This window comes from Folsomia candida, unplaced genomic scaffold (genome assembly GCF_002217175.1).
Source record: "Folsomia candida strain VU population unplaced genomic scaffold, ASM221717v1 Fcan01_Sc001, whole genome shotgun sequence".
NCBI classification, from domain to species: Eukaryota; Metazoa; Arthropoda; class Collembola; order Entomobryomorpha; family Isotomidae; genus Folsomia; species Folsomia candida.
Genome location: NW_019091193.1, coordinates 208908 through 272302, shown reverse-complemented (window position 1 = coordinate 272302; position 63395 = coordinate 208908). Strand labels below are relative to the sequence as shown.

General features: G+C 38.5%; 8 protein-coding genes across 9 annotated transcripts in view; 1 reads left to right on the top strand and 7 right to left on the bottom strand.

Annotated features, from left to right (window-relative positions):
• Positions 1-9869: 9869 nt before the first annotated feature.
• Positions 9870-15508, bottom strand: LOC110841804 (narbonolide/10-deoxymethynolide synthase PikA1, modules 1 and 2). The gene is made up of 12 exons (XM_035860935.1): positions 15502-15508; positions 15285-15426; positions 14933-15219; positions 14810-14864; positions 14552-14732; positions 14293-14471; positions 13917-14129; positions 13342-13852; positions 13215-13278; positions 11557-13073; positions 10964-11461; positions 9870-10895 (listed from the first exon to the last, which is right to left on the bottom strand). The coding sequence occupies exons 1-12, from the start codon at positions 15506-15508 to the stop codon at positions 9870-9872; spliced, it is 4680 nt and encodes a 1559-aa protein (XP_035716828.1).
• A 10767-nt stretch (positions 15509-26275) lies between these two features.
• On the bottom strand, positions 26276-28400 carry LOC110841798. Its single transcript, XM_035860898.1, has 2 exons — positions 27789-28400; positions 26276-27682 (listed from the first exon to the last, which is right to left on the bottom strand). The coding sequence occupies exons 1-2, from the start codon at positions 28398-28400 to the stop codon at positions 26276-26278; spliced, it is 2019 nt and encodes a 672-aa protein (XP_035716791.1).
• Positions 28401-34564: 6164 nt separating this feature from the next.
• On the top strand, positions 34565-37050 carry LOC110841790 (ATP-dependent RNA helicase DHX8). Its single transcript, XM_022087486.1, has 3 exons — positions 34565-34738; positions 35521-36143; positions 36702-37050. The coding sequence occupies exons 1-3, from the start codon at positions 34565-34567 to the stop codon at positions 37048-37050; spliced, it is 1146 nt and encodes a 381-aa protein (XP_021943178.1).
• A 398-nt stretch (positions 37051-37448) lies between these two features.
• On the bottom strand, positions 37449-42170 carry LOC110841787. 2 transcript variants are annotated; one of them, XM_035846902.1, is made up of 8 exons: positions 42057-42170; positions 41775-41944; positions 41545-41707; positions 40752-41155; positions 38966-39137; positions 38026-38669; positions 37722-37941; positions 37449-37656 (listed from the first exon to the last, which is right to left on the bottom strand). In XM_035846902.1, exons 1-8 carry the CDS (start codon positions 42058-42060, stop codon positions 37469-37471), a joined length of 1965 nt encoding a protein of 654 aa, XP_035702795.1. In that variant the 5' UTR covers positions 42061-42170; the 3' UTR covers positions 37449-37468. The 2 variants fall into 2 exon arrangements, with proteins under 2 accessions (XP_035702795.1, XP_035702796.1); XM_035846903.1 differs by lacking the exons at positions 41545-41707; positions 41775-41944; positions 42057-42170 and adding an exon at positions 41388-41523.
• A 3617-nt stretch (positions 42171-45787) lies between these two features.
• LOC118433865 lies at positions 45788-48963 on the bottom strand. Its single transcript, XM_035846272.1, has 3 exons — positions 48610-48963; positions 47536-48245; positions 45788-47101 (listed from the first exon to the last, which is right to left on the bottom strand). The coding sequence occupies exons 1-3, from the start codon at positions 48919-48921 to the stop codon at positions 46606-46608; spliced, it is 1518 nt and encodes a 505-aa protein (XP_035702165.1). The 5' UTR covers positions 48922-48963; the 3' UTR covers positions 45788-46605.
• Positions 48964-49845: 882 nt separating this feature from the next.
• LOC118433800 lies at positions 49846-52047 on the bottom strand. The gene is made up of 2 exons (XM_035846049.1): positions 51344-52047; positions 49846-50836 (listed from the first exon to the last, which is right to left on the bottom strand). The coding sequence occupies exons 1-2, from the start codon at positions 51913-51915 to the stop codon at positions 50356-50358; spliced, it is 1053 nt and encodes a 350-aa protein (XP_035701942.1). The 5' UTR covers positions 51916-52047; the 3' UTR covers positions 49846-50355.
• A 4328-nt stretch (positions 52048-56375) lies between these two features.
• LOC110841757 lies at positions 56376-58897 on the bottom strand. The gene is made up of 3 exons (XM_022087452.2): positions 58540-58897; positions 57325-58034; positions 56376-57254 (listed from the first exon to the last, which is right to left on the bottom strand). The coding sequence occupies exons 1-3, from the start codon at positions 58849-58851 to the stop codon at positions 56756-56758; spliced, it is 1521 nt and encodes a 506-aa protein (XP_021943144.2). The 5' UTR covers positions 58852-58897; the 3' UTR covers positions 56376-56755.
• A 3790-nt stretch (positions 58898-62687) lies between these two features.
• LOC118433776 overlaps positions 62688-63395 on the bottom strand; it is a 3074-nt gene continuing 2366 nt past the window's right edge. Inside the window, exon 3 of the mRNA XM_035846003.1 lies at positions 62688-63346. Within this exon, the coding sequence (XP_035701896.1) occupies positions 62978-63346 (369 nt within the window). The 3' untranslated portion in view covers positions 62688-62977. The remainder of the gene's footprint in view (positions 63347-63395) is intronic.

The following is a 63395-nucleotide window of genomic DNA, read 5'->3' as shown; positions in this document are numbered from 1 at the left end:
GTTCAGATTTTCTTTCTATAATATTAAAGCTTATCTTTAGTCTTACTGTTAGCCTCACAGTGTTAAAATTTACGTACTGTAGGTTAGGGTGGATTTAGAAGCCAGGCTCGTTGATGGACTAGGCAAATTGTTCCTTACTTCATGGTGGTAGCCGTCAAATTGGTAATGGCAGTTGGGGCAGCAAACCATAAGGTGGTCAGAAACAAATTTGCGCTCTCGAATGTGTGGAGCTATTAAAAAAGGTCAATATGAATAACTATTTCCACCAAAAATGAAGTTCATTTATCTTACGAGTTTGAACGGAGAGTTCCATATTCATAGACTCCGGATTAGGATTAGATTTAACACAATAGGTGGGAAAAGCGTTATGAACTAAACGACTTTTGCTGCCAACGCTACGAGATCCCTCTTCGAAATGCAATGAGCATACCGTGGAGCTATTGCTGTTTACCCAGTTTTCATCGTTCACTAAACTTCGTACGAAATCCAACCATTTCTGAAGATTTTCGGGTGCTTTTGGAAACCTAGCAATAGAATGAGAAAAAATAATGTTACGAGATTCAAAATCGTTAAAACTGCCAGATGAATTAAATTACCTGAACATTGATATTCCAAGAGGTAACCCGTAACGAGAATTACACCCTGGCACGAAACATGTTTCGCGGCAGCCGTTGGAGCTCTGTCAAAAATATAATTTCAGCAGACGTTGAATTTAAATGAATAAAATGGGAGTATTTGCTAAAGACCATATATATTTAATTCCTCCCTTGTCAATATTCGAAAACTTGTACATCAAAAAAGGTGAAAACTTTTAGGTAAATATATTTATCTCAGAACATTGCTAATAAATCTTTTTGACACTAGTCATGCCCTTACTCTTGTCGTGTGCTTGTGCTTATTTTCGTAAATTTGTGTCGTGTTCTCAACAAACCTCCGGGACGAATTAAATTAACACCCTTTAGGTAACGATTATAACGATTATTTGAGACAAAGATGACGAAAACCATTTTGTACACGTAAAATCCTTACTATGTTAATTTAGTTCGTTAGTAACGGTCACCTTGAGCCTGTGTAGGTGTAATTACATGTGACATTTCAAAATGGAGCTTAGTTGTCAAGAACGGGGGTCCAGGCACCAAGTCATGCAGCACAAAGCACTAACTCTGCAAAAGTTTATGCAAGCCCCGTCTTGGTGCTGGATGATGACTCATCCAGCCACAACGCGACACAAAAATGCACACATTTTCATATACCGTTATTAATGAGTTTAAAAACATAGCAATACATTCAATCAATTTATAAAATAATTTAAACCGATACCAATGTTCGTCAAAATTTTCACCATTTCTGAGTTACGTATTTCATGGATACACCCTCGTCAAAATAACGTAAATATCCTCCTCTTTTACTTCCACCATTGCAAAAACTAAATTAAGTATTTCAAAATTTTCTAAAATAGGACTTACCATGTCCGGGCAACTTCTGTTTAACGGGTTATCTCCAAAATGTGCACTTTTAATTATTTTATGAGGTTTTTAGATAACAAAACAGATACAGATTTAGTGATTTATTGGATGACTTTTTTTTGAAATTTCAAGTTGGAGCTTCAGTTATTTGGTGTTCGGGGGAACAAGTTGAGGTGGAAGCACATGCACATTGTGTCTGACAAAAATCATAGGGCAATATAGCCAGCAGCCAATCCATGGTGAAATACAGATTCATGGATATACTTCAGGCTCAGTAGTGAAATCTTCACACCAGTGGAAGGGAAGGGGAATGGAATTCCGTTCCCTTCATGTGTGGACTATATGATGGAAGGAATGACGCGGGTGCGGGACATTAGCTCACGAGTTTGCATATCGAAAGTGGTTACACCCCCAGTGTCGGGTGTCATCTGTTTGTGGGGTCGCGCACCTAAATGGCCACTACCTCTGTTTGATTTTGCCCCATTGGGATGTGGTTATTACTATGTTGGGGGTGTGCGGGCTGGAGCCCCAGTGAAGTCGTCAAACGATGGTGAAGGGTTCCGTTCCTTCCCTCTTCCCGTTGCATATACTTCAGACGAAGTAGTGACATCTTTGCATAAAGGGAAAGGATAGGGAACGGCATCCCCTTCCCGTCGGATACACTTCAGATGAAGTAGCTATATCATATTTTGTCAAGACTCCTTTCCAGCTCTCACTGCAGCTTTACATAAGGAACATGCCGCTCCCAACGACAGACAAAATACACAGTAGCCGCGGAAGGGTGGGGACAGAGAGACGAGGGAAAATGTCCCCGCGGTATTTCGATGTTCCCATCGGCTGTCCATGTTATACACATTCCATTCCCTTCATGTGCAGACTAGGTAGATTTAAGGAATGGAATTCGTTCCCTTTCCATTCCTTTCATATAAGGAATGAGGTATCCGATGAATTAGTCAACTCTTCCACTGGAACAGATTTTGAAATCTGAACACGAATATAATATCACACGCGCTTTGACACACACCAATGACCGTCTGGACCAAGTCAAATGTCACATATGGCGAACACGTCAAACGTGTCTTTGTCAACAGATTTTTAATCGGGTATAACAATATGATGTTGACTTTCCATGGATCCATTCGTTGTGACCATATACAGTATCCCATACTTAATTGTAGATGCAGTGCATGCATGCATTATATAAATCACAAATTCTCCAAAACGGGTCAATATTTCAAATTGATTTTTACACCAATTATCAACCATATTTCATACTACAATCGTGCAAAATTTCAAATGAGTTGGTCTAAAACTGATGAAGTTATAGATTTTTAAATGTCAAAAGGTTGCAAATTGCACGCCACAAAATTGTAGATGCAGCCGAGTTTAATTATGATACCGACCCAGTCTTTTAGTGTAGATACAAATTTCGTTCGGGATTGCTTATTCCCCATAAGAATAGTTGTTTGAGTTGTCAATAAAAAATATTTTGTGAAAATTTTATTTCAAAATAGTACATAACCACGAGGTCAATCTAGAAATTCGAACAGAAATTCTTGCGGGTCATGAAAATGGGTAATTTATTTCGACTGGCGAAAACTGGCGAAAAATTGGAAACTTAAAGATAACTAGTACAATCTATTGTCCAAAAAGAGGAATTAAATGCCAACTCATTTTATCCATCACGAACAGAGTCTAAATAGCCGTTCATCGCCATGTCATGACAGACTTATAAGAAGAGTGAAGATAGTCCTCGTCTGCTCACACCAAAACTTGCGAGCGGTGTCCAAAGCGACCTTTTTACTGATGTCCACTTATAAAAGAGTAGACACAGGCCGATATTCACTGAATTATCTGAAGATTTTCCAAAATAAACACCATAGATCTCAGTGGGACACCACATGAAATCCTTACCTTTAATAAGCCAAACACAGAAGGTCCGCTTGTGCCAGGAAATTTTTTTTCCTCCTGGATGAGATCAAAATTCCACTTCCTGGTTCAGATGGAGTTATCAGAATGTGGCGGAGCTAAAACATAAGTGTGAACAATTGATTTCTGTGGGCAATTGTTAAAAATAGATATGTCAAGGAAATCTTGGCTGCGGGTTTATTTAGTATGTGGTGTGAACCTTTCGATTTCTTGCCGGAATGGAATGGTTTGAGGCAGTTTCCGTTAGTACGGGATAGGGACCTTGAAATGTGTCGCAGACATGCTGCAAAACGAGGCTTATCTTGATTTGGTAAAAATAAATCTTTGTCGATTTGCAAAAAAATCGGACTTTGGTCACAGATTTATCTTCCAACATTACGAGTTTTAGATAAATATTACAAAAATCATCCCAAATTGCTTCAAGGGTAGTACAATAAAGGTGTTGGGTTGGGGTTTTCAATCCCCCGACCTCAGCTCGATCGAGCATTGATGGGTACCCTGAACGCATCATCCGGCATAACGGAAACCTATAAATCCAGCTAATCTGAAAACAATAATCACAGAAGAGTGGATCAAGATCGACCAAAGCGTCACTAAAAGATTGGTGGAGTCGATGTTCAGACGAATTCAAGCCGGTATTGCAGCTAAAAGTAGGCACATAAAATATTGAAAGGGCTATTTACCTGCATCTACAATTTTGTGGCGTGCAATTTGCATCTTTTTGACATTCAAATATCTATAATTTCATCAGTTTTACACCAATCCATTTGAAATTTTGCACGATTGTAGTATGCAATATGGTTGATAATTGGTGTAAAAATCAATTTGAAATATTGACCCGTTTTGGAGAATTTGTGATTGATATAATGCATGCATGCACTGCATCTACAATTAAGTGGGATACTGTATTTATTACCAAACAAGAATATACATATAGTATGCCATGAGCATTGTTGAGATTTCTTAAATATTTTAATTTTCCTACTATCAATTTCCATCATCAACTCAAACCATCAATTTCACGTTCTTTAAAAATTCCTTTGACTTCCGTCAAATTCTGTCACCGACTTCCGTCGGTGACAGAATTTGAACTTATTATATACATAGATTAAAATATTTATTTGATTGGAGTTTCCCAAAATTCCACTCAATTTTCATGAAAATCAATTGAGCTCGCGCCCGGCGGGAGACGGGCTTATACGCTAGTTTTAACTATTTCTGAAATGTCTTGTATTCGGAAATAACGTTTTACATATTTATATGTATTATACTTAATTTCTATTACTTATCAAAGAGTAAATTTTTGAATTAAGAAGCCACAAGATTAAGAAGGTTCAACTGTGCATGCTACTTGATATTATATCTCTCAAAAACACCAGCTTCCTTTGCACACTGTAATTCTTGTCGCAAGTAGTCCAATGAATTTTGAATTGACCCTGGATAATCTTCAGGTACTGTAGGTACTGTTCCAACTTATGGCTCCAAAATATTTTTTTATTCCCATTTATCCAAGAAATATAGGGTTCATAATTGTTTTCCATATTTTGAAGCTCAGAATCGAATGGAATGATTAGCTTGGCCATTTCATGAACGGCATCATTTTCCAAAACCTTATTTAACTTTTCAAAAAATTCAGTTGTTGTAATCGGCTTAACAACGATGCCAAACTCGGTTCTCGCCATTTCTTCAAAATTAAGTTCATCCCCTGAAATTTAAATTTGAAAACCCACATTAGACATCAATCAATTAACAATGAATTTCTCTATAAATTACTTGAATCCTACCTAAATGCGGTGTCTCGGAAATTGGAGGACTGTATGTTTTTTATGTTTGTATGACTTATTGTGTAACTCGATGGCGTGGTGTGACCGTAAAACTGTGTAAATAAGCGGCGGCGTTGTTACAATTAGTTACTTTGTTGGTAGTTTTATTTATTCGTCACACAATTTCTCATTTACTTACAATTTTAGAGTGTTAGGAGAGACGAGGGGCAAAATACGTGTTATTGTTCTCGTAGCTGGAGAGACACTCCAATTATTTCAACTTGAACTTCACTTAAAAAGGGCATATTCACTGCCAAACCCGAAGCCAACTTCTGGCAAAAGGAAGGTCTCCTCAACCTCACCAGCCAATGGCTGATGGCCACACAATTATTGGAGGTGGGGTTGAGGAGGTCACGAAAGGTTCAAAAATCTTTAAAGAAAAAGATTAAAAACTGGACAAGTTCCAGGAAAAAGGACGACAGAATGGCACCATTCAAATTTACCAAACTGGTCTCTGTCTCAAAGGTACATACATACATCCACCAAAGTCATTTTCATATCACAGCAAATACATTCAGATTTTTTTCATTATCATGTCAAATATCATTTAAAATAATTATGTAAATCTCGACGACATGCGGGTTAAACACGTTAAAAACTTCCTCCGGTCTCCTCCTTAAAGAACAATTCCATCGAAAATTGTGCGCACTTATCCACTGGAAAAATGCTTATCGGGATTTTCTGAATCGGCATGTGTTTAAAGTTCAAATATGATAGAAATCTCATCATGACGAACGAGTCCATCTGCACGTTTCCTCCAGTGGCGCTGTCACCGCTCATGTGTGGAAATCTGAAAAGTTTTCCAGGAACGCCTCTGGCAACCGCTTGCGCCACGAGGCAATCACTGATGAACTTCGAAGTTGCATAAGCAGAGTTCGGGATCAGGGAGATGTCCTCAATAAAGGGCCAGTTTTGACTATAAGCCCCATCTTCCCCCAGTTTTGCCTCCGCAACAATTGATGAACTTTGGTAAACGTATTTCAACTTTTGTTCAACCGCAAATTCCAGAACGTTTTTAGTTCCGATCACATTGATTGATCGTGCCGTGCAGTCCTCTTTGTAGGTGGTATGCATTTCCATGATTACGGCGCAATTAAAAATCGCATCAACTTCACCACAGAGCAGCGCATATGCTGAATCTTCCATGCCCAGGTTTTTCTCAGTTACGTCACCCTCGACGAATTCAATCTTTTCAATTTCAATTTCCGACAGCAAATTCTTCTTTTCATACAGAAATCTGAATCGCTGGCTAATTGTCATGCATGGATGCTTTCTCATAACACAGATGATCTTCTTGATGTGCGTTCGTCTTAACAGCTCCCGAACTACGTATGGACCCAAGTTTCCCGTCCCTCCTGTGACCAGTACGGTGGAGATGCTAGACAGCGGACATAAATTGTGTTGTAGGGACGCGTCAACTTTAACAGAGTCGGGGAGTTTTCCATCCTCCAAGGCCAACTGAAGCAAGGCGTCTGGAGTTAGTGGGGCTAAATCTTCGCTCTATGTGATCAGATTAACCAGTCGTTTCGACAGTTCTGCCACTGTTTTACAATCCTTGACTGAATTTATTGAAATTTTGACTCTCTTTCCGATGGATGCTTGGATTCCGTTCTTCATCTCAACCATCATCAACGAATCAACGCCCATTTCTTGAAAGTTCTCGTCATCCTTGATCTCGTCGTGTTTCCCGATTTTGAGTATTGTACGAAGAATCTTTTTCAGGAAGCTGCAAATTATTTGATACTTTGCGTCCGAATCAGACACAGAGTCAAAATCGGACCAAAATTCGTCCCCATCAATGCCAGACTCGCCCGTGTCGAGTTTCTCAAATTCAGCGAGTAGACCTTTCGTGGACTTGAGAAAGTTTTTCACTGCCCCCAAATCCGCCTCGTGAGCGAGAACTTGTGTCTTGTGGCTTTTCATAATGTTCTCCAATGCTGCGATACCTTGATTTATGGACATTGGTTTAAAAAGAGGAAACACAATATTTGCCGCCATCCCGACTTGGGCCCACTGTCCCCAATTTATCGTGGTGGCGGGAAGCCCTAAAGCGTTACGATAATGGGCCAACTCATCCAGGAAGTAGTTTGCCGAAGAATAGTTGCTTTGCCCCATCGCAGCCAGGGTGGCGGCAGTGGATGAAAAAAGTATGAAATGTTCGAGAGGATATTTTACTCGTAGGCTGAGCATGTGCAGATTCCAGCTGCCTTTGACCTTGCTATGAAACACGGTCTCGTATTTGTTCCAAGTTTGGTTTTCGAAAGTTCCATCATCCAAAATTCCTGCGGCGTGGATAATTCCTCGAATTGGGGGAAATGACTGTGCCACGTCTTCATACAAATTCATAAGGTCCGCAAAATCGCCAACGTCACATTGCCTCGCTTCAACCCTAACTCCGGAACTTGTCAGGTCTTTGATAACCGTGAGTGCTCCAGGTTTTGGTGGACTACGTCCAATAAGAAGTACGTTTTGCGCGCCAGAACTTGCCATCCATTTCACAACTTCCAAACCGATTCCGCCCAGCCCACCGGTGATTAAGTAGTCCCTTCCGGATACAGCGGCTGACTCTTCTGGGCAACTTCTGACCCTCCAGCCACACATTTTTCTGGCATGGTCACCACAATTTTTCCAATATGTCTCGCCTTCTCCATTAACTCGAGGGCCTGGCGAATATCGCAGTTATCAAAGCGAACGTACGGAAGTGGGATGAGCTTATCATTCCTGCCCAAGTTCCTCGCCAGGCCGTCTCTCATGATACTGACACATTCCCCCATTTCTAACGCGGATACATCAACGATCTCGTATTTCACGTCGGGTCTCAGCTTCTCAAATTCTTCTACGCTCCAAATATTCATTTTGCTGATTTCCACAAACCGCGCGCCCGGTTCGCATAGAGATAACGTCGCCTCCTTAAATCCTGGCCCGGTGAGCGAGTTAAGCACAATTGTGACGCCTCGACCTCCAAGCGCTTTTTTGACCTGCTCCGCATAATTTGTCGTTCTTGAATTGAAGACATGTTTCACCCCCAAACTTCGCAAGTAGTTCCGCTTCCGTTTGTTTCCCGCCGTGGCAACAATCGTGCTTCCATATTCTTGCGCCATTTGTATCCCAATTAGCCCCACGCCGCCGGAAGCCGTGTGGATGAGGACGATGTCATTGGCCTCGATTTTGGCAACCCTTTCAAGACACTGGGCCACAGTGATGTATCCAAGCGGAAAGGTTACGACGTCTGCGAATGTGACGTCATCCGGGACAAGGACCGTGTGCCCTCCTGGAACCACGATATGACTCGGGAGTGAAGGCCCATATCGTCGACAGTGGACGACCCGATCACCAACTTTCTTCTCTGGACCACACCCAGGGCCGACAGCAGTGATGTATCCAGCCATGTCGACACCCAACGTGTTAAAGTTGACAAAAGCAGGATCAGGTTTCGTTACACAGAATAAATCCCGGAAGTTTAAGCCGCAAGCTTTAACTTCAATCTCAATTTCCCCCTCGCCAAGGGGTTCAGGCTGGCAAGGTTCAAAATGTAGATCTTCAATTGTCTTGGTGCCTGGTAGAACGAGTCTGTACCGGTTAGTTTTGGGGATCATGAGAGGATTGTTTTTGAGTTTGAGGGGTTTTATTCTGGGCGTCCAGCGCTGTCCGGATCGATATGCTATCATGAGGTCGATATCGGTGGTAAAAAGTTCGGAGAAAATTTCTGCACAGGCATCATCACTTGCTCCAATGTCTACGCATTTGCAGATCAGGTCAGGGTTTTCGTTGGCTAATACGTTCGTCATTGCAATAATTGGTGAGGATACTGGTGCGGTCAGGTCAAAGTCGGTTGAGCCGATACACATGTTTCCACGCGTACATGTAACCACTTTTAGTGGGGATTGAACTTTGGCCAAAAATTTGCAAATGTACAAGAATGGTTCACATATTTGTCGAGTTGTGAGGGGTTGGTCAATTCCAGACATGTATATGACACCCTGGATATTATTCTGGGATGATTTTTCAAAAATTGCACGTATTCGTGCCTCCATCGTTTCGCTTGGGCTGATTGTATGTGTGTTTCGTATAATTTCCACGGAGCAACTTATCTGCTTTAGTTTGATGGTAAGGTTGTCCGTTGTGGGACCGTCATCCCCAAAGATAATCCACTCACTTTTATCATCCTTTTCTGGTTTGTCTGTCAAAATGTTATATTTTTGCAAGCCAAGTTTGGCTAGGATTAAGGCACCCATTTTCTCATATACAGGAACGGAAACGATATCGCAAAAACCATTGGTTTCAAGTACACTTTCCCAATTTGTAATGGGGAATAGTTCAAAATTTTCTGTTCCACCTAGCATCATATCAATATGCCGACACGGCTGTATAATTTCCGAGATAAAAATGTAGCCACCATGTTTCAATAATTTGGCTGCATTTTGTACAGCATTGGCTGAATTCCGCATTCCATGGAAAACAAGTAATGGGGCAATAATTACGTCGTAATGATTTGGAATAAAGCCTTGCGACAAGGGATCATTTTCAAGGTTAAGTCGTAGAAATTTTGTAGTTATGCCAGTATCGTGAAACATTTTTTCTACTTCATCCGTGTGGTCAACGTCGGTAATTGTATATTCAAAGTGGAACCCCCCAATCTCCAGCATGTTTGCTAATACATATTTTGTAGCTGATTCAGGGATTGAAACTTGCGAATAATTTTAAAATCAGAGTCATTAATTTCTTCAATCCATCCATCGGCAACAAGTTCTCGTAAAATTCGTTTAAAGAATTCACAAAATTTTGGTGAGATATTTATCCTCTCTGCAATTTGGGGCCATTTACATTCTTCCTGGTTATCAAGGTGAAGCTGTTTTGCCACCTTTAATATATAAAGTCCTGCTAAATCTTGCAAATTGTTGTAAAATTGTTCCTCTTCTTGAGTAAATTCAGTATCTTTAATATTGCACGAATTTACCATGTCTTTAAGGCAAATTAACCCCCTCTCTTCGTCAGGAATTCTCCTCTCTTCCGGACCCAGAAACTGTCTCCAGGAATATTCAGCCATTGAGGGAAGCGGATTCTTCTGCGCGTCAATTAGTGCCAGTAAATTTCCCAGATTTGTCGGAATATATTCCGTCCCGTGCATGCAACTTATTCGATTTCCATCCTCGTCAAACAAATATGCTTCATTGTATCCGGATCCGACACTTGTATACACGTAACCTGACCGTGCCACGTGACCACCGAACCAGGCAAAACTAGCTATTTGCACGGGTACGAAGAGTTGCTTGGGTGGGCGGGTGAATATAAAAATGCTGATTATTTGCGCCTGCAACATGGAATCAACAATCCAGGGATGGATAATAAACCGGTCAATATCTTCATCCGATTCGGACACTTCAAACTTGAAGAGGTATTCTCCACCGGAATTTCCCCAAACTGTGGTCAATATACGTAACGTTGGACCAAAATTGAATCCGTATTCCTCAAAGACTTTGTAGTCCAAGGTATCCATTACGACGTCATAGCATCGTTTCCTGATATCGTGCAATTCTGGTAAATTATTAAAATCTGATGTAAAGGTTCCAAGCTGTGCGGTAGCATTTTTGACCCATTTATTTTCCTGGTCATCTAGTTGAATTTGTGAGTAAATGGTGGAACACAAGCCTCCTTCCGGAGTTTGAGAGACGACAACCTGATTAGAAAATTTGTTAAAGTGTGCAAACTATTTAATACTATGGAGAAAACTGTGAAGATTTTTACTTGTGTATCAATAGGCTGTCCTTCGGTTAAGCAGATTGGCGTAATGATGGAGAAATTTGAAATGGTCAGCATACTCGTTGGCTTAGTAAACATCCCTCTTTTGCATTCACTTGCCACGTACGACGAAGTCATGCACATGTCCAAATATCCTGCACAGGGATATATGATCTTATCCCCGAGGGAATGGTCCTTCAAGAAGGGTAACCTCTGCACATCGATGCTGTTGTTGAAAATTGTCAAATCTGAAGCGTTCGGTACGTAGGCACCGAGTAGAGGATGGAAATGGGTTCGATTCCTATTTTTTACGGTCACCCAGTATGGAATTTCGTCAAATTGATAGCCTGGAACGTCTACCTTCCTTCCGTTCGTGTACCGATGGAAACCTGACCAGTTAATTTTGATTCCTGCCAAATACAGTTTTCCCAGCGTGGAAAGCATCGTCTCCCACTCAGGCTCGTTCCTTTTAAGAGACGGGGCGAGAATTGAAATTTCCACGATCTAAAAAATGTTATATGGGTATGTACACCAAGTTTTAACAGCGTTCAGACATAACGAATGGGACATTACAATGAACACATAAATGACCACTATACCTCATCGATATTTTCCAAGAGTAGGCCTGACAGCACAGGTTGGGGTCCGACTTCAATAAATCCAGTCATTCCAAGATCTGCCGCCGCCTTGCTCGCTTCCATGAAACAAACTTTCTCTCGAGTGTGCCGAACCCAGTAATTCGAATCAGTTTTAGTAATCGTTTTTCCGTCAACCGCTGATATAAAAGAGCATTTTGTCGCAGGGGAAAAATCAATGGTGTCAACTATCCTTTTATATTTTTCAAGGATCAGATCCAACAGTTTTGAGTGAAATGAGTGCGACGATTTTAGTACGTGAGTCTTGACACCATTATTTTTGCAATATGTATGAAATTCTTGAATATTTTCAGTTGTTCCTGCCATAACTGTTTGACCTGTCGAGTTCACCGCAGCTATGTCAAGCCATTTCTGGCTCGTATTGGTAAATGCGTTATCCAAATGTTTTCTTGATGTTTGAAGATCCGCACCGACCACGATCATACCGCTTTTTGGTAATGATTCGATCAAAATGGATCTTGATACCACAAGTTTTAGAGCATCATGAAGAGTCAGAATTCCCGCCGCGACGGCTGCAACAAATTCAGCTGGCAAAATGCTGTGACCCATCACTGCATCTGGCACCACTCCCCAAGACTCCCATAATTTGAGGAGACAAAATTCCACGCAGAATATCGACGTTTGACTGTACAAAGTCTGGTTTATAAGATCCTGCTCGTTACTTGAATCCCACAAGGCGTCTTTGATGGAGATTCCATGCTCGGTGAATAGTATGGACTCACACAATTCGAAATTTGACCTAAATACGATGCTTTCTTCGTAAAGAGATTTTGCCATTCCGATATATTGTGATCCCTGCCCGGTAAATAGGAAACACAATTTCGATCCCGAATTTGGTACATGTTTTGGTCGGAGAAGATCCAACGATGCAATCAGCTCTTCTTTAGTGTCACAAATTGCAAAGCCACGTAGTGGAAAATGTGCTCTGCCAGTATGCATCGTGACTTCGATGTCAGTTAAAGAGCAGTCCGTCGATGTTAGAAAAGTCTTGTAAGCCTCCACCTGAGAATGGAAGGAAGCCTCGGTTTTTGCAGAGAAGGTGAAAATTTTGCGAGGTCTTTCATCATGAAAGGTTATCTCCATGTCCTCTGATGGATAACCATTCGACGGGGGTTCTTGAACAATTACGTGCGCCTGAGCGCCAGTTATTCCGAATGAATTTACTCCTGCTATACGCAGTTGTCCATTATCCATGGCCCGCTTCCACTCGACCTGTTTGAGCGGGATTTGTGCGGGAATGGAAGCCAAATCTATTTCCGGATTGAGTTTATTGAAATGTAGATGCTCTGGGATTATTTCGTGATGCATCGAAAGTACAACTTTCTGAATGCTAGCTATTCCGCAAACTGATTCGGTATGACCGATGTTAGTCTTTACGGAACCGATGGTGAGGATATTTTCCCGATTAGAATAAGCTCTTGAGACTGCTTCAACCTCAATAGGATCACCCACCGGCGTACCTGTTTTTCGCAAGAAACAGTTGACATTAAGTGATTTTCGCAGAAAACATTTGACAGTTGAGTGTTTTTTGCAAAAACATATGACAGTGAGTGTTTTTTGCAACCTTCAAAGGTTGAAAAACGTTGTAAAATTAGTTTTACCTGTGCCATGCATTTCGACGTACTGGACTTGGTTAGGTTTCACACCAGCTCTATGTAGGCCGAGCTAAATAGTTACAAATTTTCATGAAATACTATAATTTTTTTAACAGTAGGACAAAATACAAACCTCCATAGCTTTCGCTTCCACCCCGACAGTTGGTGTCCCCATACTTTTACTTGGTCCCTCCTGCACCACGGCGGAACCTCGAATCAATCCCCAAATGCGATCACCATCCGCTACGGCGTCAGAATATCGTTTCAAAATCAATACTCCGATGCCCTCTGCGCGGCCAAATCCGTCAGCAGAACTATCAAAAGTTTTGCATCTTCCATCCCTCGCTAGGACGCCTTCCATTAACCCTTCACCCAAAGTGTACGGGTGTAGGAGTAGCTTCGCTCCCACCGCGATGGCTAAATTGCACGCCTCATTTCTTAAACTGTCGCATGCCATATCCACCCCAACGACGGAGGTCGAGCAACCACTCTCCGTAGAGAAACTTGGTCCGATAAGCTCCAAAAAGTGAGATATCCTCGCGGTGAAGGGACCAAGAGCGTTGCCCATGTAACCTCGAAGAAAATCCGTGTCGAACAGGGCACCCTGCATCTGCAACAACTCTTTGTAGTCTCCTCTCCACCATCTGCGAGGTAAAAAAATAGATTAATTACATAATTTCTCATTCAATAGTTTTCTCAGCGTCTCACCCTTCGAAAACTCCTGTCAGTGAATTCTTTAACGACAGCGGATCAATGCCGGCATGCTCCAAAGCTTCCCAAACAACGCGGAGAGATAATCTTTGCTGAGGGTCGAGAAATTGCATGTCGGCGGCGTTCGTGTTAAAAAATTTAGAGTCAAAGTTTTCTATCGAGCAGGAAAGAAAGCCTGCCTCCGTATTTCGCCAGTTCCCCATTCGACCTCTGCATTTAAATTACTGCCAATTTATATCCTGTATTGTATAAAAATTTACAGGGATGATTCGGAAATTACGTGAAACGAGTCTTATGTCAATAGGTAGCACGTATGTACATAGAACGCGTTAACTACGTAATTTCCGAGTCATTCCTTAACAAATATATTTACAATGCATTCTCTTTGGTCCATCGTCTCTCGGGAACTTTGCTAATTCCATCCAAACCATTTACTAATAACTCCCAGAATTCAGCGATGCTATTTACGCCCGGGTACCGACAAGCCATCCCGACTATAGCGATGGAATTTGTAACTTGGCTAGGAATTTTGTTAGCAATGGGTTGAATAGTCTAGGTTTTAGGCAAATCAATTATAATTGAGTCAATTACTTATGTCCTGGATGATTTTTGCATAAAGTGTTTAAATTTACATTGCTAGGGAACAGTTCGGGACAAAAGTGTTTACATAACTCGGTAGCTTTCTCTTTAAGATCATTGTCCAAATTCGCAGTCTTTCTGCTTCGTTCTTGATAAGAAGTGGATTCAAGTGGGTGCCCATTCGAGAAATAAATCAGTTTGAGGTTCTTTCCGCAAAGTGGATTATTTGTTGAGCTTGGTCAAAACAATTGAAAAATTATTTGTACCATTATGGCGAGCAGGAATTAGATCAATGATCACACAAGCCTCACCTGTCCATGTCAATTACATGGCAGTAATCCAACTCTTTGCCAAAATATCTTCCATCTTAAACAAATAAGCAATCTTTCAATGAATGAATATGACAAGGACGTTGTTAATCAATCAGTATGTACTTTCTCTCAAAGTGGCATATTTTTTATCTCCCAGCTCAGATTCTGTTACAATGTTCGAAAGAAACACGGGCACCACCTCTCCATCTTTGCTCCCCGCCCACTGGACGCCGCTTCGATGAAAAAGATCGTCACAGTTCCGCACAACGAGACAGTTACAGTCCAACCAGACAAAATGACTCCAATTTTCATACGCGTACCACAATGCCCCAGTACGGAATTCAACCTTGGTAGATAATTCGTCCTCGATAACGAGATAGCACGCATTGAACTCAGATTGCAGCTTTAGCCTGAAATTTTACCAATTTAGAGATGTAACTATTTGTGAAAGTATACATGAAACTGAATTATTTACCACATATTTTGCGACACATTTTTTGATAAAAGGATCACAGCGTGTCTCGTGGAAATACTTGCTTTTAGAGATCGAACCAGCGCGATACATTTCCAAGCATCGGTGTCGTCCTCGGCAAACGTTATCCAGATTTTGCTTCCCACTTGAAATGAACGAATCATGCAATCTTTATAAATTATTTTAATAAATGCATATACCTTGTTAAGTAAGTACTTACCAGGCATATTGTTATGCAAAGACTAACAATGATTCAAAGTTTTGGTTCTGGTATTCTGAATTTCAGAATAAGTTAAAGTCCTGGCTTCACGGGGTATTTATATAAGTCGCACAAGACATTATGTAAATATGAGGGGATTACATTATACACAACAATAACCCGTTTTAATTCTCAGGAGGGGAGCTTGCGAGGTTGATAATAACAGATCTTGATGCCCTTTGGATATGTGGTAGGGTCCCATGAGTGTACTAAAACCCTGAAGTGGTTTGACTCCATGGCCACATTTGCGCCCGCCACACCCACTCAAAAATGCTCAAAAAACGCTTTCACTCCAGTTTTCACTCACTCAAATCCACGCCAAAAATCCAATTTTACTCGGATTTTGAAATTTCTTTCGCCATTATACTCCCAGATAGTTGCTTTCTTCCATCCAGAATTTAGCGCCACGGCACGGCGCCAAATATGAGTTTTACACGGAAATATGAATGAATCCTTCATCTGGGGTCCTAGTAGATTCTAAAAAGCATGGTGGGTACCCTGGACTCAAACGACAGGTCGTGAGTGTCCCTTGTAAGCTATTTGTAGTATCTTACATCTCCGCACAAATTCCGTCTCCAGGCGAACTGTCGAATTAATAAGAAACACGACTTCATCCCGAACCCTCCAGAGATGCAGTATAGCGTAACTCACTGCGGCAAAAATAACCAAAAAATACGCCATCATGACACGTTTCCAATTTTCGAAGGAGGGATCGCACCAAAATTTTAGGAACCAATTCAGCACGATGACGAAATGTGTGAAGCTGTTTAGCCAGCAAATAAAATTTTGCATCATGTGCCATTTTTCGTGCGTCATTAAACGGAAATTGGATTTATACAGGGAAAATGGTACTGGTTTCATCCAGAGGCAATACCGACATATTCGGAGGACGATGGGAATATTTGAGCAAGCGAGGAGGGTGGGTTCCCAAATTTCGCGTAAGTTTTGAACAAAAAATTGCATTCTTGGTAAAAATACTTTGCGGAAAATGTTTACCAAGCTGGACATGCTTGCGAATTTGTGTTGGCAAGATGAATGCACGTAGACTAATTTTAGTACGTAATTATTTAGCTAGGAAAATATTTTGTTTCCAGTTTTTAATGCGACGTTTGCCAGGAAACAGTGGCCGCGGAAGGGGGTGGACAGAGCGAGAATGTCGGCAGGACAATTCGATGTCCCAATTTTCTGTTCATGCTATGTAAAAACCGCCCTCCGCTATCCTACAAAGTTACGGTTTCAAGATGGTCCCACTGCTTCCGCGGCCACTTCCATAAAGTTAATGCAAGCCCATTATTTTAATTATGTACATAGCTACTTCAGTTTCATAAATATGTACATACAGCGGTAGCATAAATATCATATGTAAATAGATTGATCGTGATCTAATGTATGTACATAAGTCACCTTTACAGAGTTACTAGGGGCAGAACTTACCTATCACTTCGTTTATGTTGTAGGAATTCAATAACTGGTAGTTGATTGACATTTTTTACGTGCAATTATATGTATATAGAAACTCAGATAATTATCTATGTATTTGTTTCAATTTGACCTTTAAATACATTCATACTACTTGTGATATGTATATTATTTTGGCAGCATGTAATTTATTTCGTAGGTATTTTTAATATGCAGGTATATAAGGAAATTTTTGAGCGGCAGCGATTTTGGCGTAACAAATTTTGTGTAATTATTAGAAGATAGATCAATAATCCACCATAATATTGAGGGTGGTGCTTCTGCATAGTCAGCTACACATGGAACAAGGCAAAATTTGTGAATGCTGACTTTGAGAAATTCAATTTTAGAAAAGTTGTCCAAATTTGGCTAAATATTACTGGAAGTACATAGTTCATAAAATAATTTTTGGTTAGGATATATATACATATTGATCGAAAACAGTTAGAAATCAAAGTTCTATTATTTCAAATGCAATTGGATTGACCTAAAGCGATTAAATCTCATTATTTACGTACTTATGTATGTATTTACTAAATACAGTACAAAATATATAGCATGAGGGTATACTAAATACAGGGTATAATACATTGTGTAAAGAAGAAAAAATACCCGCCTACAGTCTACCCGCGGGTTGATTTGTGTGTATAAAAATGTCAGTAATTTGCATTATTAATCTACTTCTTGCATCCTGGGCAGCTATATCCCCATGGGAAGAAACTTCCACAAGTTAAGCATTGCGCATTTGGACCGCCGTTACCGCGGTGAACGACAAGGGCGTCATTGTTCTTATTTCCAAATCCCATGCTACATATTGATTGCGACGGAGTCTTCGCAGCTTTAGTACTTCCGGTGTTGTTAGTAATCTCATTCTTGCAACACATTTTGGTGAATTAAGTCAATTTCGAACTAGCTAAATTAAAAAATCTCTGTTAAGTTAATAACACATAAATTTGCATTTACTCCTTAAGTATTAATTAGTAGATTCTTACCTAAAAATAAACTTTTATGTTGTAAATAGTTCAATAAATGTATTTCCGAGGAGTGGCGAGTTACTTTCTTGCCTAGTACAATGTACTCTAGAGAAGATTGGAAGAGCATAATTTTTTTTCCTACAATTTCGTCTGTTTATATACCAAAAAATGTTTCATGAGCTTCAAAATTGCTAAATCGAACAATATTTAAAATCCGGACGCATATTTTTTATTACTGAAGGGCATGACGAATCCTATGATATCGTCGGCGAAATTTGGTCAGATTTCATGAGTATTCGTAGAAACTGGGAGCTTTGTTTTAGCATAAAATTACATATACGTATGTATGCAAACACCATGGTGTTCAAATTTAGTCACTGTACGTACTATGTATGTACATATGCGACTTGTGGTAACTCGTGTGGTTTAATAAATGACGATTGGACATTACCTCGTCATTGTTCACGTCATTAGATAGAAATCATCAATCGTCATTAGAAATTTATGAACATGAATTGAGGTTTACTATGTATGCAAATACATAGATACGTCACGGATTAATCATGGCAAAACAAACTTTTTGAACTCGGAAATTGTTTCATTTATTATTTGTGTGACTCATCGCCAAATTCGCCATTAAACCCATTTGATTGTAGCTTTTGAACTGGTCCTCATGATTTCCAGAAAATCCGTCAACACCGGGAAGAATGAACGCAAATATGTATGGATATCCCAATATACAGTCAATGGAACTAGTATTGGCAACACCCACACAAGCTAAATAAAATTGGCTATAACTTTGGCATGCATTATCAAATTAGCATGAAAATTTGTACGCAATTAGCAAATCTAATGTAGTTTTCGATTATAATCATGTTTTATTGATTAAAATTGGATAAACACAGTTTTTAAATAATTTGTTGGAAAATATGTAAAATTAACCCGCAAAAAGTATTGGCACCCTATAACTTATAAAATCATAAATCAAAGAATCGCCAATTTTATTACGTCACACTGCTTCTAATGTTACGCGGCACCTCCCCTCGACGCAATAAGACCATAAATAGGCCGTTGAATTGATTCGACAAGGTTCTTTATAACGTTTTTTTATATGGTTGGCCACACTTGTTTCGAACTTTTGACAAGCTCGTTTTTCATCGAGTGGTTTCCCACCGGTCTCTCTTTTCGCAGCCCAAATAATCAGAATGACATCAGGAGACTGTGCAGCCAACGAAATGTGTACCTACATATTTTTATCGCAGTCACTTGAATAAAGATTGAATTGAATTGAAAGAAGCTTAACCTTTTCGGTCTCCAAAAACTTGCATCCTTAATTGGGGTAGCTGTTTTGGGTCACTGCATTTTTGGAATATAAAATTCCTCCCCATATCAGGTTTTTATCAAATATCAAATTATCGTTTGGAATGATTAATTAGACCTCCCTGGTCATGATTTTATCGATAATGACCAGGTAAACACGCCGCCACCTAGTCATTTAACCCCAAACCATAATCGATCCTCCTATGTGTTAAACTGTCATACGAACGTTTTCGTATTTCTGAGCCTTTTATGGCATCCGCCAGACTTGAACCAATTAATGAGCTCCGAATAAGTAAAATATGCCTATGTCGTACCAGTAGATTTTATTTCATTCATTGGAAGTCAATTGAGGCTTATATTTAGCCCATCCCAATTTATTGAGGTGGTTCGCTTTGGGGATTCTCTCGTCGGTCGGGCTACTGGAGCCTGAAACCCCAAGGCATAATTTTTTAGTGAACACCAAATTGAATGATATGTTTGCCCACAGTTAGTACTGCAATTCAACATGGATTTGGGGGCTAAAATCTTCCGATCTCGAGTGATTTGTTGCTTGATTCATCAGTAGATTTTGGGCGTAGGTGACCTTTTTCTTCCGCATCATGGAAAAGTAGAAACTGAGATCGTCATTTTATATTTCTTTGCTACGTTTTCAATAGTGAATATGGAAAAGTATGTTTTCTCTTTGATTTTTCGATAACAAAGCATTTTTATGGAAGAGGCATGAATATTTCTCGCCGCGCCAAATACAGCTGGTTTAGTGCCGCCATTTTGGCTCCAGACAACACAACTGTAGACTTAAAATGTCGCTACCGTTATATTTTGTCACTTAATTACCTTACCGTAACGAAATGTGGAAGATGGTTAAGAAAATTGTGTCGAGTAACTAATTTAGCCACATGTTGCCAATACTTTTTGCAGGTTCGTACCTGACTAGTTAGGGTCAAAATTTGGATTGCGTTATGTTTACTAGGTTTAAATCGGAAACACAATTATAATCGAACACTACATTAGATTTATCAAATGTGTTCAAAGTTTCACGCTAATTTGATAACGCATGCCAAAGTTATAACCAATTTTATTTAGCTTGCTTGGGTGTTGCCAATACTTTTTCCATTGACTGTACTGAAAATTTGTTCATGTGGAATTTATTGGCAATATGCAAAGCAATAATTTCCTGACTGTGAAATTTCAACTATGCAAAATTCATAGTGAGGATGCTATTCAGACAGAGATTTCCTTCAGATTTTTTTCCAATTTGGTTGTAATTATTTCTTGCTTACATAATTTTCGTCTTTAAAGTATTTAATTAAACGTAAACCCGGTTTACGTTTAATTAAATACTGGTGATTCTTTACGATCTACTTTGGACCGTCGGCACTGAACTTCAGTGACAATTTACAAGGTCATCCCTATACATATTAGTTTTTAACCCAAAAGTCCACAATTTTCGAATTTACGACTATATCGTAAATGAATATCCAAATATCTAAGTGCGTATGTATTTAAGTATGCACACGTAAATGTAAATTTTAGCATTACATATGTACTTTTATTAATAATATTTAATGTATGTATATACGTACATACATATGTATGTGCACATCGGTTCACCGTAAATTTATCTACGTGCATGCGTACCTTACTAATTATCGAGGGCCTGAACAATTTTTAATTTGAGTTAATTTATAATGTTGCATTTTCCAATATCTGGGATAAATTTTTTTCAGTTTTTATGCTTAAACAAGGTAGAACATATTTGATACCCCTATTAAACTTACATAAGAAGAAAAGTAATCAGCAAATCAACAGACTTTCTCCAAATTACTAGAGATGTCGCCCGATCAAAAAAATTTCCATCCCCTAAAATTAGTTTGGATGGTGGACACGACCTGATAAATCTCGAAACCCATCTTGGCCCATTCATACTTTGCAAAAACTTGAGTAAATTTTCTGACTTTACAAATGTGTTCGCCATCATTTTGAATAGTCCAATGATTATAATTGACATTTCAATTGCTACCACCAAGGACAACATGAAAATAGGGACGGGAACCACGCTCGTCGAGGTTAGTACAAGGTACAATGCAAAACTTTCACACAACATTACGCCTCCGACCATTACCGGCATCACTGGCGATCTAAGGACTGAGTTGTGCATTCCTGAAAGTAATTGCAAATTACGATACCTCCTCAGGTACGAAAAAGTACCGTGCCCAATTTGGTGCAAATTCCTGTAAGAATTTTAATTTTTTATTTTGTTAGCGTGCATAAACTATAAACACATATATTTTACCTGTTCATCATCTCGAGGATTAGTAGTTTCACCACTGTAGGATATACAAGAACCACAACGACAACGAAGCAAACGGTGGCAGTTAGAGGAGGGGAAAGGCAGGACAATAAGACTGCTCCTAAAGTCCTCAAGAGTATTCCGGCTTGGCCATCATCATTCCACGATTTGCATTCCAAATTTATCACACTCGTCAATAAAGGCGGCATACAGGGTTGAAGCAAGCCAAAGGTGAAAGGCAAGATTGGCATTACAATTACTGCTATGGTGGTTAGTAAAATGAAACCGGTGTAATAAATGTGGATGGTTTGTATGCCTGTAAATTGAAGTACAAAGGATTACTGATAGGCTAGTACGGAATTACAGAACTACATGTTTCATAAAATTATCTATCTCTGGCTCTATTGACCCAGCAATAGCGTACTTCATTGTGCATTACTAGGAGTTGTTCAGAACAGGGGGTATATATCACCTAGTGAGATTTAGTGAGATTTAATGATTTGTATCAATCATCTCACTTGGGGCTGAGTGAGAAATATGAGAACTAATGAGATAAACTTGTAGTTCATGACCCCGTCCGCTAGGTGGCGCTAGTGCATGGCTCATAAATCTCACTGTATCTCATATTTCTCATGTCTCACTATTTCTCTTTAGATCTCAGTGAGATGAGATTTACGAAGGTGAGATGAAATTTCTGCAACCCTGGTTCAGAATATTTAACTTTGCTGGTCAACCCACCTTTCTCATTGTATTCATGTTCGACCCGGACTGCAGAATTTAACAATAATACAGTCTCACTTTTGAAGAATTGAAAGTGAGGTATAAAAACCATCGCTGCGGAAAACAATGTTAAGCAGTAGTACATAACGACGAAGATCCAAGTGGGGGAGGGAGGATTTGTTGCGTACAACCTCTGGTCCAGGAACCACTTGAAGGTTATTGCCAAGTGAAGTGCGATTACTACAGTTGAGGCTAAACCTGGGAACTTTGATGGATTTGTAATCGTAAATTTTTTTTTGCTGGTCGAGAATGGGAGCTGATTGGGTTGAAATAATAAGACCTTAGAGAAACTAATTATAACTGGAATATTTGACGAAGGTACCACATTGCGCAGCAATGTAGGAATCTGAGCTAGGGCGTGGCGCATGTTGGGGAATTTGACTGTAAAATTTTGGGAAATTTTGTGTTTCCCAAAGTTCTAAGCTCTCTGATTAGGTAATCTGAAGGAAATAACAGTAATTTATTGAATGAAATATACCGAAGAATGAATGTTTCATAAGTTCTTGCAACTTGGATTTCCTTCGTTGCAGTGCAAGAAAGTAGCGAAACACTTTAAGTTTATGAAGTCTGAAAATGCTTTGCCTTTGGTTGTATTTCCTATGATGTGCAAAGTAATTGCAATCCCGAACTGGTCTGGTGGTTTTAAATATATGTATCTATCTTGCTAAGTCCAACCACCGGAGCCAATCAGGTTTTCCTGCATTATAAATCGTTTCGTTCGAGGGTGCTTTAAAATTGATGAAACTTACATACATAAGTACTTATATACGCAGTCATACAAGGAAAGTAGTCAAACCAACCAGGATTAACTAAATAAATCGGAGCAAAACGATAAATTTCTTAATATGCATACAGGGTTATCTAACCAAACCAAGTTATGGGTACGAATCAAACGCAGCCCGACATGTTTAAATTCACCTTTTCGCAATTGTTTTCGTAACCCCGTTTGTATGTAAAAATTTAATCTACAAAATTGTTTTCCGCTAAATGAAAAAAAAATTTAACCAGGTAAATTAAACAACGACATAATCTCAAATGTGGTCCATATATTGTATATTATTTCACATCAGCTACTTTTCAACCACCATTCATATTTCTTACTTATACCCAATCAGATGCAATGATAAAAGGTTTAAATTTATCTGCAGTTAATTAATTTTCATACATATGTATCTACATGGAACTGGTAATACATAATCCCCAATATTCTGTACAGTACAATGATAATGATACATACATAGATATACAAACTTACCCGACACTGAGAATAAGGTGGATAATGAGTATGGAATTAATTCGAATTTAATGGGTAGTTAGCTAACTTAAATCAAGTTTGCGAGTCACGTAAGTAATTTTGATTAAACTTTTTAATGCAAGCATTATATATTTACAATAAGTTCGAGTAAAGTTTGTCAAATTGGCGTTAAGTCGTAAGCAATAGATAAAATATCAAGTTGATACTGTTCAATTCTTCAGTATCTGGGATTAAAATTTGCTGTCAGTTTTCATGCTTACCCTAGGCACAACATCAATATCTTTGATACAACTATGTATGTACCCTATATTAAGATTATTTCAAGAGAAAAGTAATGAGCAAATCAACCGACTTTCTCCAAATAACTAGAGATGTCGCCTTATCAAAAAAGTTCCCATCCCCCAAAATCATCTTGGACGGTGGGCACGACATGACAAATCTCTTAACCCACCTTGGCCCATTCAATATTTGCAAATATTTAAGTAACTTTTCTGATTTGACGAATGGGTTGGCCATCATTCTGAAGAGTCCAATGATGATGGACATTTCAACTGCTACCCCCAAAGACAAAACTAAAATGGGGACAGGAATTACGAACATCGAAGTTAATACCAGGTACAAGGCAAAGCTTTCGCATAAAAGTATCCCTCCGACCAACGCGGGCATCACTGGTTCTCTAAGGACTAGGTTGTGCATGCCTGATAATAATTGCAAAGTACGATACCGTCTCAAGGACGAGAAATTGCTGTGCCGCATTTTGTCCCAATTCCTGCAAGAATTTTCATGTATATCATATTTTCTTAACATACTAGCTACAAATTTAAACAATTTTATGCAACGTTTTTAAATATCACTTGGGTATCAAGTTATTTTTCAAAATAATAATCCATGATCTTAATTACTTTGCCTCCCAATTACAAAAATTTGCGTATCACTATAAAACCCCTACATACAAACGTACTTATGGAAATTGTACGTTCTCCGTCATTTTCCAACTTGATCAATCACCAAATTTTAAAAAGTATGTATTTACCGAATAGAATTGCACCCATTTTTGTATCTGGGCCGCATTGGAAACCCATCACCGAAACTCATCTACCGTGTAACAATTTTTCCACACATATGTGTCGTATATACGTGTTTAATTGGTTTGCAAAATATGTATGTAATACTTTGAAAACAGCGTTGTTGCCAAGTGATAAAAATCGGTATATAAATGTGTAAAACTTGGTATATACGTATATTTCCGAAGTTTATTAAGAGGATAATTGCTTAACCTGTTCATTATTTCAAGGATTATAAGTTTCACCACCGTGGGATAAACAAGAACCACAATGATAATGAATCCAGCAATGGTAACGACTGGAGCGGCAAGGTAGGACAACAAAATGGCTCCGGAAGTTCTAAGAAGTATTCCGGTTTTCCCGTCATCATCCCACGATTTGCATTCCAAGTTAATCACACTCATCAACCCGGGTGGCATACAGGGTCGAACCAGACCAAAGGTGAAAGGCACAATAGGCAATACAATTACTCCTACGGTGGTTAGTAAAACAAAAGCAGCGTAGTAAATGTGAACACTAACTATCCCTGCAAACAGAAATAAATATGGGAAGGATCTTTGAGTATTCATAAGAATTTCGCATGTTCGTACATATATCGATACTAGCGAACAAGCCCGTCTTCCGCGGAGCGAGCGAGAATTATAAGCTGGAAATGTCTGTCCGTCGGAAACGGAAGTGCAAGCAAATATTCCACAACGGAAGTGAAAGCAAAGAAAGTCAAGTTTCAAATAGTGCGAAAATTTAAATTCAAAAAATTAAATGTCTGAAGGTAATATTAGGATGGTTGTCGGGTGATGATTATCTCTACTTCCGTTGCGGAACATATACTTTCCTTCCCTCCCGGACTGACATTTCCAGCTTATAACATAGATAATTCTGAAACAAATTGCGAACAAACTAAATACTATTTACCCATGACGATGAATTTGTTAGCCTAAATTTTTATTACTTTGCTGATGAACTCACCTTTCTCGTTGTAATCTTGATCGACACGGAGTGCAGAATTCAGCAACAACACAAGTTCTTCTTTGACGAGTTTAAAGTGAACTATTATAACTAAAACTGCAGAAAACAATGTTAAGTAGTAATACATAAGCACGAAATTCCAAGTGGGGGAGGGAGGGCTTGTTACGTTCAACCACTGAGCCAGAAACCATTTGAGAACTACCGCCAAATGAAGTACGATTACTACAGTTGAGGCTAAGCCCTTTGGCGAATTTGTAATGACAAACTGTTTTTTGCTGATTTTGAGTGGAAGATAGGATGAAGTAATAAGAGCTTGGAGAAACCAATTACGAGTGGGATGTTTGACGAAGGTAGGGAATTTCGTACCCATGTGAGCATCTGCCCTATCGTGGGCGGGATATTGGTGAGTTTTGTGGTTCGGTTTGGTTTGCCCATAAGAAATTTAGGTTGTCTGAATTCTTGGTGTACACTTTTGCTTAACGGAATACTTACGGAAGAATGGACTTGAAGAAGTTATCATATTTTGAGACTTACTGCTTGTAAATATATTTACATAAATATGTGCGTATGTATCTATTTAATAGGAGGTATCTTGCATTTAAAGATGATAAATATGATGCGAGGTTTCTTATGACGGGAGGGGATAATTTAGCGCCGACTCCAACCTTTTCTCCGCCACGACACGATTGGACGACATCTTCTGCTCCCCATTTTTCCAAGGCAGAGCGACACAGTAACGCCCATCATCATCTTTCGTGACATTCTCTTGAAAGTGTTGTTTCGCCACTTCTTCACATTCTGCTTTTGTTTTACGACAGGGATCATCACGTATCCAAATAGCATCCAGGTCCCACAATTGACTAACCTGTAGCTCATTCACAGAAAGACAAGTTACCACCATTGCACTTGACTCACTCACCACAGGCACACGACCACCGACTGTCCACCCAAGACTTGTCTCTATCGCCGTCAAACCGCACTCCAACTGAATAACTTTGTTGGTGAGTAGCTGTCCAAATTGATCCCCACCTATCAGCAAATTAATTTCAGCCGAACCATGACCCACGTCCCCAACTGTGACCTTCTTCTTGGCCAGCTCCGCAATCCATGGGCCTGGTGGGACACGACCAATCTTTGCACATATCGTGTCCTCCTCAAGAAGTTCCAATGACATCGGTCTCTGTCCATCAACATTCAGTAATTCAAGCTTATACCGATTATGTGACTTGACCTCAGTTACTTGACCACCAAACAGCGCCTTGCGAAATTCTTCTCGCCCCACAGCACTGATTCCCAATTTGGCCACAGTTGACTTCTTAATATAGCTCCTTTGACATCCGCTATCGAATAAGAGTCTCGCATTCACATTGCCTCGCTTTCCCCTCAGTTTCACGTTGAGGGTATAAAGTTGCACATCCTTCGTCACAGATTGACTGACCATATGGGCTGCCACATTAGCATCAGGCCCCTCATCAGTCTTCTTGTCACTCCCGAGCCTACACATCAGCGCGAGATGACCCCTCTTTGTGCACAGAGAACACTGGACCCCAGCTTTGCACGACTTTGCCAAATGTCCACCCTGAAGACAACAAAAACAAACACCGCAATTACGAACCAAATGTTGCCTTTCTTCTAGGCTCATTCTCTGCGCCTTCCAACACTTTGAAGAAGGATGACCCTTTTTACAGAACAAACACTGCTGCTTTCCGTCATGGACTGCACCACCGAAGAGATTCGCTGCCGTACTTGGACTGTCTCTCCTTTCACGATGGTGCCCTTTTCCACTCGACGACTTTGGTGTTGCACTCGTTTCACCATATCCTGACCTGGCCATGTTTCGCTGCACTTCATTCTCCACTTCTCTTTGCAGGAAATCCATCAAATAATCCATATCGGTCTTTGGTGGTCGCTCCTTGCTCCCATCCCTACCAAAATCGGACGATCTTTGCCAGGCTGTTAGCACATCTTCTGATAAGCATGATTCCACAATGGCATACAGAAATATTGACGCCTGCTGTGTGGTAACTCCTAAAGTCTGTAAGGCCTCATATCTCGATTTCAATTTGTTAAACAAACTTGATAAAGATTCATGCCCATTCCTCCCATTACTCATAGAGACGAGCTCTCTTACATATACCAACTGCAGCAGTTTCTCTTTGCCAAAGTTTGATCTCAGGGCCTCCACCGCCTGCATAATTAGCAGCATTCATTGGGTAGGATTCCACAACCTTCTTTGCCTTGGACCCTGGTACCATGCACCCCAGTAGGAACTGGAACTTTCTCACATCGTCCAATCCCTTGTCATCATGTACAATCTTGAATGAATCCCAAAACCCCAGCCATTCAGTCAACTCGCCAGAAAACTCCCTCAACTTCATCCTGGGAAAGTAATATGAGCTGCTGCTGGTCGCACCCGCACCGCCCATCGCCGCTCCACTGCCGCCAGCACCACCCATTTGTTGTTGCTGCGCTTGTTGCGGGTCTGGTTGACACTCCTCTTCAATGTCGGCAATGCAACAGAGGATTTTTTCATCGTACTCCTCGTACTTTTCATCCTCACCGTCCCCACTGGTGGTCGTTTCATTCATACTGGTCTCTTCAATGGCTTGTAATTTGATGCGAACCTCCTCCAACTTGAGTTTCAATATCTTCAGCCATTTTTTGTTTGGCGCAAGCTTCTTAAATTCTTCTGTTGCTTGTCTGCAATAGGTAGTAGCTTTCGTCCTCCACGCGCTACGAATCTTGGACGTCATGTTAAGAAGAAAGGAAAGGAAAAGACAAACGAAAAAAGTTAATATCTGCCTGTAAAAATTGAATCAGGAACAAATATTGACCTCAAGTGTCAGGACTAAGGGCTCCGGTACACCACAAATTCAAGCGGTCCTTGGGCGACCGCTACCCGTCGAGTTGTCGTCGTCGGGAAACGCCCCCTAGTACTCTTTGTCTTTCCACTACGATATCCACTGGTCCAGTCACGTCCAATGTCCTCCGTCGTTGATGAGGAGACAGTATTCCAACACTATCACGTCGAGGTCACCAAAAATATGTGAGATTTGGGATCCGCCCACTGGACGGGGAAATCTCTAAATACTGTGCACTGGACGGTGACTTTAAATATGACCTATTGCCCTGACTGACTGACTTTATGATGAACTCAAATAAACAAGCGAGAACACAATGACTTAAATATGTCACAAAATATCGAATCTTTACTATTTCGAATTATAGGAAATTTAGACATTCACATACAAGCCAATTACACACCTTGATTCACAGGTTGCTACTTCTGGAATGAGTTGGAAAAGGAACAGCCCAGTTTCATAAAGTAAAAAATGAGAAAGGTGACACGTCATCCACCACGTCAAACTATACATACCAATAGAGGGCTCTTCCTATCCCGTTCACAATACATATACCAATTTTGAGACTTGACAATATGTATGCTAAGCATAATATGCATATACATAATTATTACTATTTATGTTTCTATGATGGAAGTATGAAAACGATACATAGCGGCTTAAGAAACTTTTTTTACTTGACTAAATTCCTAATCACTTCACATTCTCATATATATACGTATGCATGTATATATTTGTAAAGTCCGTATAAAAATAAAATATGTATTACATATATGTAATCTCTATTGTAGATTAAAATTTTAGGTAGCTCAATCAAAATGAAATATAAAATTGATGACTGAAAAACACGTGGAGTACGAAACTGGTCCTTATATTAACAACGTCATCCACTATTTTATATTAATATATTATTGTGACCAACCTAACCAGTCAGGCTTTTATTGCATTAGGCTCATTCCATCTCAACCCACACGATCGTCGTCGCACCCATATTTTATATCTTGTCCACAATCGTATCAGAGATGCATAATATAAAATAAAACATATCATAAAAATCAAAATTTGAAAATTAATTTTTTTCGCAAAGATACTGCAGTTGAAAGAAAATTTGCAAATGCATTGAAAATGCTTTTGTCGCCAAAGTTTAGGTTCAAAGGGGTAGGTTACATTTACGGATTTCATTCATTGATCATTTATTGATAAGAAAAATTTTAAAAAATTCAAAAAAATCAGAAATTTAAAATGTATTGAAAAACTCGATTATCGAGAAGACGGACAAAAATCGCTTATAGGGAGATAAGCCAATCGATGCCTTTGGGCCTGAGGAAACAAAAACGTTTAAAACCCCACGCGATTTTTGTCCGTCTTGGAGTTTTGGCGATTTTTCGAAAAGGTAAAATTAACATGGGCTGCTTGTGTAGACAGCAGTAAATAATTCTGTGTTCCTACGTGGCCGGGAACATTGACAAAGCATAAGTTGTGTGGTGTTCTCATATCAAAGAGAAGAAAATACATGGTCAGGCAGCCACCACCAGCGAGCAGGGTTTAGCACCTCTATTTTCTGGGACTCGATCAAACGTGTTGCTTACAAATGGAATGAGCCATTATTAATCGTTTCATTCGGGGATACTTTAAAATTGATGGAACATCAGGAACACGTACATACATATGTACCTAATCAATGTGTATAATCAAATACTTATGTATTTTTTTAAAAAACGTAATCAAAGTAAGAGTAGTAACTACAAGGAAAAATATGTCGGGACAAAGCAATAAGTTTCTAATGAGCATCCGTAAAGGATTACAGCCCGACATGTACAAATTCATCATTTCGCAGTTTTTTTTACTTCGAGTTTTCTGTACATACATATTTAAACGGCAAAATTGTTCTCCGCCGAATTGAAAAAAAACGTATCACCAATAAATTTAAATGATATAGAACAACCATATTGCCTCAAATATAATCAGTACATATTGTTTTTCATTTAATTACTTTCTAACTAACTTTCATCTTTTTTCTGAGGTGAGGAAAGTAACCAAGGGCTACCCTCACGACAGAAAAGCACATGGTTACGGCGAAGCTAAGGTATGCTTTCAAGACAGGGTCCTAAAACTTCTGTAAACGCTACAGCTCGAACGGTTACATTTATTGAAAAATTGTTGAAACAAAAAAATCAGACAATTACAAAAGCTAGTGTCTTTTCATCTTTCTCATTACAAAAGTCTAATATTACAGGAATTTTAGGACCTTGGAAACTTTAAAATGAACCCCAAATTCAATTTTGCCATGCAATGGTCATGCCAGTAGCTGATTTTAGCGTGCGGGCATTGATTGCGCATCATTTAAGATACGTTCGAGAAAAATCGGTTGGAAAAATGAGAAAGTTTTGGTGGTGGTATCTGCAGCCACTTACGCTGCTTAAAAGACTTTTCATAACTGCACCTAGCTGGTTGCTATTGGTACCCAATAAAAATTCCCACCCAAAAACCAGAAAATAAAACTACATTTAAAAAACAGCATTCATCGGTGAGGGTGCGACTAAAAACTTTAAAACAAGAGTATTGAGCAAATTTTAAAATTTAATATTACCAGCTTTTGCCTCACCGTGGGCCCAAATTGATTTTGTATTTAAGTAAATGCTCACGGTGAGGCAAAAGTTGGTAATATTAAATTTTAAAATTTGCTCAATACTCTTGTTTTAAAGTTTTTAGTCGCACCCTCACCGATGAATGCTGTTTTTTAAATGTAGTTTTATTACTTATACCCAATCGGATGTAATTCTCATAGCGTTAAATTTGTACGCATTTGTATTTTCTTTAAATAATTTGCATATGTAAGTACATGTACATATATGTACGCAATTTTCGTTGGATTTGTTAACACAAAGCAAATATGTGCACTCAAAATAAGGTAGTAATGAATCATTACCATGCGGAATCACTATGTGTCTCTACCACGTTGGTTACGATTTGTCGTAGAAATGGTAATAATAAGTTCAGGGAAATTCAAATTCATTACCAAATATTAAGGAAGTGAATACCATTATGTATTAAATTTGAATTTCCCTGAACTTATTATTACCATTTCTACGACAAATCGTAACCGACGTGGTAGAGACACATAGTGATTCCGCATGGTAATAATTCATTACTACCTTATTTTGAGTGTCTGCAATAAGTTGAGGTAAAGTTTGCTAAATTGCAATTAAGAATGCCCAGAATTAACATTTATTTACATTAAATTTCGATACACCTTTGTGGTCAAGGACATACAAATTTAAAAAGGTAACAGGAAAACTTAATAATTAGTTTAATTTGCTGGACAATTTCCCAATAAGCAGCCAGGAACGGTATTGTCAAAATAGCTGTCAGGCGGACACGTGTACATATAAATGTACCAATTTCCATTAACTTGATCACATCTAAAATACTTTGCACAGTCGGAGGGATTCGAGAATATTCCTGGCGTAGTGCAAGTGGGAGAAGGGTCGGTGGGGGTTGAGTTACAGGTTCCAGTTTTACACTGCAAAGTCATAGGGTCGAAAAAAGTGTTTAATGGACAAGTCATGACATAGGTAACCATTTGGCCGGAAAGTATTATGCATTTATAATAATTAGCGCAGTCCGAAGCATGTGGGAAAATTCCTTCCACTGCACAACGAAATGGTATCTCAGGGGCCATAGTTGTCGGATTTGGATCATCTGGGGAAAATTTAAGTAAAACCATTTTTATGACTTCAAAAAGCATCAAGATCAATTTCAAATCGATTTCAATCGATCAATTTCAAAAAAACTTTAAGATTACCTGGAATTTCCAGGCAAGTAAGATATATTGGATCGAAATAACCTCCAGGTGTGCATTGCATATGTTGCATGTACCAAAAGCCATTACCAGCACCATCATCAATCCAGAAGCACTGATAAAACACAGTCCTGTGTATAAGTCGGAACGTTTATGTACATATTTTACAAAATTATGCAAGAAATTTAGTGTACGTACACATCGTCAGGATCTGCAAAAGGGTTACCGTTTACACAACTGTCATTGGTGAGAGTCAAGGCACCTATACGAGGCTCAAATTCCAACCGTCTGATTTGTTCTGGATCATAAAAATCGGTATCTTGTGCCAAAGTGTCACTAACAAAAATTGTGGCTAGTGCAAATGTCTGCATGGAAATAAAAATTCATAGAATGAAGATTTTCGAAATATGTAATTGTACGAATCTAGATACTACAAATTCGTATGCCCGCAACATATTTTTTGTGAGGTACCAGAGTTCAAAATGTTAAATTATTCATAAATACATAAATCAACGGTAATCGTTGTACAAAGAAATTTTGGCAATTTTTTGCCAAGTCGTCGTAAATATACTGTCAGTCTAAAATAAAACTTACGAAAAATGCAGTCCTACAGAAACATGTTTTCCCCATTGTTCTGCAAATAATTTTCCCTGCCTTGATTCCACCGAGCTACGGAAGATATGGAACATCGGGCACCGTTTAAATGATATTCGAGGCATAAAAATTAAAGGTATTAAAGGCTTAATGCTTATGAGACTGAAATCCGAAATCAAGAGTTCCGACATACTTATTTAATTAGAGTGCATAAATATGCTTGTAAGCGTTTCTTTTTTTAATTATTACTAGATAAACATAAGTATTCCCAACACTAATTATCTATGTTGTTCTCGAGCTTAAGCTAGTAGGTATTCTTGCGTAACTTAGATACCTATGTAATAAATGTATCGATTTCAAGTAGTGGTCCGCGTCAACCTGACTCATCTAAGGACCATTTAAACACAACTTTGAGCAAGGTTTATAACATACAGTAAAATATTTTACAGTAAAATATATAAAACCAAAACTCAATGATACTCATCGGTCTCTATAAAATCTGGGGGTGGTCCCAGACCCCATAAAGTATATATATTCTGAATCCTCCCACCAACACCTTTCCAACGATACCCCACTTATGGGGTTATGTGAGACTTTGTCTGGTGACCTTTTTCGTTTGTGCGAAAAACTTGTTGACCTTGGAAAAATTTAAAAATCCTTAACGAATCTGATAGTACAAGTCAGTCTGATCAGTTTTTATCAAATATGAAGAAAATCTATCGGGGATTGTTGAAATGCGAGCTATTTAAAAAATGGTGATGGATGAGCCAACTTTGTAACTTGACCTCATGTCATTTTGAGGTCAAGGAGTACGGGTAGGGCCTAGAGCTTCAGGATGACCCAAAAGCGTACCCCGGGGATTGTCCATGCGAAGTTTGACCGCCGTGGGCCTACTGTGTTTGACATCAGCATTATTTCTCATGCACTTTTGTATGTCCTTGTCGCATGAACTCAAATGTCTCATATTTTATCATATATTTTAATTCCTAGACGAAGTTTATCTTATCTCTAGACTAATTCAATTATCTAATTTACTCAATTTTGTACTTGTTCCAATAAGTTCTTAAATCTTACGAAATCAATGTACATGACTCAAAGTTTGAACCACCTTGACCCTACCTTGACTGTCTACCTATAAAAATCCAATTAACTTTTTCCTCACCTTCCACTTTTCATGTACTGCTACACAGTTACGGTCACTCTGTTCTTTGAGTCTCAATATTGCCCCAATTTTTAACTAATGTAAGGAAATCAATTTTATGACTAAATAAACACAAAGCTAAGGGCACATAGTACCGATCCCGTGGACCACCCCTTCTTTCAGGACACCATTGTCCTTAAGTGCACCCCTGCAATTCGCACTCCAACCAATTCTGCAAATTCTCAAATTCACCAATCCTCTCACTCATCACCAAGCCACAACGAAATCAGACCCACACAAAGTTCATCTTCATACACAAACATACTGGTTGCTTTACAATCGAGGGAGAAAGTTGGCAAGTTTTGTCAAAAAAGGTAGTGCTTTCCCCCATACCATTAGACGGAGGAGGACGTGGAAATTTTAAAAACTGTCTAAATCGAATAGTTCGGACCCGCTGAGCAGGTTTTTGAGCTAAAACAGCAGAAAATAAAATATGACCTTTTTTACCGGCGATAGCTGATGGAAATCGTCAATTCATATTTGTTCAAACAGATCGTGCTAGCCACAAACATTGCCGAGACAACGTTAACAATAGACGGCATTGTTTACGTGGTCGACTCCGGATTAGTTAAGCTTAAGGAGCACAATCCGAAATCCGGGATTGATACTTTAACAAAAATCCGAATTATGAAGGTGCATACATATTTACATATTTATGAATAATGACTTCGCAATCTTTCGGATCATCAGTATTCTTCGTATCATAAAATATGTAGTTACAACGGTTACGAGATTTTATAACCGTTGTAAGATTTTGTCAAGCCCTGGCTGTTTGGCTTGGGGGTGAGAACCGGTGGCTTTCGGCACTCGGAAGGTCTATGGTTCGATCCCTCATATCTCGGCAGCTGGGGCAGCCCTCCCTGGGTGCCAGTTACACACATTGTAGCTGGACACTCAGTAGAGTGGACTGAGCATGCTACCTTTCCGTGGCAGTATTCGCGTCCAAAGGGGCATACATTAAGATTGAATAGGCAGTGGTGGGTAGAGGATAGGCGGAGTGGGACTGGCCCCGTAAGTGCAGGGGTGAGTGGTGGTGCTTACGGCAAGCCGGCGTCTCTTCCTGTCTTACTATCCTTAAATGGTTTCTCGATCCCCATATCTCATCAATAGATATGGGGATTATACCTGAGCAACTAGATAGCCACTGTCATACGGTGTAAGTAAGAGGATATGCAATAGATCTGATGGATGATCTGAGCATTGGGCTCCTCCAACAAGAGGAGCCCTCCTCCCAAAATACATACATACAAGATTTTGTCAGCAAAAAACCCCGTTCCGATTTTTAAGAAGCTTAACCTCTTCTTTTTTTTTCGTAAGATATTTTACTATATGAACATAATTGTGATTACCGTCAAAGTTTCCAAGTGGAAATAAAAAAAATCCGCTTATATGAATCTAAAAATGTTCCCTTTCAGGCACAAGCAATCCAACGAAGGGGTCGCGCCGGACGCACCCAACCCGGCAAGTGTTACCGACTCTACAGCCAATACGAATTTTCCCGAATGAAAAGCGAAGCCATCCCAGAAATTCAGCGGACCAACGTGGAGTCCGTCGTGCTACAATTAGCCTCCTTAGGAGTCAGAGACATCCTTCAATTCGATTTTATGTCCCCTCCAAAATTGGACGCTGTCATGGAAGCCTTAGAACACTTACAGCAGCTCGGCGCCCTCGACGACCACATGGCGTTGACAGAAATGGGTCGAAAAATGTCTGAGTTTCCGCTGGATCCTCCCCTCGCGAAGGTTCTCATCACATCTGCATCACTCCACTGCACCGAGGAAATCTTGACAATCGTCGCCCTGTTGTCGACCCAGCATCAAAATTTGTTCGTCAATTCGAAGAAGGTCAGAGTCCTGGCGAATGAGAAGAAGGCGCAGTTCAATCACCCGGATGGCGATCATCTTACGCTGCTCAAAGTGTATAATGCGTGGCGTTTAAATTACTATGAGAGGGAGTGGTGTCGTAAGAACTTTGTGCAGTATCGAAGTCTCGTCGAAGCGGGGGAAATAAGGGCACAGTTGTCGGATATGGTTGAGAGGTTGGTGGATTTCGGAAATTTTGAGCAACTCTTAAAAACTTTTTACCTTCTTCAATGACCATAATGCGGCATTTTTCACCAATGGGGAAAAGTTATGAGTGCATAAAACTCACAACATAGTTACTACAAATTCCTATAGTAAAAATTTGGGGCACATTTTAACAAAATTATTAAGGGTATTTACGAGTTTGTATATTGGCATTGAAATTTACTTAAGTTTGAAAACATTGTGAATAGCATAGCCTTGTAGAAGCACAAATTCAGAAATCAATTTTTAGGCCAAAATTTTTGCAAACTTTTTTTTGCTATGGGAAATGAATATCCCCATCATTTTTGGTGGCACTCGAAATTTTTCGTAGCCGAATTTTTAACTCTATTTTTTTAAGCGAGAAAGTCTAGGAGTTTTATTTACATAAGTACATACGTTAAATTTCTATTAACTAGTTAATTTGCTAATTCGCTTACTAAACGGGAAGGCAAAAAATATTTAATAATATCTGACTTTTTTAAAGCATTCTTGGCTCCAATTTATTAATTTACGATCTTTCAAATTTTTAGCCACGGTCTCCCCCTCCTCTCTTGTGGTCGGGACACGGTCAATATTCGGAAAGCATTCTGTTCCGGATTTTTCAGAAGACTGGCGAAATCTGTGGTTCGCGTTAAAGGAGGATATTCCACGTTTACCAATGAGACCGCGTTGATACCGCAGGTCGTCTTTGTGCACCCGAACAGTTCCTTATTCCCCCTCAGTCTGACGCCAGAATGGATTTTGTACCATGAAGTGGTCAAAACTAAGAAGGCCTATATGAGAGCGATTGTCACCGTGGAACCTGCTTGGGTCAAACAGTTTGCGCCAAAGTTTGTGTCCAGGATGGCCAGAAAGTATCCGGAACTTGGCAATATTTAAGTAGCTCGACATATGTACATATTTTTGTATTATGACCCAGCAATTTTACGTATGCTTCAAAATTTTTCAAAAATACTGGAGACTATAAAAATAAATAAAAAAAATAAATGGCTGACCTATTTATATATACATATGTATCTATGTATCTTTTTATTTCCTAAATACTTAAATATCATATTTATTGTAAATTAGATCAAAATAATTTATCTCAACAATTGAGAAAATTTGAAAAGTTTAATTTACAATTTTCACTTACATTTCAATGAAAACCAGATTTCGTATATTTTGAATTTTTATAACTTGTGTAGTTGCATACGATTATACGATTATTATCCATATACGATTTGAATTTATTAAAATTAAATTTATGCTGAATTTAAAAAAAATAATGCACAATATAAAACGTTATGGACACGATTTATTTCCTTTTGGGTCTCTTAGGCACTGACGTTTGAGGATTGTCGGATTGTTGCCCCCTAATAACAAGTCTCATTTGGGAGCCATGCTCGGAAAAAACCTTCTTTTGAACCATCTCCATCTCAGATATCGTTAACTTCTTGATAGGTTGTCCGGATATAACACTGTTTCTAATGTATGAAATTCCATCTAAATACATCAACATACCTACATTAAAAATCAAGTTTTATATTTTCAAAATTTTTAATTCATACCAAAAATTGCATTTGCTTTGTCCTCTTCCAGTTTTTTAAAAGGTGCACCCCCAGTTAGTGTGCAATTCAACTTGTCATCTTCGTCCAGAATGGTGTCGTACAACACATACCCGGCCCCTCTCATGGCGTCGGCATGATTTCCACTCTGATACTTCTGCACATCAAATGCTTTAACTGCTTTCTCCCACTTCTTCATTGGGACAGATATTTTCCCAAGTTTCTATAAAAAATGAAACTTTAATATGAATTGTATTCATGTATTTTTTAAAAATCATAATAATATCCGATGTGCATCTGTCTGTACCACTTCCTGATTTTCAACCGTTAAGGATAACATGCTCGCTGTACTGAATTCTGCCAATTTCGAAGAATTTTTTTGAATTTTCCTTCTCGAAGTAGACGGCCCTGGAGGACTTGTAGGATGGAAATTTTGCCCCACATCAGAAACAGATGAACTAATTTCTTGGTTATTTGCCGCAACATCTAATCTTTCAACAGGAATGAAAATGTAATTTGGTTGTGTGTCCATCGGTATTAATTGGTCAGATATTTGAATCTGGATCCCTTCCCCAGATCCTCTGGGGACTAGTTGATTGCCTAAAATATTGGTCACAAGCAGATTCGCCTCTTCGTACTGCATCGGAAGAATAGGTTGAGGATGGTGTGATTGTGCAGTGTCATTTTCTGGAAGGTTTATGTCCGTGGAAATTTGAGGAGTATTCGTAAAATGGGAGTGATCATTTGTAGTCATTGGAGGAGACGCAGAATTGGTAGAATTTCGTCCGGACGGACAATCGCGTATAAATTGTTCCATTAGGGCTATCTGAACAGGAACTAAAAGGCCGGACATGATAACATGATCGATTTCCTGAGCGTCAAATATGTAAAATTTTTGTATCGACTGGGATTCAAATTTTTGCCACATGGTTGGCAAACTTGCAATCGTACCTGTCAAATAGAAAAGTAATTTTGGAAAAATAGTCGTACAATGAAAAAAAAAAAACTGTAGAAATCTGGTAGAGTCGGGCAGAGGTTGCTATCTCATTAGTCAGTATTAAAGTTGCTACCGCTTAGTTTTAAAATTATTCTGGTCCAAAAAAATTGCTACCGATACATATTTATGTATGGTAAAAATTGAATACCAAGTTCAAAAATCATTTTGGTAGAGTCATTCACGAATACCGATTGGTATTGTTTAAATACTGGATTTCTAAGAGTGTAGATATTTGCAAAAAAAAACTCACGAAACAAGGCAAGCACTTTCATCGGACATAATTTTGAGAATGTTGAAAACTTTCGGTCAGGTAGATCCAGTCTGATCCATTTTCCAACTAAAACACGGGCAGACCGCTCCAAATTTCTGTCCCCTTCGACGTAACATTTACTCAATCTTTCTCTGCTAAATTGTATACCGTCCTGAAATATTTAAAAGATAGTAATTTTGAAGTATTTTTAATACATGTAAATTTATTGTAAAATTATCATGTTTAAGAATTTCTTAAACAATAATTTCAATAAATGAGCATAGGTACTCATGACAACGTCCTATTTCGTATCGAAACTCATTTATGTGGCAAACTTGCAAAAAATTTGTAGCATGAGGGACCCTCATTGAGGGTATTCGCAAAATATGTACGACTTCGCAATTCGGCTTTTAAAAATCTTCATTTTCATGTTTTTAGAGACTTCTGTACTTTCTCTTCCTGGCGATGACGAGAAATGAGTTTGCGAAATCATCTAAATAAAAATATGCCCAATTGCTGGGTAAATTTGCGAAAAAAAAAATTCAAAGCTTTCCACCAAATGTTTTGCGCAATTTCGCAAATTTCTATCAATTGGCAGTTATGTGGCTTGGCTCAATTTTCGAGATACGCATGGTAGGGCTGCCGCGGGTAGCGAAAATGCTACCCGTTACCCGACCCGCTACCCGCAGCACAACTACCCGTACCCGCACGGGTACCCGTTACCTGCTACCCGTTATGGGAATTGAGTTAAAACCTAACCAGCCTTAAGAGTAAATTCGATTGAATTAATTATTGGCTCATTTGGGTTGATATGAGATAATGCACGCAAGTAACGCATGCCATACTTTGATATGGGAATGTCACTAGTTGCTTCTGAACTCAAACATTTTGGCTTACAATGGAAAGTTTTTCAAACTACATCGGGATTTCTTAGCGAATTATAAAACATTAAGCCAAAAATTAGGAATTATCAATTATCTTTCCCTTGAATAGCCCGTTTAAAGAAAACTATTGGGGGCAGAGTCCACCATGGTTTCAGTCCAGATGAGGAAAAAGATGCAGAACCTTTACTTAAAAATCGAATTTTGCCGCCAATATTTTTCTTCAAAGTGGACATTCAACGGAAAGTATCACGCGATTCCTAATTTTTGGCTTGGCTTTTAAATATACTCGCTGGACAATCTTGGTGTAGCTTGACAAAAGGTTCAATCTACATAAATACAGTTTGATTTTTTAAAATTTTGGTATAAATGAAGTTTTAATTACAAAATTGTCTACAAATAACATTATTGCTTTCAATCGGATTCAGGTTTTTCACCTTTAAAGTATAAATTAAAATCTCATCAGTCCTTGCCTTACACACAAATATAAGTCAAATTATTACTCATATTTTAGAGCAGGCACATTATGTTTGAGAAACAATAATTTCTCCGCATTTTCTGGACGTGAAAAGTATTTGAGACTGCCGTAGGCTTCTGTGGCTTCCGAAAAGACACGCTCGCTATAAACCCTAGCTGCTGTAAAATGTCAAATTTTGAAATGGATAAATAATAAATTGACGCTTTTGTTGGGAAATGGGCAAACTTGTTGCTAACTTTCTTTGGGAACTGATTTATGTCGAAAATTAAATAAAAACAGAACTACCCGTTACCCGTACGGGTAGCTCTCGGTACCCGCAGATAACGGGTACCCGCAAGAATTGTGCGGGTATGCGGGTAACGGGTACCCGACCCGTTACCCGCGGCAACCCTAACGCATGGTAGACGTGAATATGCCCAATACTTACCACGAAAGTATTCGTAATTTCTGGAAATTTCTGTCTCGTTAATTCCTCCACTGCATGTACGGATTTAATGGAGGGATTATCTCGCAAGAATTCTTCAAATTCTTCAACCTTCTCTATTTCGAGTTTAATAATCCGTAGAAATTCGAAAATTTTATCCTCCCCAATTTGTTCCCGTAACATGTCAGCGTTGCTGGATTGAAGGATTGAAAATTCTCCAACGTTAAAATCTCTGCAGGTTGGGCACACGCATGGAAAGGAAGGCGCATCAAAGTCATCCGTTGTGGAGGGAAATTCTTCAAAAACTTGATTTACAACTTGCATCTGCTCCTCGGATGGTGGGACGGTTTGACTCAGGTCAGGATTCCACGGATCTGTTGCCTTGTTCATCATCCAGCTTGCAATACCTGAAAATTTAAATAAGTTAAACTTATCTGCGGAATTTACATACTTAAAATGGAGGTCTCCCAGCGTATGCTCTCCGATTTTGACCAAACGACCGTCAGTCGATCACAAATTTGATTAATATGAAATTTGCAAACGACACGATAATGCTCAGGTTTGGCGGAGATATTTGCATCCAAAGTGGATGAAACGCGCAGTAAATTTGAAAAGTGCAAAATTTGTCAATTTTAGTACCCGGTTTCTCCTCTTTGGATCCAAATATCTGCGCCAAAAGTGGCCATCTGGAGATTATGCCATTTGCAAATTTCATCCTAATTAAATTTGCGATCGATTGACACTATTTTGGTCAAAATCGGAGAACATTCGTTGTGAGACCTCCATTGTTACATACACGAAATAGCCACTTTTTTCGGATACTCGTCCCATTGTTCATCTCCTTTTTTCGTTGCTTGCCATAGTACACGGGTAATGTCTCGTAATTCGGTTTGCAAATATGCGAGCACCCACTTTCTCCGGCATATTTTCAATTCGAAGCCATTTTCAATTGGCTGTATCTGAAAGTCAATTTAGTTTCCTTTTATAAAATTGGGATTGAAAACGTACATAATTTGTGCAACTCACGCGGAAAGGTTGTCGCGCAAGGGCGTGGTAGTACCGGATACGAGATTCATCTTTGTGTCGAGAGAAAGCAGAGGAATTTGTATCGAAGCGTCGTATCCGGTGCAAAGTAACTTCCACAAGGTCGGGATAATTTTGGAGATAATTTCCAAGCTCATTTTCGATCTCTCTGTCTAAATTTGTATTTTATAATGTACAATATGTGAATAAATCAGTTCGAAGTAATTATTTAAATTTTGTATTTACAAATTATACGATTTAAATATGTATCTATGTATGTTTTACCCATATTTTTCAAATCCAGTTTTTTATGCAAATGCAAAGTTCAGCTGATAAGAGAGCAGATCCGTTCAGTTGGTCGTGCTAATAATATGAGAATCAGCGAATTCGTACAATTCTGGCTGGTGAACGTGAACGTCAAGAAGTTCATGAACATTGCAGTAATTTTCATGAACTTCTTTACATGCAAATGCAACGTGATTGTATGTATTAACGGGCTTACACACTAGAGTAGAGTAGGTTTGCAGTGCAAACTTTGCAGTTCTGTGAGCTGTTCATACATAAAAGATTACATAATAATATGCAACACGTATGTACATACCTACGTATGTACGTGATGCTGGGCTGTTCTACGTCGTAAATATTTACTCTGATGAGTAATACTTACTTAAAGTGAGATAAAACGTTTATTAAGAATTGGAATTTTCGCAATAAACAGTAATGACCCTGGTGGGGTCACCCAATACGTACAAATTCTTTAAGGATGCGAATTAAAGTTTAGTATGCATCATTATGCATGTGCTACAGATTTTGGCAAATTCGGTAGGACAGAAACTAAACAATTTCAGAAGGGTTGTATTTAAATTGCTGCATTAAGCTAGTTTCCAAAATAACATTGCATTGAACGTATCAAAGTTAAGGCAAGTCTAAACGCTGGATTAACTTATGTACCAGGAGTAAAGTTATTCTGGCTTGTTCGTCGTTGACAAATTTGTGTGAAATCTAGGAGCAAAATGTGGGATAGATTTATAGGCAAATACATATTTTTACGTCATTATGAACACAATTAATTTACTTTTAATTTTAAGCTACGCATCTCTTAACTAATAATTTAATCAGATGCAAAGTATTTAGTGTTGACTTAACTAGCAAATACGTAATAGTGCAATGACGAAGATTAGTTTGTATCTAACAATGTCTCAATATTAATCAATTTTCTAATCCACTTAAAACAGAAATAATTATGACAACGCGACCAACACCGTGGTCAAATTATCAATCAAATTTTCAAAATAATCGTTAACTCCGTTATATCGGATTCGTCGCAGTGGTCCGATCCTTACTCCGAATGGTTTTAGCGATTTTGCCACCATTCTCCACACCCTGCCGTCCCCCTTTCCCATCGACCACGCCTCCTTGGCAAATTCCTGTCGTAGAGTTTGACTCCCATTTTCCACGCGGCCACAAATGTGCAGATACAGAAAGGCGGAAGAAGTGTAGGAAACGATAAACTGGACGAGGACGACGCCCTCTTGCGGGGAAATTGCGTGCCTTAATCGCATCAAGACGGCCACAGCGGCGATCGTGTATTGTCCATAGAATAGGAATCGGACAGGTAACAAGGTGGGGATGTAACAATCATTGTGTAGTTCGTTCAAGAGGTAGATGCACCGGTAGATGGCGGACCGTTTAGAGATGTGGTCCACGCTGATCCTGTGATATGGATAATTTTGATAATTACTGTAGGCAAGGTTAACTTAATTAGAAATTAATTAAATTGCTCCATGGACCTTTGCGGTTACTTTATAAAATTTTTGAAATAATTAATTAACATAGGTCTCGATGACACTCGATGACAGCAATAAAAATCTCAAAATCAGCGCATGTTTAATCATTTCCCGGCTCTAGGAATTCACTTAAAAATTCTGGACGACTAATTTGTGGAAAAAGTCGTTTCCAATTTTTTAAAAATATACACTCCAGATTTTGGCAGTTTTTGAGGAGATCTTAAGTTTAAGAAGCCTTCATAAAAATTGGAACTCATTGAAGCTGGCTGACCTTAGTTAAAAACCCTGACGGTCATTCTACTCAATCTACTGACTACAAACTGGTGGTCCAGAATTTTAAAATAAATTCCCAGAGCCGAGAAACGCTTAAACACGTGTTGATTTTGGTAATGAGTCATTGAGTCTTGCTTTAAAGATATTCCCCGCTTTTATAAATTACAAATATCTTACCTGAGCACCGATATTGCCATGGTTAAGTAAATCACGGAAAACATGAACCACGCCTGGATGAAGAAGGTCTGCCCGATATTCACACTTTTTGTAACCACGTCAATCAATAATCCCGCCACTTCGGTGAAAACACAGTCCTGTCCAGGAAGGACGCAGGTTACGTACTGCGGTGCGAGTGGTTTGTTGAGGTAAATAAGCACCGCTAGCACCATCAAGACCAAGGCACCAACCTTATTCCCGTTACAAATTAGTATTCCAAGGAATTCATATTTTTTGAAGTAGTGTTTCCCTCTTGGAGGAAGGTGGATGGAATCTGTTCCAAATTTTTGCCAAAATTATGAATAATGTTTGATTTTAGGCCAATAACAATTTTCGAAAAATTAATGAGCAGCATTTAGCCCCGGAAATTGGAACTGAAATTGAACTAAAAATTTTTCCAAACTTTCTTAAATAAGAAAAATTTGCCAAAATACAGTGGAAAAAATTTTGAACAAAACTTTTCTCACTGAAAAAGCCGTACAAATGGGGTAAGTTATGCATGGGGCAATGTCAAATCCCAGCGCCAAGTTTAAATTGTTACACACACAACTACATACCCAATTCTTTTTTAGTTCCAGGTTTATTCATGTTTTCTTGCTTTACCCCAAATTTTTTGAAGAATGTAAGTACTTTACCTTTCAGAAATTCCTCAAATTTCGTCATCTTCTCGAACATAGTGACCATCTCGTTCTTTTTCAAATGCGGATTTACAACTCCTTCAAAGCTGAAGTAATGCCCCAACGTGAACAAAGCGATCCAAAAGGTATCCATCACCGCAAAATTGGCCGTTTCATCATTAAAGGCGCGATACAGTTGATACACCGTGTACACAAAGTAGGGAAAATAGTGTGACACAAAAATCGTCGTGAAAATTGGGGTAACTTTGGATTGCGAAATTTTTAGCGTATTCCACTCGTCGTCCCATGAGAACGGAGATAGATACGTTTTTTTCAAAGCTTTCATAATTTTCGCAATAATTCCGAGCACCCGCGGAGAAAACATTTTACTTGTTTGCAAATTCGATTGGGTTTAGTTTCACCGGAAATTTTTCATGTTATGTATTCAATTCTACAAATTTGTAGAAAACACAAATTACATATACATAAAAATGTCAAACGATTTCCAAAGAAATTATTGCTTGCCAAGTTTTGGCAAAGCAAATGTGGCGAATTTTTATTGCCGAGTTTGAATTATATAGTTCCTAGTCATTAATATTTATGACGCAGCCAATTCAAAGTTGTACTAATGCTCATGTCCGAGACAATTAAAAACTTATAACGGTGTTTTAATGGGGACATAGATAAATTTAGATGCCAGGAAAATTGAGTAAACGGGCATTCATGTATTTATTTTCATGCTGAATAAGCCAAAAACGCCAGACACAGTTTCCACTTTACCCTGTCATCGTGCAACTCTACCCTGGAAAAATTATTGTTATATAAGAAAATTATATGTTTCGAGGACTTAAACCCGTCGATTTAAACAACAGATTTAATTGGTCCCGCCCAACGCGACTGATCTTTTACACGATTATTTAAATCCTTATCCAATTTAGGAAATAAAACTCAATTAATAAACATACATAACCTTAAACAGTCAGGATTATGTAACGAAAACTTTGATATTCTTAGGTAATAGGGTACACAAAATCAATGCTAATAACAAAGTAGGTTTGGAAAAATTATGGGATCATTAAATTTTAATAAGTCGCAAACAAAGGGAAAAAAAGTGATGAGTAAATATTATTTGAAAATTAAGTTGTGTTTTATTTTCCACGAAATTATTTAGCTTAATCCAACCAGATTGGGTTACGTATTTGTTGACAAGTGGTCATCTTACGAAATATAATTCCAATCAGGGCGGAAATGGTTAATTTAATATAAATTATGGGGATGGATTAGTAGATATGTACATATTTGAAGGCTTAACTTTACATAAATATCAGTGTACATATGTAGGTATACATACATACATACATATGTAGATATTTAAAGTTTTGTTAACTACGATCATACCATAGTTTTAGGGAAATCAATTTCATATATCCATATTTCATATTTCGTATATAAATACATAATCAAAAAAAACTTTTAAAAATGTTCACGACTAAAAAATTTAAATAAAATGTCAATTAATAAAAACTAATCCTGGCTTGACAGTAGTGTTACACGATGTCATAAATATAACCATGCAAGGGTAACAATAAATGCTGGTAACCAAGTTTAGCAAATGTTTTGTATAAATAAGTATACTTATTTACATATATGTTATTTACTCAAAATTTTCACGAATATCTATGATATTGAAGAATAAAATTACTGATTATAAATCATAAACACAACAAATCCCCATTAAAATTTAACCTTATAACCATTTAACTAGTATTCCTGGCCAATGGTGGCTGAATTTATACCCATTTTCAAAAGAAGAATTTATCATAAATGCGTAACTACATACTTATACTGTATATACATAGCTAACTGTCCTTTAAATTCTCTATAACATTCACTTCAACTAATTACCTGTACAAGTACCTGTGTAACTGACTACAATTTTCGCTACGCATTTTTCTTATCCTCTTCCTGAACTTGCCTGATATCACAATTTTCCGCATTTCCATCCATCTCTAACATCTCAAATTCTTCCCTCACGTAATCCGCAAACTTCACTACATCATCCCGTTCTGGAAAGGCCGCTCTACTTCCGAGCAGTTGAATCATAAGTTTCCCATTATAACTGATCGTCGCGACGAAGAGGTGATGTCCTCCTGGCTGCAAACCAGTGTAAAGGATGAGGGTCTCCGCCACGTGACCAAACAATCTTAACGGCTCCCCGACAAAGACGACGTTTGAGTGCACACAACTCGCGACATGCGGTACACGCCAGGGTTTCGCGATCAACGTGCCGCACACCAAACCCGTCAGACCGGTCATGCCCATCATGCCGAGGGGCAGGGGTGAGAAGAGGATGCGGTCAAATTGGTCAGAAATCCTGGCAAGACGGGCAGCCTGAGATGGTTCCGGGGTCATTGGAGAGATGAGTGGTATCGCAAAACTGTGGGGCAGATACAAATTTTTAAATTATGCATGAAAACTGCGCTCTAATAAATAAGTTCAGGAAAAATCGTCACCCGCGGTGGTACTATTGCGCTCAATTTTTTGATAAGATTTTGACCAAGATTTTGTCACCAATGGGAAATTCATGTACTTAAAACACGTGACGGCACATGGTTATTTAAAAAATTCAATTTTTTGCATGTTAAAAATTATTATATTCAAATATGAAAAATTTGTTTTTTTTAATAATGATGTCAAGTGTATTTGGTGCTCGCGTTTTGGACTTTTGGTGGCAAAACGTCTCTTTAAACATTACCCAAAATTAGTGATCTATAAAATAATAAAATGTATTTCCGTATATATGTAGGAGAGGATTCGTCTCCAAGTTATTTAGAATATGGGTAAGAGTATGGCAATGGTAAAGATAACCACCTGTTATTGGTCATTGTTCCTGGATGGTTCATTTTTGGGAGGACGTAAAACGTGGATAAATCCCCATCTGCTCGTCCCCCCTTTTCCAATATCAGCCTTCGCATTGCCCCTGTAACGCCGGCATGGATAATGGAGGTCACCTTGACCCCAGTCTTTTTCGAGATGCGTTTTATCAGGGAAATGTCCATCAACATGGTGAAGTGTGTGACACCAGAGACACCCGAATTACTTTGGTTCATCGGTACCACTTGAGAATAGAACCCTTTCAGATAATAGTGCACAGTTTGGCTTGGCGTAGCAAAAATTAGTTCGGTCAAGTAACACAATTTTTTCCATGTAGAAATTTTCAATTTTGTTCGCTGTGTTTTTAGAATGTTTTCAATTTCCTGATCCACTGTTGGGTTTGGGTCAAATATGTCACGTAATAGCGCCATATACGCCATCCCGTCACCGAGAACGTGATGGATTCTGAGGAGGACGGCGGATGTAGTACCGTATTTGGGATGGGCGTAGTTTGGGAAGTAGATAAGCTCCCAGAGAGGATTTCCAGTCGGATATCCCTTCTCAATCATGTTCACCAAGAAGTCAGAAAGTTTGTCGGGGTCGGATTCTTCGTTTTGTGAGATGTGATTTGAAATGGAGAAATTTTTGCATTTTTCCCAGAAGTAGACAGATAACCATCTGGTTAAAGAACAGGTGAGTTCGGGACGCTGTGGAATAACAGTATAATTGAAATATTTGGCATTTGTATATGTGTACATGCAAAAACACGTGTTCAGAAAGTTTACATTTGCAAGTTTATTACAGTCAGCCTATGACTAACAGTAATTCAAATTTGCATGTATAATTTCGCATAAATTCTAATTTAATTAGCAATTTTATATGCTGTCAAATCTGCATTTGCAATTTTTCATTAATTCAAATTTCCATTTATGCTTTTGGATAAATTGGAATTTGCACTTGCAGTTTATGCATAAATTTTCATATACGTATCTGATTTTGCACAAAATTTCCTTCGCGATTTTGCATCAATTAGCCAATAACTGTTACTTGTGTCCTTTATTTTAGTCATACCCCATCCAGCACTTTTTCCACTCTACCCACAATATCTTCATATAGTGGTTCTCCTTTAAGATGAAGTACGCAACAAAACGAATTCCTTGGTCGACCGTGGATGTCGTCACAGACGACGAGACAACTATCCAAATTTACAACAGTGTGAAATCCTGGTTTTAAATTTGTAGCCAAAATGATGACAATTCTTCGGTAGGCGTAAAGCGGAAACACAACTAAAACTAAGAGAATAGGAAGGATAAATACTGAAAAGAATATCGACGACAAAATTAAGAATAACTCTTTTAGCCACATTTTAAACTTTCGTGACATTACGACAAGAAAAATTAATGTGTAACAATTTCCGACATCTGAACTGAGCAAAACACAAAAAAGAAATGATGCGATTTTTTTTATTGCGCATGAAGAGTACATCGCATACATATTGGAACTTTGTCGCATTTGTGCGACACGTTCGGATAAAAATTAGGTTAAAGATTTATTTACGAGGGGCCAAACGAAAAGGATGTGCTCTACTTTCGGGGAAAGTTTTACCACAAGTTCAATAAATATGTGCACATATCTATGTATATGTATCATCAATGTTATATTTATTACTATACGGATAATTGCATACCTTTCTCCAGCTCCCTCTTACTGCTCATGACACGTTCGGTGCACAGCCCTCAAATTGTTGGTTTCGTCTGTTTATCAATTTATGTTTTTCTGCGGGCAAGGCAGGTCATCCTTAATCCTGGATAAATAAGCAGGGTGCGATTTTTTGTTCAGTTTCAACTAAATCGTGTAATTTGCAGGAAATTCAGTCATGCAAGAAGAAAGTCGTTCCTGCAATTAATAACATAATAATTTTTGCAGTATTCGTACATGTACATATGCATGAAAATTAGTGAATTTACATATTTGCGAATGCTGATTTTGGAATGGTTACTTAATACTTAAATGTTTCTCGTACCAAATTTCTTGTTAACGATGAAGACGATGTGAAAAAAATGAAATGCGTAAACCCTGGCCACTGGTAAACGTGTGTGGTGTGGACGACTATGTATGTATGAAATACATATGTAGGTACATACATACATACACATGCATATATTAAAGATGTTGACAAATGCGTACATATTCATTACCAGTAAAGGTCCAAGGTGAAAGGTCGCAGTGATCAATAATTGTCGGTATTGAACTTTGACTTCGTTCAGTGCAGAAGTACTTGTGTAAATGTCTTTATAAATTTGTGTGTAGCCTCACCCATAATTTTTGCAAACTAATTAGCAAACCATATTTATTTCGATAGTTGGAAATTTAATCTGATCATATCTAAATTAATGTACAACAAATGTATACGTACATAAATACGTCACAGCATAATTATCTAAATACATATGTACATAAATAATTACGTTACTTGTTATACAAATGATGTCTTGTCATTATATGTACATATGTACATATGTATATTTCGACTTTTAAATTCGAGTGTCTCCTTTTGTCCCATGTCTTTGAACTTATCTAGTGATTTTGGAGTTTCTACATATTATGTCTTGATTATATATACCTTCATAAAAAACATATTGAATAGTCCATATGTAACTTTATAATAAAAATAATAAGTTTTCATTACAATTTAACATTAATTGCCACTCTTGCCCAATGGGTGTCTGAATTTTTAAGCAGAACTTTTCAGTCTGTATGTTAATGTGTATCATCTACATCTGTAATCGCAACATTAATTTACCTCTATATGCACTTCTACTGTTCCTTAAAATGCCTGATGTCACGATCTTCCGCATTTTCACCCATCTCTAACATGTCAAATTCCTTCCTCACGTAATCCGCAAACTTTATTAAATCTTCCCGTTCTGGGAACGCTGCTCTACTCCCGAGCAGTTGAAGGATAAGTTTCCCATTATAACTGATCGTCGCGACGAAAAGGTGATGTCCTCCTGGCTGCAAACCTGCATAAAGCATCATGTTCTCCGCCACGTGACCAAACAACCTTAACGGCTCCCCAATAAAGGCGAAGTTTGAGTGCACACAACACGCGACGTGCGGTACACTCCAGATTTTCGTTGCCAACGTGCCGTACACCAGACCCGTCAGACCGGTCACGCCCATCATGCCGAGTGGCAGGGGAGAGAAGAGGATGCGGTCAAATTGGGCAGAAATCCTGGCCAGACGGACGGCCTGCCAGGGTTCCTTGGACATCGGGGAAATTAAGGGCATCCCAAAACTGTTGGGAGAGAAATAAATTGTTAAACTAAAAAAAAACTGGAATCAAAATAGCGTGACGACAATTCATCATCTTTGGAGGTATGAATTATGTATAGCGTTAAGAGTGTGCATGTACATAGTTTGATCAATGAAATGAATGTTTTTGAAATCCGATCCGATCCGGTCGGATTCGGATTGGATGGGATCCAGCTGAGTCCGATATCTGACTACTTTCTGATAGTGTTCTATTTTTGGGTATGATTAAGGTGATGTTTGTTACCGATGGAAAATTATTCGAAAACTCATACCAAACAGACGTGACATCGTTATTTATGAAATTAAATACTTTCATGCAAACAGTTCTTATGTATATTCAGATAATAAAAATAGGAGTTTTTTTACGATAACGATGTCACGTTTGATACATAAGTTCATAACTCTCGGTGGTCAAAACATTACCCAAAATTCAGTGGGTGACGATTTGTCTCCAATATTCGAGTGTGGGTAAGAACATGAAGATAACCACCTGTTGTTGGTCATTGTTCCGGTGTGATTCATTTTCGGGAGGACGTAAAACGTGGATAAATCCCCGTTGGAATTGCCCCCCTTTTCCAATATCAGCCTTCGCATAGCCCCTGTCACGCCGGCATGGATAATGGAGGTCACCTTTACCCCAGTCTTTTTCGAGATGCGTTTTATAAGAGAAATGTCCATCAACGTGGCGACATGTCTGACACCACTGGCACTCAAATTGTCAGTTCTCATCGGAATGGCCTCCGAATTTAAGCCTTTCAGATAGTAGTACATCGTTTGGCTCGGGGTGACAAAAAATAGCTCGGCCAAGTAACACAATTTTTTCCATGGAGAAATTTTCAATTTTTTCCGCTGTGTTTTTAGAATTTTTTCAATTTCCTGGTCCACTGAAGGATTTTGATCAAATATGTCGCGCATTAGTGCCATATACGCCATCGCGTCCCCGAGGACGTGATGAATTCGGACTAAGACGGCGGATGTGGTGCCGTATTCGGGATGTGTGTAGTTTGGGAAGTAGATAAGTTCCCAGAGTGGATTTCCGGTCGGATATCCTTGCTCAATCATGTTTACCAAAAACTCCGAAAGTTTGTCAGGGTCGGATTCTTGGTTTTGTGAGGTGTGATTTGAGATCGAGAAATTTTTGCATTTTTCCCAAAAGTAGATGGATAACCATCGGGTCAAGGTACAGGTCAGTTCGAGACGCTATTAGATAAGCATAAATTGAATTATTTCTCCTTGAATTTGCGTAAACATCTAGATATTTATATGGTGCGGATAAATATGTACGATACGAACGAAGCCACAAATTTTACTGGGCTTGCATTTTGAATTTTGCATAAATTCAAATTTGTTTTTACAGTTTTGGAGGGCTTTGTATAAAACGATATTTGCAATTTCGCATAAATTGTCATTTATGCAAAATTTGTAAAAATATATGTAAATGCATACTTGTGTGCCGGTTCCGACAGAATTCGAACCCGCATATTTTTCTAAACTTGCATTTGAAATGTGGCATACATAAATTCGAATTTGTATTTATCATTTTGCTTAAATACGAATTTGTGTTTGTGCAATTTTGCATACAGTTTCATTTAAGTATGACTTTTTACCAAAAATCCATTTTACATACATTTTCCTGTAAAATTTTTACTTGAAATTATTCAACAACCGTCACATATTTCTGTCCTGTTTAAGTAGTCATACCCCATCCATCACTTTTTCCACTCTACCCACAATATCTTCATATAATGGTTTTCCTTTCAGATAAAGGACGCAACAAAACGAGTTCCTTGGTCGACCGTGGATATCGTCACTGACAACGAGACAGCTATCCAAATTTATCGCATTGTGAAACTCTGGTTTTAACACGGTCGCGAAAAAGATGATAATTCTTCGATAGACGTAAAGCGGAAACACAACCAAAACTAGGAGAAAAGGAAGAATAAATACGGAGAAGAATATGGCTGACAAAATTAAGAATAACTCTTTTAACCACGTTTTAAACTTTGATGACATTATGGCAAGAAAAATTAATGTGTATTTAGAAAATTTCTATGTTTGCACTGAACAAAAAGCAAGAATGATCCAAGTGCTGCCAATTTTTACTATGAATGAAAAGTGATATTCGCACGGGGATCACATTTTGACGAAAAAATTAGGTTGCAGATTTAAGTATGTATGAGGGCCAAACAAGGAGGATGTGCTTTATTTTTTTACCCCAAGCTCCATACGTACATATATATAATCAATGTTATGCAAAGTACATACATACATACATATTAACATGGGGAGAATGGTACTTTATTCCTACCACACATCTAGTCAATGACATGCTTGACGCACAGCCATCAAATTTTTGGTTTAGTTTCCTTATAAATGAACGCTTTTCTGAGGACATGTCAGATAATTCTCAATCATGGATAATAAATAAGTAGGGTGCGATTTTGTGTGCAGTTTCAACAAACAAAAACAAGAAATAGAAATATCTATATGAAATTTCATTGTGTTGCACACTACTTGCGTACATATATGTAAATAACAATTAACAAATCGCTAATCCATAATGTTCAATAGTCCATTTGCAATTGACCGCAGGTTTGATTTCTGTCGGAAACGAGGGGAAACTAAATCCTAAAAAACAGTCCCACCCGCTTTCCCGGTAGCCCCGGTTTTGCACCACGAATCGAACCAGATTAGGTGACTAATAATTTTTGCGGCATGCATGTATGCAAATTATGGCAGTTGTTCAATTTGGAATGCATGTTTACTTTCTATATTCGAATTTTTCACGTACTATATATTTCTTGCTAAACGGTGTAAACGATGTGCAAAAAAATGGAATCCATAAACCCTGGCAATACACTGACGGGCAAGGGGCATGTACGTACGTACAAATGTTCATAGACATCACTACTAGATACAGACATGTGTGCATAACACATACGTACATACTCATGTATGTAAAATGCTGCATGCATTTATTAATTTGCATAAGTTAAGTTAAGCCGAAAGGTCGCAACGATTAATAATTTTGGGCAAGCTTGATATTGAACTTTCAGTTCCTTCAGTGCATCATTACATATGTAAGTATGCATGTGTAGCTTGTCCCTCAATTTTTGCGGACTAATTTGCAATACATGTTTAAATAGTCATAAAATTAATAGCCTTAATCGTAATAAATCAAATAAATCAAAGTAGAGTAAATCCTATAGCAGGTGGATCACTAGGTAGTTTAGTACAGCTACGTTCAAAAACAAGTTTTGAAATCTGAAATTATTGTGGAATAAGGTAAATATATCTGGCTACGTGTCCCAAAAATTTCATAAGTTTTCATCGAAAGAAAAATTTCCTATACCATTTCAAAACGAGTAAGTCGAAAAACGATTTTTTGTAAGTCCAAAAATCTGAGCGAGAAAGACTCCAAGAAGGCCTGGCTACATTTCAATGGAGAAGGGTGTGGCCGTGTAAAAATTAAAACATATATAAAAAAGTATGGAGAATCCGAAAATTTAAACTTCAAATAACCACAATTTGAGAAAACCATCATACCGACCCCTCAAAGCTTAAAAACAACTGAATCTTTTTCTGAAAATTATCCATCCACGTCGGTGCTTGATGCGGCCATGAGGTCAAAGATTAATACAAACCACTTGTATCATATAAGGGCCTATAAAATGGGGGTCAAAGCGTATGCAAAGAAATCCCCAGCAAAACATACGGGAACTTAAGAAAAATGGTAATCGCACGACCTCCGAAGCTTTGCAACAAAAGTTCACCAAAAAAGTTGGTCATTCACGACGAGTCCTACGTCCTTAAAAACGCGACAAAAACTCCGAGAAGGCAATTTTTTCATGGGAAATATATCTCCCAACTGAAAACCGAAGAGAAATTAAAAAGTTTTTCGAAATTTCCCAAAAAATCTCAGGTTTGGCTGGCGTTGGGTGAATTTGGGCATATTTCAGACCCTTCAGTTCACATGGCTGTGAGGACGCACAGGTGTATTTTCGGAAATGTGTGATAAACCGTCTGATTCCTTTCATCAAAGAGTATCATAAAATATAAAATGTAATTTTTTGGATCGACCATGGACCAATCCACAATCTAAAAACTATCAAGGAAGAAATCGAAAAATAAATCAGTTTGACGTCGAAATATGGAAACCTTACATACTTCCCTCATCTTCGGTCAATAAAAAAATGTCGGCTATGTGTAAGAAGAAATACTCCCAGCTTTGTGAAACAATCGATACTTTGACAAAATTTCGGTTCCGGTGGCTAAAAATGAGCAATGAAGTTGGAAAGTCTTCCGGAAAAGGATTAATGGCGGGCGCCACGAAAAACACCAAGTGCGAAGTGGATAATGGATTAAGGTCTCTTTTCGCCACTGATTGGCCACGGCAATTGTATTTAACGTAAGGTACCAAAATTTGAGATTTGAAAAATCATTTTTGACCATTTACACGCCAAAATGCCAAGTGATCCACCTGCTATAGGATTTACTCTAAATAAGTACACTCAAATTAATAAATTTGTACCTCTAAATCCCACTTTAATCTCATTTTTTCCAAAAACATAGATATGCAACTATCTATATTTGTTAAATTTCGGGTTAAATTTAATGCACCACCGAATAAGCTGAAATTTGCCATAAATTTTAGCTGAATTCGCCACCGGATGAATTTCTTCCAACCTTAGCCTTTTTTGCCACCGATTTAGATGGTGGTTACCACAAATTTAGATGAGCTGCTATCACCATATTTCATGACGATAAAACATGGGTATACATGTTTGTAAAAAAATATAATCACAATAATCTCAAGAAATCATGCTAATTTCCTTATCGCTGCATGTACCTATGTATATATTTGTATATCATTGACTAGACTGGGCAGGAGAAGTGACGTATCTATTATCTTTCGGCTGGTCATCACTACTCTCACAGTCGTCCTGCAGTTAAAATATATCTATCTGATCAACGTTTTTTAAAACCAAAGAGATGACGTGTTCGCAAGTTTTTAATTGGACCAGTGATACCGAATCCTCTCTTTCTGAGGAAAATTCTACCAAATATTAGAAACTCAAGCCTAGTTGCGTCTAATACTCCTTTAGAGAGTAGTAGGATATCCGACTTAACCGGATTAATCAAATCCGAATCCAACTGAAATTTCCTTTAAAATGAAACCCCATATGAAAATTAAAATTTAATTTAATTTGGACCACACCCCCTGGGTCTGTGGGATGTGGTCCGATTGACCCTATTTTCGAACTCGACCGAGAACTAAAAATTAGAAGCACAATGACGAAAATGGGGTTTGATTATGTCGAGAGATATCCTGCTTACAGACGGACAGACGGACGGACAGACGGACAAAACGATTGCAATAAGTAGCTGACGCTACTTAATAATTGCCTTAGAATACTTAGAAATTCAGAATACGCTTGATGATGTTATACCGGAAGCCAACACCGTTCCATTTGGTCAAAACCGTAAGAAGGGTAGGGTTGGGAAAGCTAAAAAAGCGCTCATTGTTATTTAATTTCAAGTGTATTTCTAAAAAAGACGTGTTTATAGACGTATTATACAAATAAATAAATCATATTATTGTAAATTATATTGTTTTTATAATCCTATACTCATGAAATATGGTGATGGCAGCTCATCTAAATTTGTGGTAACCACCATCTAAATCGGTGGCTGGAAAGGCTAAAGTTGGAAAAAATTCACCCGGTGGCGAATTCAGCTAAAATTTGTGGTAAATTTCAGCTTATTCGGTGGTGCATTAAATTTAACCCTTAAATTTCTTAACAAAACTATTACTAGTAACTGTACAACAAAAAAATAATGTTGTATTAATTCACTATTAAATACTTATTACTCGTGTACGTGCTTCTAAATATAATTCATGTTAATTTTTTTTCTTGTCCAGTTCACGAAATTGCGGGGGTAAATAATCATTTTCATCGCTCCCAGTCGCATCTAACATGTCAAATTCTTCCCTCACGTAATCCGCAAACTTTACTACATCGTCCCGTTCTGGAAACGCAGCCCTACTTCCGAGCAGTTGGATCATAAACTTCCCATTATAACTCAGCGTCCCAACTACGAGGTGGTGTGCGCCAGGCTGCAATCCTGTGTAAAGAATCGGGGTTTCTACCACGTGCCCAAACAACTTCATCGGCTCCCCGACAAATGCGAAGTTTGAGTGGAGACAGCCCCCCACGTGCGGCATACCCCACTTCATTAAGCCGAAAGTTTCATTCATCAAGCCGAGCAGACTGGCCGTAAACATCATTCCGAGTGGCAGGGGAGTCGAGAGGATGCGGTCAAATTGGTCAGAAACCCGGGCAAGACGGGCAGCCTGGGAGGGTTCCGGGGTCATCGGGCAAATTAAGGGCATAGCGAAACTGTGGGGCAGATATCAATTGTTAAATCAAGAAAAGTTGGTAAGAACATGATAAGTCTAAAGATAACTACCTATTGTTCGTCATTGTTCCCGGGTGATTCATTTTCGGGAGGACGTAAATTATGGATAAATTCCCATCTGCCCGACCCCCCTTTTCCAGTATCAGCCTTCGCATAGCGCCTGCGACACCGGCGTGAATGATGGAGGTCACCTTGACCCCAGTCTTTTTGGAGATTCGTTTTATCAATGAAATGTCCATCAGCTTTGCGAATTGTGTTACACCAGAAGAACCCGAATTATTCGTCGCCATCGGTATCACCTGAGAATTGAATCCTTTCAGACAATTGTACACCGTTTGCCTCGGGGTGACAAAAAGTAGCTCGGCCAAGTAGGCAAATTTTTTCAATGGAGAAATTGTCAACTTTTTTCGCAGTGTTTTTAGCATTTTTTCAATTTCCTTGTCCATAGTGGGATCTGGGTCGCATAAATCGCGAACTAGCGCCATGTACGCCATACCGTCGCCGAGGACGTGGTGGATTCTGAGGAGGACGGCGGATGTGGTGGCGTATTCGGGATGGGCGTAGTTTGGGAAGTAGATTAGTTCCCAGAGTGGATTTCCGGTCGGGTATCCCTTCTCAATCATATTCAGCAGGAGCTCGGAAAGTTTGTCGGGGTCGGATTCTTCATTTTGGAAGATGTGATTAGAAAGGGAGAAGTTTTTGCATTTTTCCCAAAAGTAGACGGAAAGCCATCGGGTCAAGGTACAGGTGAGTTGGGGACGCTACATAGTTAAATAGAAATTTGATAATTTGAGATGTACATATACATACATAGCATACTCATGACACGCCAAAATCACAACTCATTTTTTTACAAACTCAAAAAATTATGATGAAGGGATTCGAAAAATATGATTTCGCAACTTTAACTGATCGTTACCTAAACAAACAATTATGACCATATTTTAATTTACTTTCCATGGATTATCTCCAATTTCTAAAGGATTTAATAAAGAGCATAAGTCTTAAAAATAATCTTGTCAAATAGAAACATGCCCAGTTGTTGGGTAAATTTGCGAAAATAATTTTATAATCTTCCAGCCAAAGTTTTGTGGAATTTCGCAAGTAATCTTGCAGAGGATAAATTTGCACGATATGCTAAGGTTGATGTGAGTACATTCATAATACCAAAAACTGCACAGGATTCGAACCCACGTGCATAAAATTGAAATTTCGATTTTTGGTAAATTTTGCATAAAATTATTTACGGCATGCATATGTATGTACCTTATCCAGAACGGTTTCCACTCTCCCCACCAAATCGTTATATGGAATTTTTCCCTTCAAGTAAAGGACGAAACAAAACGAGTTTCTTGGTCGGTTCTGGATGTCATCGCAGACGACAAGACAGCTATCCAAATTAAGCGCAGTGTGGAACCGCGGTTTGAAAACGGTTGCTAAAAAAATTACAACTCTTCGGTAGGCGTACAGAGGACAGAAGAAGAAAACTAGGAGAAAAGGAAGGACAAACACAGAGAAGAATATTGATGACAAAATTAAGAAGAGCTCTTTTAACCAGATTTTAAATTTTAATGACATTCTTGCAATTAAGTTGTTTGTAGAAGCTGCTTCGAGATATCTGCACTGAACGAAAAACAAGAAAGAAATAATGCGATTTTTGTTACGAGTTGGCAGAAAAGGTTATTCGCATACATAGTTTGAGTTGACACATTTTGGTATACAAATATTTTGAGGTTTTATTCATTTTATGTATGTCCGTGAGGGGGAAGAACATGAAGAATGTGACTCGTTTGTTGAAAATGTAATACTAACCTCGACACAGCCCATGGTAAATATTTACGGTTAAGAAACAATAGACTGTGTAAACACATGACCTCTTCAAATCGGTGAAGTGTTGTATGCATGGCCCCGTTCGCTTATAAATTGGAGCTTTTCTGCTGATAAGTCAGGTCATCGTCAGTCATGAGTTGTAAATAGGGTTCATTATGCAAAACAAAGTTTTAACTATTGAATAATATCGAGTAAATCAAGGATCTCATGTCTTGGGTGACGTGCATCAAAATTAAAATAGCTTACACTTATTCAAATTTATTTCTTTTCCGGTATGAGAATTACTATTTCGATTTATTTTGAAGTTTGCAAGGGTTGTATTTATACATCGTGCTAATTATGGAAACCATGGATACGTGGAAAAAATTAAACCCTGGCAGTGCACTGGCGACTGGAAACGTGTGTGTACATAAAAAGGACATATGTATGTAGAGTATGGTTGGTTAGGAAAGAAACTTTTCAAAAATGCCTGTAAAATGCGGAAAACTTAATTAATTCCAATGACATTTTTAGGGGTTAAGAACAAGGTCCTTAACGTTCAATTGTTTGCTTCATTTGGTCCACAGATCCCCATCCTTCCTATCTGGCGAATTTGTTGTCTCGCGGTCCCAAGAAGTGCTTTGCCACTCTTTGTCGCTACCAATTTTGAGGTGTGTGTCCAAATGTGACGGAATCTTACCAAGTTTTTGAGTGGTTTTGTTCGACGACTATATTCTCTCTTGGATAATGCCCAAAATCGTTCAATTGGTCTTGCCCGAGGGACGTAGGGAGCATATTCTTTTTTTGCAACAAAATCGATTTTTTTCGACCGCAGGTAGTCCACAACAAATTTTGAAGAATGACACGTTGCTGTGTCCGGTCAGAAAAGTGCATTAAGATTATTGATACTGGATACGGGTTACTTGTCGAATCCTATGTCGTCGAAAAGGTAAGTCGTCGAAATCAACTTGTCGAACGGAAAACTCGTCAGAAAGGCAAGTCGTCGAATTTAGGTGGCATAAAACTCATCGAATTTCGTGCAACATCTTTACTAATTTTACCTATATAATGAGTTCACAAGTATGCACAATACATGTGCATCGTGGGACAGATATACGCTGCGGACATTCTAAAATACTTAAAACACTATACAGCTGTACACGACACGTTTCCAGACGCCGTACTTCACGGGTGTCATTTTCACTATACTCAAGCGTTGTTTAGACATTTGGCACACAATTTAAACAACCAGTACGACCAAGACGTTACAATGGCATTATTAATATAAAAAATATTCGGTCTCGCATTTGTTCAGCCCGATGATTTAAGAGTGGCATTGCGAGAATTGAAAGTATCGTTCAATTTTAAGGGTCAAACTAAACTCGAACTGGATGAATTTTTTAGTTATGTTCAAAAAACCTACATCGGTGTACGATGCACCAATGATTCCAATACTCTTCTGGAATGTGCACCAACGTGTATTAGATAATATTTCCAGAACCAATAATGCAGTGGAGGCCTGGACCAGGCGGTTTGGCATTTTTGTTGAGAGTTCTCATGTAAATATTATTTTATAAAATTATAATTTATATTTAGAATCGTATTTTATTAAAAAAATACTCTCGACAAGTATTATTTTCGACCACTTGCCCAAACGGCGAGTTACCCTTCAGACGACTCGTCCTCGACGAGTTACTCTTTCGACGACCATGTTTTCGACCAGCTACCCTAGACCCTATTGATAAAGGGGATCAAGATCTTCTTTACACAATCGTTCAGATATCTCTCCGAGGTCATGGTGGCTGTGGTCACGAACGGCTTTGACATGTCCCCCAATGAGTCCAATTCTTGCCCGATTATGTGCTCTGTGGGAAATTTTGACTTCGGCGTGTATTTAAAGGAATCTTTAAACGTTTTCTTATTAGTACATGAGTAGTACTTCCTCACAGGGACTTCATCTGGATCCATCGAGCACTTGGTCTCATCATCCATTACCAGAATCACGGGCATGTTTTGCTTGACTCGTTTTTTAGCATTCTGCCGAGAGTTGGGCTTTGCTCTTTTTTGCTGACCTTGGTTGTACTTTGGTGCAGGTGTCGCCCTATAGGATTTGACCCCCAACTTCGTAGGTTTAATGTCGTGTAAACTTAATTTTGCTATTTTCAATTTGTAGCCCAAATTACCATCTGATATCCCAAGGTTATTTTGACATTCCTGCTGAAGTCTACGTATTACTTTGGGGGTCGTTACACGAGCTAGACAATTTTTTTTTATTTTTTGAATTCAGCATTCCTCCTCTCCTCATACACTTGATGGGATCGAGTGAGTTTGCTGGAGACCGATCGGGGCTGAAGCATGAAAATGTTGATGAAAAATTGAAAGTATTTTATAAAATCACTTAAGGGGAGAGAAACAACTGCCAGTTGCAGAAAATTTTTTTAAATAACTTGTTCGCCCCCAAAAACACAAAAAACTGCAAAAAATGTCTTTTTTTTTTTTGGGAAAAAAATAATTTTACGCGATGAAACACATTGGACCATATTCGCATTAATTATTTACATTTTTTATGTGAAAATCAAAATTTCGAACAAAATTGTGAAAATTAGCGGTTGACCCTCCCCATAAGTTGGAGTGAGTAAATTTTGTACCGTGCGGTTGAGGCTGACGTAGTGAGAAACTCGCGGCTTCCTTCACTCTCTTGCTGGAGTCAAGGGTTTCTTACTAATCCGCATGGCACAAAATTTACTTAACCCGACTTATGGGGAGGGTCAAATACTCATTTTAACAATTTTTGTCAAAATTTTGATTTTCACGTCAAAAATGTAAATAATTATGGGGAATGCGGTCCAATGTGTTTCACCGCGAAAAATTATTTTTTTTACCCCCAAAAAAGGCATTTTTTGCACTTTTTTGGTATTTTGGGGGCGAGAAAGTTATTTAAAAATTTTTTCTGCAACTGGCAGTTGTTTCTCTCCCCTTAAGTGATTTTATAAAATACTTTCAATTTTTCATCAACATTTTCATGCTTCAGCCCCGATCGGTCTCCAGCAAACTCACTCGATCCCATCAAGTGTACCTATCTAAAACTGTGCAAATTGCCCCATTATGAATTTTCTCTCTTTCGAAGTAGCTATTAACCATTATCCGGGCGCGCTCGCACACGTTTTCGTAGTAGTGGCAAATCCTTTTTGCGAGTTGCTCTGAATTTTTTGTTCTCATTTTTGAACTATTCGAGATATTAACTTCCGGTTTTCTGATTTGGATAGTCGATCGCATGGACTACAAAACTACCGCGTTCCAACTCGGCGACAATTTTTCTTTCATACAAATAAATATACTTTTTCAAATGTTTCTTTCCTAACTGACCATACTCTACATACTTATTTATGCATGTATGTACATACTACACAAATATACGCAAATATGTTGAAAAATACATATTCGTTTATTTGTACCAGTGAGATTGATCGTTAGGTGGAACATCACATTTTTAAGCAGTGATCCTGAGTAAGCTTTGTATTGAACTTTCATTTCGCTCAGTGCATATGTACTTTTTTGCTTGAATGAATATGTACATATGTATCTATTAATCATGTTACGCTAACTTTCCCCTAACTCGTAAGATAGGAAAAGGTGGGATGGTTTATTACGTATTTAAATAGGTAATGATAACTTAGAAAATTTAATTTAATTGTGATACATAAATATTGCAAATGTCAAAAAATCATTCGGACCGAGTCCGCTTAACCATTTAAAACTTATGCAAATAGAATACAGATTTTCATAATTTTACACTAATTTAACATATCATATGTTAAATTATATAGGTATGTTACATATATAATTTATTTAATATAACAACGAACTATATGTTATCCCCGCAATAAGCCTTTAATTATCCTCCCACCCGCATAAATGGGGTTACACACTTTTTAAGCTGATTTGAAAAAAATTGTCCTCCATCACATTCCGATTCACGCCCAGGAATGGCAACACCAAACGCCCCATCATCTCGATAAGTGCATTGCGGAATCCATGAGCTTTTTACGAAGGTGTATCTAAAATTGATCGGTTGACCGTTAGCCGGTGCATAGTAGCGGCCTTCAGGTCGACACTGAGCACCAAGCACGTGACAAGATTGCTCACTGCTGGAGAAGAATATCAATTCATTTGAATCTCTGGGATGTGGACAGCGTCTCTTTTTGCAGATGGATTTCGTCCCAGATGGATCCATGACGAACCACTCGTCCGATTTGCAAGCACCCTGCGTCCAACATTATTTATTCGAGTTAAATGAGTTATGCATGATATGG

Coding starts and splice junctions, on each gene's coding strand:
- LOC110841804 (XM_035860935.1), bottom strand. Junction 14,733..14,809: donor CATGTAATTGACATGGACAG/GTGAGGCTTGTG, acceptor GTTTTGACCAAG/CTCAACAAATAATCCACTTT. Junction 13,074..13,214: donor CGTCGAAATGCATGGCACAG/GTAAAACTAATT, acceptor TGCGAAAAACAG/GTACGCCGGTGGGTGATCCT.
- LOC110841798 (XM_035860898.1), bottom strand. CDS start 28,400: ATGACGTCCAAGATTCGTAGCGCGTGGAGGACGAAAGCTACTACCTAT. Junction 27,683..27,788: donor GGCAAAGAGAAACTGCTGCA/GTTGGTATATGT, acceptor GAGGCCTTACAG/ACTTTAGGAGTTACCACACA.
- LOC110841790 (XM_022087486.1), top strand. CDS start 34,565: ATGGAAATCGTCAATTCATATTTGTTCAAACAGATCGTGCTAGCCACA. Junction 34,739..35,520: donor CAAAAATCCGAATTATGAAG/GTGCATACATAT, acceptor GTTCCCTTTCAG/GCACAAGCAATCCAACGAAG. Junction 36,144..36,701: donor TTGTCGGATATGGTTGAGAG/GTTGGTGGATTT, acceptor TCAAATTTTTAG/CCACGGTCTCCCCCTCCTCT.
- LOC110841787 (XM_035846902.1), bottom strand. Junction 41,708..41,774: donor TTGCGCGACAACCTTTCCGC/GTGAGTTGCACA, acceptor ATTGACTTTCAG/ATACAGCCAATTGAAAATGG. Junction 37,657..37,721: donor CAAAGCAAATGCAATTTTTG/GTATGAATTAAA, acceptor TGATGTATTTAG/ATGGAATTTCATACATTAGA.
- LOC118433865 (XM_035846272.1), bottom strand. CDS start 48,921: ATGTCACGAAAGTTTAAAATGTGGCTAAAAGAGTTATTCTTAATTTTG. Junction 48,246..48,609: donor TGGAAAAAGTGCTGGATGGG/GTATGACTAAAA, acceptor GTTATTCCACAG/CGTCCCGAACTCACCTGTTC. Junction 47,102..47,535: donor GGAACAATGACCAATAACAG/GTGGTTATCTTT, acceptor TCTGCCCCACAG/TTTTGCGATACCACTCATCT.
- LOC118433800 (XM_035846049.1), bottom strand. CDS start 51,915: ATGATTGAGCAAGGATATCCGACCGGAAATCCACTCTGGGAACTTATC. Junction 50,837..51,343: donor GGAACAATGACCAACAACAG/GTGGTTATCTTC, acceptor CTCTCCCAACAG/TTTTGGGATGCCCTTAATTT.
- LOC110841757 (XM_022087452.2), bottom strand. CDS start 58,851: ATGTCATTAAAATTTAAAATCTGGTTAAAAGAGCTCTTCTTAATTTTG. Junction 58,035..58,539: donor TGGAAACCGTTCTGGATAAG/GTACATACATAT, acceptor TTAACTATGTAG/CGTCCCCAACTCACCTGTAC. Junction 57,255..57,324: donor GGAACAATGACGAACAATAG/GTAGTTATCTTT, acceptor TCTGCCCCACAG/TTTCGCTATGCCCTTAATTT.